General features: G+C 44.5%; 5 protein-coding genes and 1 pseudogene across 6 annotated transcripts in view; 3 read left to right on the top strand and 3 right to left on the bottom strand.

The window, feature by feature from the left end:
- The window catches only part of LOC125516657 (putative F-box/FBD/LRR-repeat protein At4g03220), a 5,362-nt gene extending 700 nt beyond the window's left edge, over nucleotides 1-4,662 (bottom strand). Inside the window, exons 1-2 of the mRNA XM_048682012.2 lie at nucleotides 3,383-4,662; nucleotides 2,825-3,007 (exon numbers count right to left, since the gene is read on the bottom strand). Of these exons, the coding sequence (XP_048537969.1) occupies nucleotides 2,825-3,007; nucleotides 3,383-4,387 (1,188 nt within the window). The 5' untranslated portion in view covers nucleotides 4,388-4,662. The remainder of the gene's footprint in view (nucleotides 1-2,824; nucleotides 3,008-3,382) is intronic.
- Nucleotides 4,663-11,385: 6,723 nt separating this feature from the next.
- On the top strand, nucleotides 11,386-17,011 carry PUM23 (pumilio 23). Its single transcript, XM_048678627.2, has 11 exons — nucleotides 11,386-11,564; nucleotides 11,914-12,089; nucleotides 12,199-12,562; nucleotides 12,643-12,948; nucleotides 13,038-13,202; nucleotides 13,342-13,485; nucleotides 13,994-14,113; nucleotides 14,201-14,380; nucleotides 15,004-15,152; nucleotides 15,953-16,135; nucleotides 16,229-17,011. The coding sequence occupies exons 2-11, from the start codon at nucleotides 11,914-11,916 to the stop codon at nucleotides 16,788-16,790; spliced, it is 2,349 nt and encodes a 782-aa protein (XP_048534584.1). The 5' UTR covers nucleotides 11,386-11,564; the 3' UTR covers nucleotides 16,791-17,011.
- Nucleotides 17,012-20,441: 3,430 nt separating this feature from the next.
- LOC125514592 (G-type lectin S-receptor-like serine/threonine-protein kinase At2g19130 pseudogene) lies at nucleotides 20,442-23,188 on the top strand (annotated as a pseudogene).
- A 19,506-nt stretch (nucleotides 23,189-42,694) lies between these two features.
- Nucleotides 42,695-46,672, top strand: SSE1 (shrunken seed protein (SSE1)). 2 transcript variants are annotated; one of them, XM_048681038.2, is made up of 8 exons: nucleotides 42,695-42,989; nucleotides 43,478-43,535; nucleotides 44,856-45,069; nucleotides 45,175-45,497; nucleotides 45,608-45,876; nucleotides 45,972-46,039; nucleotides 46,129-46,190; nucleotides 46,290-46,672. In XM_048681038.2, exons 1-8 carry the CDS (start codon nucleotides 42,921-42,923, stop codon nucleotides 46,349-46,351), a joined length of 1,125 nt encoding a protein of 374 aa, XP_048536995.2. In that variant the 5' UTR covers nucleotides 42,695-42,920; the 3' UTR covers nucleotides 46,352-46,672. The 2 variants fall into 2 exon arrangements, with proteins under 2 accessions (XP_048536995.2, XP_048536996.2); XM_048681039.2 differs by having other exon boundaries at nucleotides 45,611-45,876.
- A 297-nt stretch (nucleotides 46,673-46,969) lies between these two features.
- On the bottom strand, nucleotides 46,970-51,083 carry LOC125515542 (obscurin-like protein). Its single transcript, XM_048681037.2, has 5 exons — nucleotides 49,354-51,083; nucleotides 49,094-49,238; nucleotides 48,122-48,269; nucleotides 47,793-48,038; nucleotides 46,970-47,426 (listed from the first exon to the last, which is right to left on the bottom strand). Exons 1-5 carry the CDS (start codon nucleotides 50,960-50,962, stop codon nucleotides 47,163-47,165), a joined length of 2,412 nt encoding a protein of 803 aa, XP_048536994.2. The 5' UTR covers nucleotides 50,963-51,083; the 3' UTR covers nucleotides 46,970-47,162.
- A 2,328-nt stretch (nucleotides 51,084-53,411) lies between these two features.
- Nucleotides 53,412-57,302, bottom strand: LOC125517623 (NADP-dependent D-sorbitol-6-phosphate dehydrogenase). The gene is made up of 6 exons (XM_048682832.2): nucleotides 57,000-57,302; nucleotides 56,609-56,703; nucleotides 55,645-55,762; nucleotides 55,415-55,547; nucleotides 54,071-54,290; nucleotides 53,412-53,945 (listed from the first exon to the last, which is right to left on the bottom strand). Exons 1-6 carry the CDS (start codon nucleotides 57,139-57,141, stop codon nucleotides 53,715-53,717), a joined length of 939 nt encoding a protein of 312 aa, XP_048538789.2. The 5' UTR covers nucleotides 57,142-57,302; the 3' UTR covers nucleotides 53,412-53,714.
- Between the last annotated feature and the right edge of the window lie 13,273 nt (nucleotides 57,303-70,575).

The raw sequence follows: 70,575 nt of genomic DNA on the forward strand, positions 1-70,575 counted from the left end.
ATAAACTCATTTATTTCATCAAATAAGGCCAAAACCGATTCATGAGGGGGGAAACCGGCCATGTGGCTACCACATCAGGGCACCATGGATTAATGTGTAGTGTGTAGTGTGTGTGTGCGCGCACGGGCACGTGCGTGCGTGTGTGTTCACAAACTGGCCCACGGTCACAAACTCACAATGTAGCTAATGGCGTATTGAGGAGAAGAAATAAAAACCGATTGTTCCATGGGATTCGAAAAGTGCAATCAGCTTGCTGGCCACTAGAGCATTAGGTTGTTTGTGTAGTATAAGATATTAAGATGCAGCAGACAGTATCTATTAGATTGAGCAAAGGGTGCAAAGTTATGCCTGACCAAGTTATGGCAGAAACCTACCTTTGCTTTCATGACAAGAATTATCCAATGGCATGTCACCACGGCACAGGTCAGGTCATCTGAATTCACAAGAAACCAGACACCTTTTGGGTGAGGCATACAATGGCCGTCTCCATCACAATAATCTGGCCAATCTGGCATGGAGTGCGCTACTGTACTTGTGTTTAGATAGGCATGCATGCAGCACCCAGCGTCTGCAGCCATATGTTTCAGATGACTGTTGTGCACAGAATGATGCCCCCAAAGGTCCCGAGATATATAAACAATGTACATGAACCTGCTTTACCAAGCTAAAGCATGCGTACGGTTCAAGAATTCCTTTGCATCCTTTGCTCATTGTAATGTATACTGTCCGCTTCATATCAGGGCAACTCTAGCAGATGTGCCGTATCGGTCCGATCGCCACAATAACCGCCCGTGAGGCGGGCCGAAATGGATGGTCTAGCATAGTCGCCATACGCCCTCAGTCTGCATAATTGATGGATGCTGCTCCAAATCGAGCCCGCGAGCCTCCATATTTGGAGGCTTGGGGTGCGGATATGGAGCGGCCTCCAAACCCAACCGCTCGTGTGGGAGGGAAGTTTCAGCCCGGCCTCATCCTCCCGCATGCAACCCAGTAAATACACTGTCATCCGTACGACTGCCGCTTCTGCCCCTGCCTATGGCGCAACCGCTTATCCACAGGGAAGAGCACTCATTAATGGCCGCCGCCGCGTTTCGCACCCGTTTCCCACTGGACACTTATCCGCATGTATATAAACCGGGCCACCCCGCTCGGCAGCACCACTCACCCATCTGCCCCTTTGGCAACACCACTCCTCACCTATCTTCTCCCTTCCCCCTTGTCGACACACTTAACCCGATCGGCATGTCACAGCAGGCACGCCATCCTCGCGGACCTTTCCTCGGCCAGACTGAAGAGGATTGAGCCGAGAGAGAGTTCTGTGAGAGCGCGCGGGACTACTCCGACTAGGGTGAGGAGGACACACCCTGCAAGGCAGAAATGGACACAACGCTCACACCAGTGTTCAAAAATGTGGCCTTCTCCTGCATCAAGGATGCATGGGTGTTTGTCCACCGCGTGGCCGCAGAAATCACGGCAGCCAAGGCATCCCCACCTGCGAGGTCACTTCCAAAGGGAGGAAGAGGCCGTAGTAGAAATCATAGTTGAAATGGTGGTCTAAATCCTAGTTGTAATCTCATTGAACTTTGTTGAAATCCAGTACGAAAAACTTCCATTGTTGAGATGGGGAAGGGAGAGGTCTTGCCAATGACAAGGCAAACGGATCCCACACTGGGAAAAAAATTGGAGTCACGGTTTATGGCGATTCCGAGTTGGCGCTTTGCCTCGGTAACCTCCATAATACTACCGAGCACGCTCCCTGCGTGTTATGAAGGCTGCCAATATGGCAAATCCGCTAGAGTTGCCCTTAGCACACAAATCACTTAATTTTCTAGTGGTTAGCAAGCCGCTTGCTCCTACCCTCACAGTGTGGGTTCGAGTCCCACACAACATGCAGTTATTTATTTATTTATTTATTTATTTCCTCAATACGCCATTAGCTACATTATATTGTGACGACCAGTTTGCATAAAACACCCTCTACACATTAACCCAAGCGCGAGAGGTTCAAGGTATGCTGACATGGCAGTCACGTGTCCGGGTTTTTTCCTCTGGAATCGGCTTTGGCCTTATTTGATCGAACAAACGAGTTTATGGTCTAACTTTGATCACTTCCTGAGTTCCTGGCCTAAAGCATGGAACCAGTTTGAGTCAATGGACTAATGATGCATTTCACTCCTGAAATCAGAGGGGTTTCAGCTTAATAAAGACGAAGTTATAAAGTTTATATTTGGTTGCTATAACCTTGGTGACATCTTACAGATCAGTCATCATGTCTTTCCTTCTAATACAAACATTAAGCATTAGGTTGCATGTCCATGAATATACATCGAAGCCACTTACTGCAGAAATGTGATTCTTCAATGCAAATAAAAAGTCTTAGAGAGACCATATTATTATTGGTTACTTAAACCGTCAGCGCATTAACACATACCCCCCCACCACCACACACACACACCAAAATAAATAAAAGGAAGATCTTAAATATGCTGAAGAACAGAAGCAGTACCAAACAAATCAAACAAACCGGCAATCATCTAAAGTGAAACCTATTACACAGTTACCGACCAGTAGTATCGCCAATTTCTTAACCAAAGTAGTATTGCCAATTTCTGAAACACTAAGGGAGAATGGTTGTAGCCACAGATAAACTTTACAGTGTATCATTACTGAACTAAAATCAAGAGCAGAGAAACTATCACCTCAAGCGGTCAAGCCTATTCATGCTTAGTAAGAAATGCAAATATGTATTGACATATTGCTTTATGTGACTTTCTGGTAACTGAAGCATGAAGTATCAGACAAAAAAAATTAAGGATTGCATTACCTCCAGTTGGCTAGGTTTCACAGGAAATTTAAGACAGAGTGCTTTTAAACGAGGGCACATCCTAAGAACATGGAATACGCTGGCTCCAAATGAATGTACATATGCAGTTACATCCAGGTTCAATATTGTAACGTCGGGAAGACTTGTCATATCTTCCATCAAGTATTCAGTATTACCAATGACCTGTAAGTTCAAAGGGAGTCACAAAAAGGGCTTGTATATAATATTTTATCAGAACAAATACAAACATCGATTTTTTTACAGTGTGAACAAACACAGGATACAAATAATGAGGGTTTTTTTCTCCACTCTTCAGAGGTTCATGTCCCCTTGACAGTGTAATATGCTTCAGCAGTAGCGTTAGTGAGCATATTTAATATGAACTACTGGTAGAGAATGGAGTTAACCAAGCAATGTTGAAGGAAGACTTTTGTATGGTTTTTTCTTGGCAGACATATGAAATGACAAATTCCCCAAGTTGAACTCTGTACGGATGCTTGCCTTGTTATCTATCAACATTCAACAATGAAGTCATAACACAAATAAGGATGAACTCACCGGCGGATAGATAATATAGAGATTGAGGACACTGAGACGCTCAAAGTGCTGCGGAATGCTCATGCAACAGCGATTTTGTAGAGCAAAGGAAATCGGTCCATAGACAAAGAAATTTCCAGTGACAAGACATTGAAGATGTGCCATCTCCCCAAGCTGGAGAGAGCTCGGAACAAAATCACACGTCCACAAGAGCAACTCCAGGCGAGGGGCTGAGATGTTGGCAACTGGCTGACTTGGATTCAGCCCATCGGTAAAGCAACCCATGATGATTAACATTTGGAGTGACGGTGCCCCGACAATGAGCTGCTGCATGTCAGGTAGTTTCAATAGCTTCAGTTCTAGGAGGGACTTGGAATGAATTGTGAAGTTGCCCAGACCACGAGCATTCTGGACACTGAGAATCTGCAAGGATGGGCACCGCGGGGAGGAGAGAGCGTTGCCGAGACTGCACTGGCCATATAGGTGGATGCCAACCAGCTCGAGAACTTTGAGCCGGGCGAATACGCCGGAAGGCGGCAGGGCGAGGCGAAGGAACGAGAACTCGAGTATGACCGTGGTGGCTCGCTGGAAGCAAGGAAGCAGAATCTCCCCTCTTTGCTCGGGCTCCAGCTCGGCGACCTCCTCGTTGTCGTGCCACACCACCCTGAGGAGCATGGATCCGGTGAGGCGGCGTGCGACGATGGGGAGCCAGACCGCCAGGTACTCGACGGAGGCGTGTCGGGTGGCGACCCGGAGACCGCGGAGGTCCGGCACTTGGTGTGCGGCGAGGGCGGAGACTATGCGGTGGTGCTCGATGCCGTCGGCGAAGGTGAGCTGCGGGAGGAGGGCCCAGAGGCCGCGCCACCGTCGGGTGAGGATGCTGGTCCGGGCGGCGGCGGCGGCGTCGCGGAGCTGGAGGAGGATGTGGACGAGCACGTCGTCTGGAAGCGCGCTGATGAGGTCCTCGCCGCCTGCTCCGGTGTCGGCGTAGGAATCCCGGCGCCCGACGCTCTGAGCCATCCCCATGGAGTTGCAGGTGGCCGGGGGTGGGGAATGGGACGGAGAAGCCGGATGCCGGCGGAAGTGAAATGGTCGGCGGAGTCGCCACTCGCTGCTGCTGCGAGCTCGATTTGGGGACTAGGGTTATTTGGATTGGAATTGTTTGTTTTTATTTTCATTTTTTGAGAACCAGGGCCCAGACTCGTGAGATATATAGGCCTCTTTGCAAATTTTCATGGATTGAAGGATGATAATCCTCAGAAGTTTATCTTCATCCCAGAATCTGGCCTTTTGTTAAAGGGAATGTGGCCAACCGAGCAAGCTCTATTTGTTGTTCAAAAGGAAAGATCAGTCTACATATTTGATGATTCGAATCCAGAATCTGGCCTTTCGTCAAACGAAGTGTGGCCAACTGAGCAAGCTCTATTTGTTGTTCAAAAGAAAAGATTGGTCTACATATACTAATAGTCCCACCTCGCTTCCTTACCATAATCCCTCCTGATTTGGCCAAACTGGCCCTGGTCCTTCTGTTTTGAAAACAAAAAAAAGGTTAAAAGGGAAGCATCGATTTGATGATTCGAACCCAGAATCTGGCCTTTCGTCAAAGAGAGTGTGGCTGACTGAGCAAGCTCTATTTGTTGTTCAAAAGGAAAGATCGGTCTACATACTTGATGATTCGAACCCAGAATCTGGCCTTTCGTCAAACGGAGTGTGGCCAACTGAGCAAGCTCTATTTGTTGTTCAAAAGGAAAGATTGGTCTACATATACTAATAGTCACACCTCGCTTCCTTACCATAATCCCTCCTGATTTGGCCGAACTGGCCCTGGTCCTTCTGTTTTGAAAACAAAAAAAAGGTCAAAAGGGAAGCAACGATTTGATGATTCGAACTCAGAATCTGGCCTTTCGTCAAAGGGAGTGTGGCTGACTGAGCAAGCTCTATTTGTTGTTCAAAAGGAAAGATCGGTCTACATACTTGATGATTCGAACCCAGAATCTGGCCTTTCGTCAAACGGAGTGTGGCCAACTGAGCAAGCTCTATTTGTTGTTCAAAAGGAAAGATTGGTCTACATATACTAATAGTCACACCTTGCTTCCTTACCATAATCCCTCCTGATTTGGCCGAACTGGCCCTGGTCCTTCTGTTTTGAAAACAAAAAAAAGGTCAAAAGGGAAGCAACGATTTGATGATTCGAACTCAGAATCTGGCCTTTCGTCAAAGGGAGTGTGGCTAACTGAGCAAGCTCTATTTGTTGTTCAAAAGGAAAGATCGGTCTACATACTTGATGATTCGAACCCAGAATCTGGCCTTTCGTCAAACGGAGTGTGGCCAACTGAGCAAGCTCTATTTGTTGTTCAAAAGGAAAGATTGGTCTACATATACTAATAGTCCCACCTTGCTTCCTTACCATAATCCCTCCTGATTTGGCCGAACTGGCCCTGGTCCTTCTGTTTTGAAAACAAAAAAAAGGTCAAAAGGGAAGCAACGATTTGATGATTCGAACCCAGAATCTATCCTTTCGTCAAAGGGAGTGTGGCTAACTGAGCAAGCTCTATTTGTTGTTCAAAAGGAAAGATCGGTCTACATACTTGATGATTCGAACCCAAAATCTGGCCTTTCGTCAAACGAAGTGTGGCCAACTGAGCAAGCTCTATTTGTTGTTTAAAAGGAAAGATTGGTCTACATATACTAATAGTCCCACCTCGCTTCCTTACCATAATCCCTCCTGATTTGGCCGAATTGGCCCTGGTCCTTCTGTTTTGAAAACAAAAAAAAGGTCAAAAGGAAAGCAACGATTTGATAATTCGAACTCAGAATCTGGCCTTTCGTCAAAGGGAGTGTGGCTAATTGAGCAAGCTCTATTTGTTGTTCAAAAGGAAAGATCGGTCTACATACTTGATGATTCGAACTCAGAATCTGGCCTTTCGTCAAACAGAGTGTGGCCAACTGAGCAAGCTCTATTTGTTGTTCAAAAGAAAAGATTGGTCTACATATACTAATAGTCCCACCTCGCTTCCTTATCATAATCCCTCCTGATTTATATATGTTTTCTAGGTTCATAGTATGTCTCAAGGAGGTGTCTCGGGAATCAAAAGGATTTCAATCTAGAGAGAGATAACCAGGGGAAAGGATCTCCTGGAGGAAGAGAGACCAAATATAGTGGCTAATTATGACGAGGGAAAGGAAAGAAAGGCTGCCCCACAATTATTGAGGGGGGGGATTAACATGGGAAAAGGAAGGGCTTGGCAAGAGGAATTACGTGGATGGAGAATTTTTAGAGATGCGACTAACAATTATTCCTTAGATTAGAAGGAAGCATGCACACGTTGGCCATGGACACCATCAGGATCCTCCTGGCCACCCGGCCCCGCGGCGGACGATGAGGACTGTTGCCGGCGCCAAACTTTCCAATCATAATTGATTTTTTTATGTTAGGTTTAATTCCCCTGAAAAAGCAAATTGAATGTGAGCTGTGATAGGAGTGAGTAATGGAATCTGCATTGTTGATGAGTTTGAGTTTGGTGCTTGATAAATTGAGAATTTTGGAGAATGCTCACCTTGCTCTCACTGTCTGAGTGTTTTGGATGACGGCAGAAGGAGAAATTCACATTTCTTGGGGAGTGAGTACATCAAGAGTATTATTTTGGTTATTTCATCTTGCAATTTAAATATAGCAGTTTTGAAGGCTTGATTGAAACATTTTATAACATTGATCAAGAATATTAGGTGTATATCTTGCCAAAAAAATGCATTCATTAATGAAATTTATTAGAGACATACACTTTGATTTATAATTCTTTTTGCTTCTTTTCTCAATTGACCTTGGCCTCATAAATGAACAGTTCGGTGCTGACCCTGGCCTTCTCCGTGCGCTGGAACATGGTGTCGTCGGTGTCCCTAATGTTGCAAAAAAATGTATTCATTAATGATATTTATTAGACATACACTTTGATTTAGAGTATCAAAAGGTCTTTTCACAATTGGCCCTTGCCTCATAATTGAACAATTCCGTGCCAAACCCCGGCCTTCTCCTTGCGCTGGAACGCGGTGTCATCGGTATCCCTTATGTAGACAACCATGGCTTCCGATATGTCTCGTGTGGACGGCGAATTTCCTATATTTGTTTCTCTCTTAAATTAATTATTGTTTTATTGAGAAATCCAATAACAATTTCTCAATGTACAAAAACATATATAGACATGCAAGAAAATCATCATGTACTATTCTTTCATATTACAACTAATGGCAAATGGTCAACGAGAGCTCGAAGGACGATAAGCAGCGACGTGGATAGCATGTCATGTTGAAATAAAAGACGTGTGGTGGGGGTGAGTCTTGACTCAGGCTTATTTTGTTAGAAGCGTGTATTTTTTTTCTTCCGTTGCAACGCACGGGCATACTTACTAGTAGATTATAAATGTGTCTTCGACATGCAACAAGATATTAAAATTCAGTCTCACATAAGCTGCTGCAACACGAGCATTACAACAGACCAAAAAATTTATCTTCTAAACCACACAAAACCAACTGCCAGAGCCAACACTTATTAGGGTTTGACATAAGAACGATTTGGTCTTCGCACAAGAGGGGGAGGAGAGTATAAGCCTCCCATCCAGCTACCTCTACCAACATTATTCTTCATAGATAAAAAGAAAGGAAACCTCAAAGATAAAGAGAAGAGAAAGACTGAGAAGAGCTTGCCATTTAAGTAAAAGAAAGAATGATTGTTTTCTTAGAAAAGTCTCTTCAGCCTCAAATTGTTGCATGGTAGCTGCCAGCCTGCCACCAAGCGCACCACGAGATAGACATAGGCAACAACTCATAATTTAAAAGTCCCTAATGGCCATGACCACTGTAAATAAGCAGTGAAGCTTGATGCGACAGCGTGAGGTAACGCGACTTAATAACATGAACCAGCAACAGGTCAATAGAAAAAACAAAACAAACAGTTTAGAAAAGGAAAGAGAAGATTGTGCATCAAGTGCATCAACGTGCCACGTATGTACAATTTAGTCCAACAAATCTAATCAACCCAACGAGCTATAGGCCCTTTTTGGATTCCTAGGTTAGAGTTAGTTTTAGTTAGTTGGGGCTCAAATAACCCAAAGGTATCCAAACATGGTGGGTTAGTTTGGGTTAGTTGGATCTAACTCATCCCAAAAAACTAGTCCACACTAGAGGAGCTTATTTGGGTTAGTTCTTCTGGATCCACTAAAAAATAGTAAAAAAAAGTTACCTCTCCCCTCTAAATAGGGTCCAAAATAGTCAAATGATTAAGAAAGAATATTTATTGTCAATCTAACCCTATCATTCAAACATCTCTTTGGTTAGAGTTAGTTTAGGATTAGTTTAAGGTTAAAATATAACTCTAACCTCTAACTTAGTTAGAGTATTCAAACAGGGCCATAGTCTGTCACCGTGGCTGGTGAATGGACTAGGAGGTGACCTCACAAGGAAAATTTATAGTAAGCAAGTATGATAGGGTTTTTTAGACACCCACCAACCCCTTCCCTAGTGCGAATCCCCCCTCCCTTTCTTCTCGCCACTGACATGCGGGATCCGAATGTCAGGGACATCTTCTACCTCAAGCATCAGCGTCGTAGCTCACAACCCATGTTGAATTTTTTTGGAGAGTTGTGCGGTGTGATGCGTGTCACCTTGTGGCTCACTTGGCACAACGTCACTCTGCACATTACAAATCCTGAACCAAAAAACCATACCAACCCAAATTTTTATGTTGTTTGGCCTACGACGTGGCATGGAATCTGAAAACCCTTTGCACATTGTTTTCTCTATAAAAACAAAATATTTCGGTAAAACCGAAAATACCGATTTAGAGGAAGGCCTAGCCGAGACCGCTACACCATTTCTGCACTTTTATGTTTTCACCAGCCCACCACACCACTTATACACCAATCAATAGCCCATCACAGCAACATCACACACCCACTGCCCACACGCACGCATACGCGGCTCCTATTTGGCGTGTAGGTTACTGTTGTATAGCGACATAGCGTGTACAACCCTCCCTTTTTTGAGAAAAGTGTGTACCCTCCCATGCGCGCTAACACATTCAGGACCTGACGCCTACCCTCCCATGTGCCATGTCCTTTGTATGGGTCGGACCATTCCAGGTTTTTTCTCGGTTTTGGGAAGAACTATTTTTCCTTTTTTCCTGGGTTCTCTTTATCTATTTTGTTTTCCCTTTTTCTTTTTAATCTTTTTGTTTTTGTTTACTCTTTCATTTTTATTTCTCATTTTCATTCCATTTTTCTTTTCTCTTTTTCTTACATTTCCCTTTCCTTTTTCTTTTTTGAACATCTTTCAAATCCCGGAACATCTTTTAAATCATGAACATTTTTTTGTATTCATGATGATTTTCCTGAAATCGTGAACAATTTTTGAAGCGATTAGCACTTTTCAAATTGGTGAACATTTTATTTGAAATCCATGAGCATTTTTTTGAAATCATGAATATCATTTGAATTCATAAATATTTTTTAAAATTGTGAATTTATTTGGAACTCAAAAACATATTTTTTGAATCGATGAACATTTTTTTGAAGTTTGGCAACAATTTTTAAGATTCACAAACTGTTTTTTTATGAACATTTTTAGAAATCATGATGTTTTCTGAATCACAAACTTCTTTTGAAATTTGGGATGTTATTTTAAAATTTACGACTATTTTTTGAATTCACAAACATTTTTTTCAAAATCATGATTAATTTTTTATCTCCCCAACATTATTTTCAAAATCACCAACAAAGTTTCGATTCAGAAAACCTTTTTCAAAATCTTAAACATTTTTTGAATTAATGAATATTTTATGATTTCTTGAACATTTTTATAAAAGCAACTTCTTTTTGAAATTTGGAACTTTTTTAAAATGCTGAATTATATATATAAACAAAATAAAAAATTAGGGGAGTCCCGCCCTTCACATGGGCTGGCCTGAAAAAGCGTGGTGGTGGGAATTGCACGTTTCCTTCCTATTCGGCACGTAGCGCTGAATAGGAGCTCCCACACGCACAGACGCGGATCCCTAGCGACCAAATTCTTAAAAAAAAACTAGTGACAAAACCGGCAGCGTAGCCGAGCACCACGGATGGAGGTGCACTAACCACCTATGCAGCCTCGTTGAGTCTTTCATTCGACGATCGATTGATGAGTACGCGGGAATAGTTTTATTTTTCTCGCCCACATCCCCTAGGCATAACCGAAATGGTACACCTTTTGACTTTTCCTTGTTATATGTTTCTCTCCCATGGATGGCGGCGACGCTGCATCAAGGGCGAGAGAGAAAGAGAGGCCGCATCAAGGTGAGTTCGACTGTTTCACTCTCGTGCCATCTTTCCTCATGGCTTCTCTCTCTCTCTCTCCATGTATCTATCGCAAGGGCGCTCGAGTCACGGGGGGGGGGGGGGGGGGGGGGGGGTGTTGAGGAGTTGAGGGAGGGCACGTGCACGTGCGCCAGGGCGGGGGTGGTTGGGGGCAGAGAGAGCTCGTGTCGCGGGTGTGGCAAGTGTAGGCAGCGTTGTGGAAGTGGAACTATGGATTAGTAGAGTAGGAGAGGAGCAGGTCCGGGTGCATTATAGTGACATCTTCTCCTCTTGTTTTTCTGCCCCAGGGCCCGGGCCCGGGGCATGGGAAAATTTTCTTCACCGTTAGTCCATTTACCAATAAGGGTTTGTTCGATTGAGGTGGATTTGAAGACGATTGAGGGGGAATTAATCCCCTACGAGCCAAAATCCCTCCAAATCCCCTACAATCGACCTGGGGGGATGGGATTAACCGAAAAAAAACCTAATACAAAATTGGGCCCGCGGTGCATCTTAGCACAACCCACGCACACAAGCCCAAAGCCTCGTTCCCCCTAAAAAAAAAACAAGCCCAAAGCCTTGCACGCTCGCTCCATCTCCGGAATCTTCCCCAAAATCCCGACCTAGAGAGCTCCTACTCTCGGCCTCCGCCGCCTCCCTGCCGGTTCGCCCTGCTCGCCTGCTCGCCGCCGCCCCCCCCCCCCCCCCCCCCCCCCCCCCCCGCCGCCGCCATCCTGCCTACTGTGCGGCCCTGCCCGCCCGCTGCTCCGCGCGAGGCTGACCGCGGCCCGTCGCCGTTCCGCTCCGGACCCCGGCCGCCGGGCTCCCCGACTCCCCGGACGCCGTACTACAGCGCTGCTTAAGCGCCGGGCGCTCTATAGGTAAGTGCTCCGTAAATTGTGAAGCGTACATCATCACGCGGTGCTCGTCAAGCTAACCCATGTATACAGTACAAACACACGACCATGTATGATTAGTTGTATGTATCCGACCTTGGACCACCAGCTAGCATTCTGAATCATCTCTAGCTCGATACATGGGCTTTGACAGAGGATGTGCATGCTGATTTGATTTGTCCACTAGATATCAGTCTGTTTTGGGCAGAGGGCGTGCCTGTTTTACATTTGTCCGATAGATATCAGTATGTTTTGGGGGCGCAGAGGGCGTGCTCGTTGCAATTGTCCTTGTTCGACTGTTCAAGTTATATCGTTTCTAAATGTTGCATCGTAGATGGAGAAATCGAAACATGGGAAGAGGAACCACCGTGAGGACGGGAACACGGGCAGAGGGCGTGGAAAGGGCCGATCTTCCGGTGCTAGTTCGATGAAGACGAATCCTGGGGGCATGAAGAATGAGAACGCATTACAGCCCCCCAATGCTTCAACTTCAGCGATGAATGTTATTAGGTATGACTCTAGGTTCTCTCTGAATTTACATCTGTATTGCATTTTTTTAATGTGATGGCCAAGTTATATGTGTGAGGATGTGAAATGCTAAGTGACCTTTTTCTCCTAGGAAAAAGGTCGATCCTGAAACTGCTAAATACTTCCTCGAGATATCGAATCTCTTTGATAACAAGGAGATAGACTTGGAGGACCGTTCGACGATCTGCGCTAATGCTTTGGAAGAAACTAAAGGGAAAGAGCTCGAACTTGTCACTGATGGTGTAATAAGCCACACCTTGCAGATTCTTGTACAAGGTTGTGACTTGGAGCAGTTATGCATGTTCCTTCGCAGCTGTATTCAGTCTTTTCATGTTATTGCCATGGACAAATTTGGATCTCATGTGGCTGAAGCAGCTCTCAAGGCTCTGGCAACACATCTTGAAGACGACTCCTCCAGGGTCATTGTGGAAGAGATACTGAATAGGATTTGCAAGGTATCTCTTTTTTTCAGTGCTGTTGTGTGTCTTGTTTGCATTGGTATGCAATGGAACTCATATTTGAATTGGTGCTGCAGAATATTGCTGCAGATGCTACTAATGTGATGTGCAGCTGCTATGGATCCCATGTTCTAAGGACACTTCTCTGTCTCTGTAAGGGCGTCCCGTTAGATTCATTGCAAAATTTCCACACGACAAAGAGATCTGCCGTTCTGGCCGAACGATTGAGCGGTGGTTCAAGTAGACCAGGCGACCAGAATCTAACAAGCTTTGAGCATGGTTTCCCAGATATGTTCAAAACTTTTGTCAGGCAAATGCTACAAAATGCAAAAAATGACATTTCAACATTACTAACTGAGAAGAACAGTAGCCTTGTTTTACAGGTTAGTGTCTCTTGTTTACCACTAGCTGTAATGCATAGATCTGTTTCTTTTATTTTGCTTCATAACCATCTTAACATATCCTTATGCAGACTGTGTTGAAATTATCAGCTGGTGATGATGATGAATTGAATCATATAATATCGATTCTTCTTGGTTACGATGAGGATGACAATGCTCAGAAGAAAGATTACGATGAACAAAAGAATAAGATAGTTGCTTTACTTGAAGATACTGCTTACAGTCATCTCTTGGAGGTAGTATTTTTAGTTCTCTTGTTTCTTAATTGCATTCAACTCATAAGATTCAGCTCCCATGGGGATCTTCTCGTCCTTGCCCTTCCCATTTGCACTTCGGTATGTGTAAGAATATTCACTGTATGCACATGCTTTGCAGGTCATTATAGATGTTGCTCCTGAGGAACTACGCAGCAATATGCTTATAGGCACTCTCAAGGGTGCACTATTTGCAATCTCGTCTCACCACTGTGGTAACTATGTGGTACAAGCTTTAATATCATCAGCCAAAACTGCAGATCAGGTATACTGTAGTTTACATTTCAGAAGTTTCTTCGGAATTTTGTTAGTTGTGTACTGTATAAGCTAATTGAATGTTCTTTTGAGCAAACCAGTGCTCTAAAACCACCTGAGTACTTGTAACAGCTTCCCTCACCTAGTATGCAAAAATGATGTGTCTGCTACTGCTGCCCATCTACTCTAACCACCTTTTGGATTCCATATGAATGCAAGGTTGATTACTGTGTAATCACTACAAATTTAGGCAGCCGAGCGAGTAGCGATTATCGACCTTTAGAACCTTGGGAGCATCTGTTTGCTGAAATAAACAACCATTACACAGTTTGTAGCCCATTTCATACTTTCCAAACCTATTACTTTCATTCTTCATATGTGAAATTGTGTTACAGCTTATACTAAATCTGTGTCAAATTTCTGCTTGTGAACCTGTCAAACAGATCTTTTCTTTGGTTAGCACTTGATGCATATGCATTACAATGTTTTATCAATAGAGTTCTGTTTTTTCTTGGCAGATGAAGCAAATATGGGAGGAACTTGGTCCTAATATCAAGGAGTTGCTTGAGCGAGGTAAATCAGGAGTGGTGGCTTCCATTTTAGCTGCATGCCAGCGACTTGAAACAAATCGCCTAGAGGTACTTTTTTCAACTTTAAATCTCTGCATTGCTATTTGAGAATATCTGTAGCTTAAATATATGCGATTCGCTTACTTTGGACTGCAGATCTCTGAAGCTCTTTCTGCAGCAATAACTTCAGATTCCGAGTCTTCTGGTAGCATTGTTGCACGTATACTTTTTCTTGAGAATTTCCTCCGGGAGAAATCTTATTGGAAATGGCCGCTTGGCGTAAAGATGAGTGTTCTTGGTTGCCTGATGCTGCAATCAATTTTTCAATACCCACATGTATGTAATACTCACAAGTCTATTAAATATGTTGCCATGTTGTTAAATTCTCTTTGCATGACTTTACCATTCCAGGTTTACAATATATATCCAGTTCAACAGTCTTATGCATAGTATCTATCAACGCTCTGCTATATTGCAAACTGTTTTGTGGTCCACAACAAGCTCATTCTGTCAATTATGTCGTGGTAGTTTTTTTTGTCATATTGTGCCGCTTGATTTTCACCGTGCATCTGTGTTGACTTTTCCTTTTACATCATTACACTAAGTTATACTCCCTCCGTTCCTAAATATAAGTCTTTTAAGAGATTCCACTATAGACTACATACGGAGTAAAATGAGTGAACTTATACTCTAAAAGGCATCTATATACAATCCGAATGTAGTCTCTATAGTAGAATCTCTAAAAAGACTTGTATTTAGGAACGGAGGGAGTATATATTTGATTTTCTTGAACAATAATGTGGCAACAGCTAATACATTACTAGTTATTATTGAGCAATAAAATGGCAATGCCAACAGCCGACTGTTATCCCTTAACATATTTACTTAAGTCGCTTATTTTCTGGACAAAACGATGGGGTATTGATGACTAAAACCTTATCCCTTTCATTTGCGCGCAGCAATATATTCGGCAGTACGTTACAAGTTTGCTGGCTTTAGACAATGATCAGATCCTGCAGATTGCCAAGGACCCTGGAGGCAGCCGTGTTCTTGAGGCATTTTTATGTTCGAGTGCAACAACAAAGCGAAAATTTAAAGTTTTCGCAAAGTAAGCCTTTCCTGAATAGCTCAACTCTTTGGAGATCTTTTCCCTCATTCCGGAAAATTCTATGTTCTGACAGACTCAATCAACACATATGCTTTCCCCCCTCAAGTATTATAATGCAAAGGATGTGCTTTATGCTGTTGTAAATAAATGCCGATAGGTACATTGTAGTTTTGTGTACTGAAGCCATGTGAATTGTTGGTGCTACCATATTTTCTTTATCATAAGTAGTAATCATCAAATAACAGCAATGGAAGAACTCCATTGTTTGTGTATGGCATTGGCATGGAGCCGCCCGTTAGGCAATTGCTACATTGCCGATAAAATGTTGTTCAAAACTCGGAAGTTTCCAAATATTATTGAACAATGGGAAACATTGGCAAGCCACACTAGAAGAGGGGGTTTGGCTCAACATGTTACGATCGGGTAATGTATAGCAAAAGAATAAATGGTCTAAAATAGAAAATAGATTCTCAGTGTGGTGCCAATCCACCCTCCCTGAATATATGCCATTGTATTGTCATGCTATAATCATGTACACACATCGTAATTTCTTCCACCATCTGTTGGCTCTCTACTTGGTAGTTGTATGATGCATTTTGATTTCATGATATTCCAGTATTGTGCAACATAACATTAGCTTGCAATGCCAATTCTTTTGTATTTGGAAGTACCCCTGCTGTTTTAGCTACATTGAATTTTCTCAATACCTCAATTGTCATTTTACTTCTTCCGAAAGGCTATTTTGGCATAGTGCTGTATGGCGAAGACTGTCTGGCTTATATATACGTGTGATTTGACAGATTGCAAGGTCATTACGGGGAGATTGCTATGTATCCTTCTGGCTCATTCTTGGTAGAAAAATGCTTTACAGCGAGTAATTTTTCCCACAAAGAGGCCATCGTGTCAGAGCTGCTGGCTATGCAAAATGAACTATCTCGGACAAGACATGCCATCCACTTGTTAAAGAAACTGGATGTTGATAGGTTAATCATTTTTCTATTTCCCTCGTACTTTTGTGTACGGACCTAGTATTTAGCATGTTAATAGACTTTCTCTTCCTATTTATTTCGTTATAGATACTCAAGACGACCCGACCAGTGGAGAGCTGCGCTAACTTCGAAAGAAACAACCCAGAGGGAATTTCAAGCCGAATTTGGCCTGAACAACAGTAAACCTATTGGCCAGAGTATTGAGGAGCTGCTTTCCCCTCAAAGCCCTGCAAAGAAGCGTAAACAGAAAGAGAAGACCGACAAAACTACTACTGCGGATGCCAGCCACACCAAGTCAGAATCATTTCAGAAAAACACCAAGGGACAGAAATCCGCCAAGGCAATGTCTGAGGGAGAATCGAGCAGCAAGAAACCCGTGAGCATGCCGTTCTTGAATGACAGTGGCAAGAGGAAATCGCCAGGTTTCCTATCGGACAAACCGATTCCCAAGAAACAAAAACACGAGAGACCCACAGATGGCAGGCGGTTTGTCGGGGATGGCAGCAGCGTTAGCACACCGTTTGTCAGGCATAATGTGAAGCAGAAACAGTCCATCGCTGAGCTTGCTGCTCTGGCTGGTAAGGATAAACTGACCGCAGGGGAGGTCCGGAAGCTGCTCAAGCCCGAAATTTCAGCCAAGGGCGACTAACTCAAATCTTATTTGTCAGCACTTGTAGAAAAAGAGGACCCGATTCTCGCAAACCATGTGGACCAAGGCGGCGATTTTGTCGGTAGAGTAGGTTTTTACTCATCTGTTGCCTTGAGCTGTAAGATGCACGAATGGATCTATGTACTTGAAACAGTCACTTAAGGTTATTAGTTTTGGTTCAGGAGCGACTTTCTGAAAATCCAGTGGTAAATCTTTTGTTATGTTTGTTGGGTATTGCTTGCTGATGATTTTGTGGGAACAACTCTCGTAATGAATCAATCTGTGGGGACAACTTGTGTCAATTCTATGACGGATGAAGTGATGCGGGAACAACAGAGGAGGCCAAACTCCCCGTGCCGCGGCAGCAACAGAGGAAGTACCTCGGCGTCTGGCAGCAGGGGACGTGGGTGGCGGAGATCACCGACCGTGACACCCACAAGCGGCATTTGCTCAGCTTCTTTCACACGACCGAGCTTGCTGCCCTCGAGTACGACCGGTGGCAGGTTCGGCTGCACGGCGCCGCTGCCCGCCTCAACTTCCTGTGGGGTGAGACGTCGTCCAGCTCGAACCGAGGTAGCCGGGGGTGGTGTCTGCGGCAATGGCTAGGGTGGACCGGGAGGCGAGGGAGCGCATCGCGGCGAAGGTCGTCGATGAGGAGTATCTTCCGCCTTCAGTACCTTGAGCTGGTGGAGGCGGTCCGATGGCAGGTTCGGCTGCACGGCGCCACTGCCTGCCTCAACTTCGCGTGGGGTGAGATACTGTCCAGCTCGAACCGATGCAGCCGGGGGTGGTGTCTGCGGCGATGGCTAGGGTGGACTGGGAGGCGAGGGAGCGCATCGCGGCGGAGGTCGTCGATGAGGAGTATCTTCCGCCTCCAGTACCCCGGGCTGGTGGAGGCGGAGCGAAAAATCTTCGCAGAGCGCACGGTCGAAGGGGAGGTCATCGTCCTCTCGGACGATGAGGAGCACGGTGGTGGCAACGAGGAGCACTTCAACGTTGAAGAATGGCGGAGGATCTTCCCGGCACAAGGCCGGACCCCATGGGCGGTGGGATGTCGCGAGCGGATTGACTTGCCCTCTATAAGGGTGATGGTGTTTAGTTTTAGTTTAAGTACATGTTTAATTTTAAGTTCAAGTTCATGTTTAGGTTTAAAAACTAGACTATGTTTCGGCGGATGATTATGTACATTTTGTGTCGAATTTCGTTTGTTTAAATCGAATCTATGTTGAATTTATGAATATTTGCTTTTTACTCCGCCAAATTTAGGAGTTCGGCCCCAAATTTAGTGAAGTAAAAATCCTCCACTAAGTTTACTCGGCCGTTTATAAATCAAGTTCGTCCTTATCATGAGTGATATTATATTACGTGAGGTCCAAATTGACCACATGATCAAAATAAGCTTTGCCGTGAACCAATCTGTGGTTGGATGGTTAGGACGAGAGTGGTATCCCCTATCCAGTAGAGTTGAAATTTCAAACTTAATACTGATGTTCATATTTTTCTAGATTTATTTCAGGGCTTCCAGCCAATGGCGGAGCTTCAGTAAGGCTGGATGGGCCATGACCTAGCCAGCCCAGAGCAAAAACATTGGAGGGTTCAAATTAGACTAGGCCAGTTTGAGAAAAATAGTGGGCTTTTCTTTATACCGGCCCGCCCATATTTTGCACTGTAGTTCCGCCACTGCTTCCAGCAATGTACCTTTGGTGAAAGGAGACGTTTTCATCGACTACGAAGACGTGTGTGGTAACTTCATCAATGTCAATGTTAATGTCAAGATAATGTGCCGGCTCAGTTTCTCGCATGTTCTCGTAGGGGTAAGATGTGCCTGCGCTTCTGTACTGCCCAGTCAGTTCTTCGAAAAAAGAGGATCACACAAAACGTCCTTTGCCCACGTGAGGGGGGTGTAAACCTAACCTGGACGTTTGACATCAAGCCAATCGGCGCTTCGTCCCAAAATCTCGTCGCATGGGAACAGTTCAACAGAGCATGGCATCATGTCCTCCTCCTCATCGAGACAGACTTTGCACTTGCTATCAATCGAGACATGAACCGGGAGGGAGGGAGTATGAGGAAGGTTGACGATTGTGGCACCTTGTATTCCCAGAGTTTCAGGGGCCCCGTTCCAGCGCGCACGGGGGCCAAGCAGGCGGCACGCACAGAGGGTGTTCGACGAAATGCCTCACCGAGCGAGCGGCTTTGTTGTGGGGTTGCGTTCAATTCAACCTGACTACGTGCGCCGCTTCAGTCGGCGTCAGGGTAGCCACAGCAGGTAATGCCGGTCCCATGGCTTTAGTTATGAATCGAAAGATGCGCACCTCTTGATTTTGATTCTCTGCCGTATGAGTTCATGCCAGCATGCACCAATAATTTGCAAATACAGTACTGTACTACCGTATGACCTAGTCCGTCCTGTCTACTACGCCCGCCCAATAGAGCTGTTCAACTGAGCACTCTAGATGCCAAATGCACTGGCCAAACATGCCTGATGTCGACTGTGAACCACATGTTACAGTCTCTGTCTTAGTGCGCTTGTCCGAAATGCTCAACATTTTCCAGTGCTTCCATTCAACTTCATTTCACAGCCAACAACAGACTGTCCGTACGCACTCTTTTTTTTGACCGGAAAACCGTAGAACAATAGTTCTACGGTATTTATATTAATAATAAATATGTACAAACAACGATTCAAATTACAAAGTGGTCACCCAATACCCGTTTTGTGAAACATGGAAACTACTTAGATGTTCTGTGTGACCCAGGAACTGATCTTGGGTACTTGGATGTTCCGTACGCACTCTTCATCCGTCTAGTATAGTACACCCCTTAACAAAAATATCATCCGTGTTCCCCTTGACAAAAATATCATCCACGTCCCCCTTAGCAAAAGATCGCACGTACGTACAACGTCCTTGCGGTTTGACCGAGCCACCACTAGCCTCTGACCGGCCGCCTGTTCGTCGCGGCCGGCCGGCCGGCCAGGCGATTGTTTTCTCGATTGAAAAACACGATCGGGCTTGTGCTCGCGTGCGCTCCATGGTCTGGTGCTGTCCCACCACTAATCAGCAATCAGTCAATCTGTCTCCATGGTTCGGTCGTCCGTCGCAGTTAAGCCCTGGCATGCATTGACGCTTGACGGGTGCTAATTGATCCGTCCGTCCATTGACGTCGCTCCTCAACTAAACTAGCGTATGTGCTAACTACTCCCGCACCGGAGGAGAGGACTAGTCGCCGCCCTCCTGCTGGCTATCGATATGCGAGTAGGCTTAGCTGCACGATCGGTCTCAAAGTTTGAATTGTGAGAATAAGAAAGGCAAAGCTGAAATAAGGTTCAAACTACAAATAGGATTGGAGTTTTCTCCTTTTTTTGCGAGAAATAAAAATTTGGATTGGAGTTAATACGTTGTTTCGACTTTGACAGGTTGGTGCATGCCCCCTTGGCATCCACGTGACCATATTGTTAGGATTTGGTTGCCTAATCAGTGAACTGCTCCCCATATCATATGTGAAATCAGTTGAAACGTCAGGGACACTTGAAATAAGATCATCAGATAACCCTTGTTGTTCAAGTCTTGGCTTTTACTACAAGCTTGCGCATAAAGATGAGCGAGATAGACCGCCTTCACTAATTAAGCTCTTTTGTTTTTCATTTTGTAACACATTTAGTAATTAAGATGACTTGGTAAAATTACATGGTGCGCAGCGCACTGCCTGCCTGCTTAATTAATTGTCAAGCTTGCACATAAACAAAGGAAGCAACCAAAGGTGTTCCTTGGTTCCCATATATCTCTGTTCAGTTAGGACGGACGGAGCACATCCATTACTCACCAAGAAATACCTCATCAAATTCAGTCAGGACGGACGGTGCACATCCATTTCTTACCAAGGAATGCCTCATCAAAGGGAGAGAGCAAGCAAGTGGAGGTCTGTGCTCCCGTCTTCCTTTGTTTTACTACTCCCCTTCCTCATCAACCTTGTGTGCCCCGGCTGGAAATTCACGGATGCAGGAGACACACTCCTTCCTGGGCAATCTCTAAATGCTACCCAGATCCTGCTCTCAAACAATGGTGTCTTCAAGTTGGGTTTCAACTGCTCATTCTCGAAATATAATTTTTACCGGGCCCGGTATTGTGGTTTTGGCACCTGGTTCACTAACTCATCGTCGTCCCATGATGATTGTTCGCTGGTTTGGCAACCTGATCTGCAATATGTTTTTCGTTGTGAGTCATCATCAGTTACCCTATCAGAGAAAGGAAAACTACATATCACCGATGGCGTTGGCAATGTCCTTTGGATCTCAGATTACACGACAACAACTTCTATCTCTGCCATTGCAGTGCTTCTTGATAATGGAAATCTTGTATTAAGAGACCAAGCAAACAGTTCCCAGGTGCTTTGGCAGAGTTTTGATTACCCAGCTCCTATACTGCTCCCTAGGATGCGCCTAGGGTCGAATGCAATCATCGGCAAGAGCATGGTCCTTCTTTCTTATCCTAGTCTTTATAGTGACTATGCTAGTGACATTACAAATTTTACTCTGAGAGTGGATGCAACAAGAAGGCGAGGTTTTATTATTCAGCAGTTTCCTTTTGGTACAGTGTTTGCTGGTACTTTTCCTAGCTGGATAGTTCGTGAAGATGGAGACTCTGTTCTGACACTAAATGACGCACATACATACATGCGTTTAAATGGCTCTGGATTTGTTGAATTTGGTAAGCAAGAGACACGCAGTTCTATTTTGTGGTCTGCTCCAGACAGTTTATGCGACTTTGAGTCAAACTGTGGACCTTATGGTATCTGCAAAAGGCCAGGCTTCTGCATATGCCCTGCCGGTTTTGATCCATTAAGCACAAAATCAAGGAATTGTCTTGGCTGTTCGAGGGAGGTTCCTATGAATTGTGAAAGAGACAATTCAACCCATCGGGAAGTGGTGTTTTATCCAATAGATGGCGTCTACAAGTTCCCCAAGAGTTCTTGGCCCTCTGATGCCAGAACTACGAAAGAGTGTGAAGCATCTTGCTTAAAGGACTGCACCTGTACTGCCTTTGCTTACAATGTGACATGCCTGTTATGGTTTTGGGATTTACTGAACACAGTAGTGCTTGACTCTGGTTCAAATGGCAACCGTTTGTACATACGTGTTGCCACCAAACAACAACAGGAAAATTCGGGTTTCAGAGCTGCTCCTCTGTTTCTAACGGCAATGGCCGCGTTAGTCATCATTGTTATTATCAGCGGTCTGGCTGTTTTGTGGAGATGCAGAACAAAGTTATTCAGAGCAAGAAGTGTGTATGAAAACGGAAGCCTTGTGGTTTTCTCATGTGCACAAATAAAGAACTCAACAAAAAAATTCTCTGAAAAACTCGGAGAAGGTGGTTTCGGCTGTGTTTTCAAGGGGACATTGCCAGGTTCTGCTGCAGTGGCCGTCAAAAGGCTAAAATGCCTTGGACAAGGAGAGAAGCAGTTTCGAGCAGAGGTGCAGACCATTGGGATGATTCAACACAACAATCTTGTTCGGCTACTTGGATTCTGTGCTGATAGCAGTAGCAGGTTATTGGTGTATGAGTACATGGAAAAAGGTTCTTTAAACTCACATCTCTTCCGTAAGGATTCTGCAAAACTGAGCTGGGAACTGCGGTACCATATAGCACTCGGAACAGCAAGAGGCCTGGCTTATCTGCACGAGGAGTGCAAGGATTGCATTATACACTGCGACATGAAGCCGGACAATGTACTTCTTGATGCACAGTTCTGTCCTAAGATTGCCGACTTTGGTATGGCGAAGCTTCTTGGTCGAGATTTCAGTAGGGCCCTGACAACAATGAGAGGGACCATCGGATATCTTGCACCGGAGTGGATCTCAGGGCTGCCGATCACACATAAGGCTGACGTCTACAGCTATGGAATGATGCTTTTTGAAATCATATCAGGGCGAAGAAATGCGGAGAAAATCAAAGAAGGGAACTTTACTTACTTTCCCATCTTTGCTGCAGTCAAGCTGCATGAAGGGGATGTTATGTGCCTGTTGGATAGAAGGTTGGAAGGCGATGCGGATGTGGAGCAGCTGAGGAGAGCTTGCAGAATTGCATGTTGGTGCATTCAAGATGCTGAAGATCATAGGCCAATGATGGGGCAAGTTGTTCAGATGCTAGAAGGTGTTCTGGATGTTGAAGTACCTCCCATTCCAAGGTCACTGCAGAATTTTGTGGGCATGGAGGATTGATTGCACTTGCTCTACAGGCATGTACTGTCTCTGAAATACTAAAAGAGCTATCATTATATGTCAAGAATTAAGTGTTCAAAGTTATGTGTGTTTTATATTCTCTAAACTACGTTATCCCCTTATCTGCTAAGGTTCTGAACTGAATTTGCTATCATTATAGACTTGTGATATTGTGCCTTCACTTGTTTCTCTGTTGGCATGATGGCTTGTCTGTTCGACAATCAGAACTGTAAATCTTTATGTATTTATACGAATTGAGTTCAAGATATCATGTGAATGAATTCTAGTAGATGTACTTACTGCACCACATACTGCGGTCTTTGCACAAACTAATTAACTAATCCTGCTGTTTCAAGCAGGGTCCTCAATGGTTCACTGCAGTAGCACACACGTTTGCAGAATATCAATTATATCTTTTTTGTGCTAAATTTACTTGTTAGCATGGTTGTAGATTCTTGTGAATAATTGGGTAACCACATTTTTTTTCGAAAAGGGGGGACTCCCCGGCCTCTGCATCAGAACGATGCATAGGGCCACAATTGGGTAACCACATGAAAGTATGGATAATATGTAGGCATCTTGGCTGTCTGTAATGCACAAAATTTAGATAGATCCATGGACATTTCAGAATAGAAATCTAAAACAAACATCAAGTAATTTTCAAAAAAGAAAATCCTTCTCATTGTTATAATTAGCATAAAAAGATGTATCCTCTGGTTTCTGTGTAGTGTCAGCCTCTGCTTTCAGCTTGGTTGGATTTTTATTTTTATTTTTTGAGGGGGGTGAAAACAGTTTTGTTCAACAAATAAGGGGCCGGGATACAAATAATTTCAAGAGTCCCTTAGAACCACACATAACAACCAGGATCTAATGATGCTGCTGCCTTTGGGAGATCATGTTCTTCAAAATTGGACTCCCTCATTTCATTCTTTTCTTTGCCTTGATGACTTGAATAATGGTGCTGCTGATGCCCAAGAATGGCTTATCCAGGTGATTAACCGTTGCCAGACAGTCCGCTGTGATGATTATCTTTCTCAGATTGAGATCAGAAACCAAATTAAGACCCTCTAACCTGTTTTCTGTGGACTCTGCCTGATGGCTTTATTTATAAAGTCGGGTGTATGCTTTTTCTCTAGAAGAACACTCATTGCGCTCATGATGCCATGCCCAAGAATCATCAACATTCCGAGGGTTGAGTGGGATATTGAGAACAACATGTGCGTCCGGTGCCTGCAGAAGTGCAGATGTCCCCAAACTAGATCAGCGTTCTGGTCTTTTTGACGCCCCATCCATGAATTCTTCAACTAACTTCAGAGGGATGGCCGACCGTGGGTGCAGCGTTCTTAGCATCTCTATTATCCCTTTGGCAGCCAATTGTCCTCCCAGACAGTGGGGTAGCCAGGCCCCAGGCAAGAGGGGCCATGGCCTAGGCGTATGGCTGAAATCCTTCTCTGACTGTAGCAGTATAACTACTATAGCATAGGTTGTTAGAGCAACTCCAGTAGATATTGTAAAAGTTCATACTGTAAAAGGTTTTTTGAGTAAGGGGCGGGTTCCGACAGAATAGATACTGTAAAACCTGTACGCAAAAAATATTTCTCCTTCCATTTCTCATACAAATTTGCATGTCAACTCGATATGATCTACTCTCTCTCTCTGTTCCTCTTTATAGTGTGCCTTTGTGTGTAGCGCTTATACGAAAACATGAGCTGGCGCTCTCATTTGGACAAAAATTGCCCCTCCCCATGCTCGGTCTGTCACGCATGTGGGTGCCTGTTACTGTGCTCCCGTGAACCAGCCGAGGGCTATTTTCGCCCAAAGCAGCCTCGCGGCGCTTATGCGCAGTACATTTCGGAATCTAAGCCAAAAAACTCTACACACTAGCATATGGAATGGAGGGAGTATACTTTAACACCAATATGGATCAAACTTATTAAATTTTAACATCACATCATACAAAACTAATCCAAATTATAATAACAAATCAAATTCAAAGAAACAAGAGGGGAAAATATGGTCTCAAATTCAAATAATTGTACAAATCAAGCATGAATAAAATGAGGAACCATGATCAAATCAAAGGAGACTATCTCCCAAATAATTCCCACTGATCCCAATGAGATCTTCATGAAGTTGGGTATGCGAAGCCCGGTCTTCACTCTTCTGATATGTCTCAAGAAAAGCTTGAATCCGGTCCTGGTTCCTGCAAGATTTCACACGGCTACCAACATTGTCATACTCAAATGACAAGTTCACGTCCTCTCATTATGGGCGATCATGTTTTGGAGAATCACACAAGCAATCATGATGTTAGTGAGAGATTCTTACCTGAAAAATGAGCAGGACCTCGAACAATAGAAAACCAAGCTTCCAACACACCAAAAGCTCTCTCAATGTCCTTCTGGCAAGCTTCTTGACAAGCAGCAAATCAACATTGCTTCTTACCTTGAGGTTTTGTGATTATCTTAACAAATGGTAACCATGAAGGATAGATACTGGCAGCTATGATAATACCCCATGTCATATGCATGGCCATCGCTCCGGACCATGGAGTGTTGCTCCTGCTAGGAAACAGCAAGAACAAAGAATGGTGACCATGGGGACACGTCTAAAAGATAGGAGAACATTGAAACCACCCCTCGACAAAGTTGAGGACGCAACAAGCTCGACGATGCATGCCATTTGCAATCAAGAGAGACCGAGGCCGCACAACGACACCCTCAATAGGGCTAAGGTGCCAGATGGACTAGGGTTTTCGCCCAGAGCCCTGGCACCATTAAGGGACCCACTACAACGTCCCCAAGAGGGAAGCAACACCCACATGTGCCGCACTTGTCGACGCTAGAGCACAGAGCCTTCTCTCAGACTCACACAAGTACCACTAACTACTCAAAGTTGCCGACCCACCCTTGAAGGTGGTGTTGCGACCACCTGTGCAAGATCTTCAGACCTTGACCAGGGGCCTCCACTGCTGAAGCCATGATGATACTAGAGTCACCCACCTCCCCTCCACTTGCTACCCACATAGCCAAGAGGAGACACCACCACCACTGCCATGTTGCCCGTCGCAGAGCCAACCGTGCAGACACACCCCCTCAAGACCGCTGCCCCGACATCCAAGACAGACCCTCCACCACCACCGGAGTTACAAGATGTCTGAGAACTAGGCACCATTAAACGAACAACGATAGAGTGGAACCGTCGTTGGTCAGGCCGGTCATCCTCGATGTCGGCTTAGTCGAGAAGTCCACCTAGGTTGGGTGCAGATCATTGGGGCCAGTTGGCATCATCGTTGGGGCAGCCCTCGAAGATGGGTCGCCGTAGGGGTCGACCTCCACGAGCCAAAATCGGTCCAGCCCACAAGGTCCGTGACAGCCTAACCCTAGATTTGCCACACCACCGGCCCCGAGAACTCTGCACGCCCCCACGCCGTCGCTAGCCATAGCCTTGCCCGAGCACCCATGATTCGAGTCGTCGAGGAGAGTCGCTGCGCGTTGCCCGTCTCCCGCGAATGCCAACACACTAGATCAAAGCCATATAGTCGCTAAAGGGAACGTCGTATATCCGGTGTCGACCCTAGCACGAGCACGCCATAGCTCGACTTTGAAGCGCCACCGTGAGGAACCTCGCAGTCCGCTGCCGCCATCGAGCCCAACCACACCGCCGCATGCCACCCCGTATACTCGTCCGATCACCGCCAACCATCGCCATGAACCGCCTGCACCAAATCCGTCAAGCAAGACCACTCAACCATCGCGCCGCCACCAGTCTGCCCCACCGCCGTTCCGTTGCCAGCATGCACACCGTCGGGCCGACATGTCGCATCGCGCCGCCAAGCCCCACGCTAGCTCGGCGCTCCCGCCCTGACGCGGGGTTCACTTCAAGGAAAATACCTTGGAGCTCTCCTAGGCTTCTATTCCTATGAAGCACTAGTTGTATATATGCCCGTGCGTTGCCACGGCTTAAAAAAACATTGTAATCCACAACATTGCACATGCGGCTTATGAGTGTGTTGCCAGAAATATCATCTTCTACTCCCTCCGTTCCAAATTATTCGTCACAGAAGTGGATGTATCTAGAACTAAAATACATCTAGATACATCCATTTCTATGACGAGTAATTCGGAACGGAGGGAGTACTTAATAATATAACACAATCCATGTGACTCATATTCAAATCACCATGATTCAACTTGATAAGTCTACCTTCATACTATTGCTTTGTGCTCCACAATGAAGACAAACAAAGGGCCTTTTTTCCACCCAACTTTGACATATATCTTCTCCATCCAGCTTGGATAAAAAATATTACTCTATCCTAATTTACATGGCATGCGTGCATTTCAAAATTCAACTTTTCCCATCAAATTCATCAGCTGAACATGGATTATGTTACAAAAAGTCACCAAATTCGTATTCAAGAAAAGTTTCCAATGGTATAATTGTATGCCAGATAGCTCATATATTACTGAATAAATTAGTAGCCAGAGCATCACACTAAATGTTTTTTTTTCAAAATTCAAATTTGTGAAAACATGTTCTCTTCCTTCTTGCATCCCGTCTCAGCTTTGCTAAGAGTTTCGGTGTTGTAATTGCCATGCGATAAAAGCCTCGCTTCAATATGAGGAACCTTAAACTTTTGGTTTTCTCTCTATGTATAAGAAGGCAACAATTAATCTATATATGATTAGTACTTAAGCATGAATCCCCATCTTATGAAGGAAAAAATCATAGTACATTCACATATCTGATCCGGAATACAAGGATGCTTACGATCAACTCCCATGGCTAAATGTAATATGGATTAATAAAAACTTGGAAAAGGACTAAAAAAACATGTTATATGCTCCTCCACTAAGAGCGATAGAGTGCATGGAGGACAAAATTGCAAAGACATGATAATATCATTCGTTGACACAAAAACACATACAAGGAAGCAACAACAAAAAGGATAATTTATGACTTTCACCCAGGCACAGATTCTTCATAATATTTGCAGCACCTCAATAATGAAAATTTAGGGGGTAGAATAGAAGTTGAAGGCATGATCACAACCTGAAATAGATGACACAATAATCGATAAAAATATTCAATTTGAGGTTCAACACTTCAATGATGCACTAACTAAATAAATGTTGCTAGAAGCAGACCATACCTCCAGGTAAAGATGAATGTTCTGGTACTTGGATTCAAGAAGATGCATACTTAAACTGGAAGCACTTCCAAAACTTCCTTCGGTGTCTTCTTTCTATCATTATGTAGCATGAGTCTCTACTATATTAGCCCAACAGAACTGCTGAAGTTGGCTACATAACATGCACATAAATCAGAAAACGAATAAGTATTATTAGGAGATGAGCAATATGTCCTAAAAAGAAAAGATATATAGCTCCTTTGTAGACGTCTCTTTTTCCTTCACTCTAAAATAGCTGCACACCATATTTGAAGAATGTAATACTCCCTCTGATTCAAGGTAATTGATGCAGCTGCTATACAATGTCATATATACATTGTATATATGTTGAGTCAATTAATTCAGATCAGATGGAGCATGAGTTTATATCTAAACAAATAAGGAAACTTCATGTCAGATTGCTTCATTCTAAATTAAAGGTAGAAGCATATTTCCCTAAGATGAACACACAACTCTCAAGCAAGTACGTAGTTTTCTCTATTAAATTGTATTTATTTGCTAATGTATTTTGGTTTCTGTAATATTGTTGCTTTGTGGTCTCTTCCTCTACAAATTTTCTCTCCTAATTGTTGGTCCCGTTGTGCTGATGTCAACATTTTATCTTGTTCAGACCTAGCTAATATTGAAAGGTAATGAAGGTATAGTACATGAGAAGCCAAACGTGTTCCCCGGAGAAGTAACGTGCATGAGTTTGGATTAACACAACGGACAACAAGGAGAAGCAGCTACAACAAACAAAACACAAATTGAAAGCATGCAGGATGCTTTATACAAAACAAGTCACATAACCTGAACTCGACTCCAATCTCTGACCACGGCTGAAGGTGTGCGCTTAAATTTTTAGAAGTGATGAAACCTGAGCTCACTGAAGGAGGTACGGCAAGGCCGGATGGGCCATGGCCCGCCCAGGACTGAAGCAAAAAACATTTTATATGAAGCTCGGCTCACAACAATGCATTGATTTTCAGTTTGATAACACAGTATGTAGTATCTGGCCCGTCCAACTTTTTTATGGTAGCTCCGCCACTGCCTGAGCTCTTGAAGGGCCAAACCATTGGGCTCGATACTGGCCTGAACCTTTTGCGTGTTAGACATGACTATGTGAAGATTATGCACATTACCTATCCACTTAATCCACAACACAGTCCGACAGCAATCAAACTATTCTCTTTTTATCTACTAATGTATACAACAATCTTTTTCAGGTTCAGGCATCAACCTAGTGGAAGCTTTTCCAGGTTCAGACAAATTCGCAAGATAATATTGAAGAAGAAAATACGACAAGTGGTTGCACGATAAGGATTTGTAACATGGCCCCCAATGCTGGTTTAAACATGTGGTCCACCGACCTCTGGACTGAACAAAGGAACATAGTGCTTCCAACACTATGGAGCTAGTTTGTACTAAAATAATACGGCGTTGATGAAACATTGGTGAGGGTACAAAAGCATGTAGGACGAAAAACTATTTTGGAAAAGGCATGACCAGAAAAGTAGGAACCACAAGACTGTGTGGGAAAGATTCTTCTGAATTTACATGTTTTTATCACGCGCTGACCTGCAACTCTATGTCGTAAGCTTGTGCCAATTTTATTTTCCAGCTGATGATCCAAAAATTGTGTCCTGGTTTGGAGAAATCCTGGAAAATATTTGTGTTAGATCCAAAAAAGAGGATTACTCTGTGACAAGCACTACATCAATTTATCACTCAGAAGGTAAAATCACTGGAATATGTGCTCTTTCAACTTTAAAATATCGATCATTTAAAATAAGGATAGGATGATAATTAAGTTAATTAACAATCAGACAATGCATAGAACACGTTAAGAAAACATAAGTTTCAGATAATAATAAAGATTGAAGAAATAATGGGCTTTAGATTAGAGTATCAGTGAGAAATTTACCGCAGACTTGTGTATGTCAATGTTGCATTCAACTTCCTTCTATTAACTTGCACTGGAGCTTGAACCAGAGTTCCTGGGAGTAAGAGATGTGAAAAGAAATATTTTTTAGAGGTTAATAACTGGACCAATAATAATTTGGAAAAGAAAAATTAATCAAACTTCAATAGCAGGACTATTAATCCATACGTGGACTGCAGCTACCAATGTGCTACCTGTGTAGTTATATGACGACATGAAAAAGTGCTCTTTGTAAGACGACATGAAAACTCAAGGATCCAAATGAAACCAATGTGCTACCTGTGTAGCTATATGAGCAGGTGGGTATTTCGCTGCAGCAGCATTGTTCTTGAAAGCCAATGGTCGGCACCTTGTTATATGAACTAAAAGTTGCAAATGTATGAAATCAAGGACTGGGAGTTCCAAGGAGAAGAAACATTTGTAAAATCGTATCATCCTAAATGCAGTCAATTTTCGGATGTATTTTCCTTTTCTTAAATGGCTTACTAAACAGAGATAACAACCATCTTAAATGTGACAAATCTTAGTATGAAGCTTGACACTATTAATGCAGATAGGATTTCTATGCTTACCCTGACGCAGAACTCATAGGGATTGGAACAGTGCAGCGACGTGCTCACGATGTTGGATGGGTCGTCGGCCTGCGACTCCTGGGCATCGGGGCCGCCTAGCCCAACCTCCACCGCCTCGTCGTGCAGCGGGTAAGCAACGGATCCATCGGCCACTACGCTGCACTACTGAAACCCGTACGTGAACAAGGGAGTGTGGGAGCACAACCTACTGGGAGAAGATGGGTAGAGCGATGGTAGGGAGATAAGGTTACCTATGCTGTCGTCCGTTGCCACTGCCACCGCGCCATCCTGCTGGTTGCCCTCCCCCGCGTCCAGCACCTCCTGGAGTGGGTGAAGAATAAATGAGATGGCAAGCGGCTCCAAGCTAGATCGAGGTTGTCATATGCGGGGAAGGTCGCTGGAGGTCACCGTAGACGGGAAGGTCGATTGGATGATGATGACGACGTCGGAATGACATGGTCAAGGAGGAGCTGCCGCTGATGGCCCTGATGAGAGGGCAATTGGATTCAGGCCATGTACCTCTAGATGGAGGGTGGAGGCGGGGCAGGGGTTGACGGCTAGAAAGCTAGAGCCCGTGGGTCTGAGGAGAGAAGGAGACGCCAGTCGTCTCTCGCCTTGCCGAGTCCAACGGCGACGGAGGAGGTCGACGGTGGCGATTCCCGTACGAGAGGAAGGGGATCGGGAGCGAGGGATTCGGGGAGGGGTGGGACGTGCGTACGTGGGCTTTCTTTTCCTTTATTTCTATCGTGCGGTGAGGGGTGGGTATCAATTCCGATTTTTTTCCTGTCATGCGGGGATGCTGCGGGCGTGGTGCATCGCGAGATGGTTGTGGTAGAAAAGGGGTGGGGATGAGGTCGAACCATCACGACGTTCGATTCTGCTTTAATCTACTAAAATATATACCATTATAAAAGAAAGAGAGGAGCAGATCCAAACAATGAGATCCATCCATCTACAAGATCTAATGGCTCTTAATGCTTTAATGTTTAACACTACAAGCCATGGAATTATGCCCCCACTAATCGTACCTGCCCCTTCGTACAGAAAACTGCTCCGCACGCTGCACCATAACCTCCACCCGCTCCTCCTGTAAACGAAACAATGCCACGACCGCGGCCCGCTCCTCCATTCCACCCCGCTCCAATCGCCCACCATTGCCCACTCCACTCGGCCTCTGCAGTCGCTGCCGCACAACTGGGCCTCCATTGCCGCTGAAAGAACATGCGGTGCCCCCATGTTTAGTTTTGATAATTGATGACAATCTCTATGGACTAATGGTTGCCTTGAGTTATATTTGAAGGTTTTGTCCATAGGCTTTTCTTGGAGTACATGTGTTGGTTTCAAGGAGAGTTTTGTGTCAACCAAGGTGCTATTCAAGGAATTACCTAAAGAGTGGTCTTGTGAGAGGTTGATCAAGACTAAGTCAAAGAGTGAATCAAGTTGATCAACCCACAAAGCGTAGAAGATGTACCGAGAGGGATCAAGTGATCCCATGGTATGATAAGCATTGTCAATTACGCTTTGTGTACTAACACATGGTCTTCATGAGGGTTCTTTGTGGGGTTAGGTTGCGGTGTGCAAGTTCAAGTGGAGCATCACGAAGAGATCAAATGCTTGAAGCTTGCCATCCTTTGTGGTGACAATGGACTTGTGAAGATGTGCGGAAGAGTGGCTCACCCATAGTGGAGTATGGGGGAGCAATCAACTAGTCTTCATCGAGTTAACACAATCAAGAAAGGTTGTGGTGTGCAAGTTCAAGTGGAGCATCACGAAGAGATCAAATGCTTGAAGCTTGCTGTCCTTTGTGGTGACAATGGACTTGTGAAGATGTGCGGAAGAGTGGCTCACCCATAGTGGAGTATGGGGAGCAATCAATTAGTCTTCATCGAGTCAACACAATCAAGAAAGGTGGTCCAACTTGAGGGAGTCAAGATCGTCATCATCTAGCTCAAGTAGACCATGTGCAAGGCAAAGGTTTGCCCTTGATAGGTTTTCTATTTTACCGGTCTCATGATGGTAGTTGGGAGACCGGGTTATAGGATCGATTGCCGTACTATCAAGAGGGGGCTCTCGATGAGTAGCTTGATCGTATCGTTCGTTGAGAGCTCAAACCATTGCATCCTTGCATCATCTTTCTTGGTTCTTGTTTGGTTCTCTTTGTGAGTCTTAGAGCCTATGGTCATCTTGATGACAAGCTCGAGTTCATCGAAAACGAAGTTCACATGCATCTTCTATGATGTTTTCGACGTTGGAGGTTATGCTCGTTCTTCTCTATTGGAGGTCTCACTCCTCCATTTGTTAGGCATACCTCCCCTGCCTCTTCTTACTATAACCAGTCGCTGTTTTGATACTACTCGTCGTCTTGTTTCCAACAAGCTTGAGTTTTCTCAATTCGGAGCTCATATGCGGAAGTTATGGCAGTTTTTGTTTTCTTGAGTATGGTTTTTGTGTGGTCCTAGCGGTAGTACCGCGAGCCCAAGCGGTAGTACCGCTTGGAGCTCTCAGCCGTAGTACCGCTGCAGCGCCGCTCTTCTACTGCCTCGATTTTGGGTCCTGCTCTTTTCGTGTCGGGTTTAGCAGTAGTTGCGCGGCAGTAAGGCACGGTAGTACCGCCTAAGCGGTAGTACCGCTCCGGTCGGGCGGTAGTACCGTTTCTGCTTCACTGCTGCCATACTCTGCTCTGCCTGACTCTTTTGGTACCGTGTTCTGCTCCTCCAGCGGTAGTACCGCTGGGGTGAGTGGTAGTACTGCTTATATGCGGTACTACTGCCCCAAGGTTCATGTTTTGTTGCTCCTTTTCCCTGTTTCTTCCGCCTGAGCGGTAGTACTGCTCGTGTGCAGGCTGAGCACATAACGGTTGGATTTTCCCCCTGAAGGAAATATGCCCTAGAGGCAATAATAAAGTTATTATTTATTTCCTTATATCATGATAAATGTTTATTATTCATGCTAGAATTGTATTAACCGGAAATATAATACATGTGTGAATACATAGACAAACAGAGTGTCACTAGTATGCCTCTACTTGACTAGCTCGTTAATCGAAGATGGTTATGTTTCCTAACCATGAACAAAAGAGTTGTTATTTGATTAACGGGATCACATCATTAGAAGAATAATGTGATTGACATGACCCATTTCATTAGCTTAGCACCCGATCGTTTAGTATGTTGCTATTGCTTTCTTCATGACTTATACATGTTCCTATGACTATGAGATTATGCAACTCCTGTTTGCCGGAGGAACACTTTGTGTGCTACCAAACGTCACAACGTAACTGGGTGATTATAAAGGAGCTCTACAGGTGTCTCCAAAGGTACATGTTGGGTTGGCGTATTTCGAGATTAGGATTTGTCACTCAGTTTGTCGGAGAGGTATCTCTGGGCCCTCTCGGTAATGCACATCACATAAGCCTTGCAAGCATTGCAACTAATGAGTTAGTTGCGAGATGATGTATTACGAAACGAGTAAAGAGACTTGCCGGTAACGAGATTGAACTAGGTATTGAGATACCAACGATCGAATCTCGGGCAAGTAACATACCGATGACAAAGGGAACAACGTATGTTGTTATGCGGTTTGACCGATAAAAATCTTCGTAGAATATGTAGGAGCCAATATGAGCATCCAGGTTCCGCTATTGGTTATTGACCAGAGACGTGTCTCGGTCATGTCTACATTGTTCTCGAACCCGTAGGGTCCGCACGCTTAAGGTTTCGATGACAGTTATATTATGAGTTTATGAGTTTTGATGTACCGAAGGAGTTCGGAGTCCCGGATGAGATCGGGGACATGACAAGGAGTCTCAAAATGGTCGAGACGTAAAGATCGATATATTGGACGACTATATTCGGACATCGAAAAGGTTCCGAGTGGTTCGGATATTTTTTCGGAGTACCAGGGAGTTACGGGAATACGGGAGAAGAAGTATATGGGCCTTATTGGGCTTTAGGGGAGAGGGAGAGGCAGGCCGCGCGCCCCCCCAAGGCCTAGTCCGAATTGGACTAGGGGGAGGGGCTGCGCCCCCTCCTTCCTTCTCTTCCCTCTTCCCCTTCCTTGTCTCCTACTCCTACTACATGGAAGGACTCCTAGTTGGACTAGGAAAGGGGGAATCCTACTCCCGGTGGGAGTTGGACTCCCCTAGGGCGCGCCATAGAGAGGGCCGGCCCTCCCCTCCTCCATTCCTTTATATACGGGGGCAGGGGCACCCCATAGACACACAAGTTGATCTTCGTGATCGTTCTCTTAGCCGTGTGCGGTGCCCCCCTCCACCATAATCCTCGATAATATTGTAGCGGTGCTTAGGCGAATCCCTGCGACGGTAGTACATTAAGATCGTCACCACGCCGTGAAGACGTACGACTACATCAACCGCGTTGTGCTAACGCTTCTGCTGTCGGTCTACAAGGGTACGTAGATCACACTCTCCCCTCTCGTTGCTATGCATCACCATGATCTTGCGTATGCATAGGAATTTTTTTGAAATTACTACGTTCCCCAACAGTGGTATCAGAGCCAGGTTTTATGTGTTGATGTTATGCACGAGTAGAACACAAGTGAGTTGTGGGCGATATAAGTCATACTGCTTACCAGCATGTCATACTTTGGTTTAGCGGTATTGTTGGATGAAGCGGCCCGGACCGACATTACGCGTACGCTTACGCGAGACTGGTTCTACCGACGTGCTTTGCACACAGGTGGCTGGCGGGTGTCAGTTTCTTCAACTTTAGTTGAACCGAGTGTGGCTACGACCGGTCCTTGCGAAGGTTAAAACAACACCAACTTGACAAACTATCGTTGTGGTTTTTGATGCGTAGGTAAGATTGGTTCTTACTTAAGCCCGTAGCAGCCACGTAAAACTTGCAACAACAAAGTAGAGGACGTCTAACTTGTTTTTGCAGGGCATGTTGTGATGTGATATGGTCAAGACGTGATGAGATATAAGTTGTTGTATGAGATGATCATGTTTTGTTGAAGTTATCGGCAACTGGCAAAAGCCTTATGGTTATCTCTCTATTGCATAAGATGCAAGCGTCAAATAATTGCTTTACTTTATCGCTATGCGATAGCAATAGTTGTAAGAGCAATTGTTGGTGAGACAACCATGTGACGACACATTGATATAGATCAAGATGATGGAGATCATGGTGTCATGCTGGTGACGATAGAGATCATGATAGTACTTTGGAGATGAAGATCAAAGGCGCAAGATGATGATGGCCATATCATGTCACATATTTTGATTGCATATGATATTTATCTTTTTATACATCTTATTTTGCTTAGTTTGACGGTAGCATTTTAAGATGATCTCTCACTAATTATCAAGAAGTGTTCTCCCTGAGTATGCACCGTTGCGAAAGTTCTTCGTGCTGAGACACGACGTGATGATCGGGTGTGATAGGCTCTACGTTCAAATACAACGGGTGCAAAACAGTTGCACACGCGAAATACTCAGGTTATACTTGACGAGCCAAGCATATACAGATATGGCCTCGGAACACGGAGACCGAAAGGTCGAGCGTGAATCATATAGTAGATATGATCAACATAATGATGTTCACCATTGAAACTACTCCATCTCACGTGATGATCGGACATGGTTTAGTTGATTTGGATCACGTGATCACTTAGAAGATTAGAGGGATGTCTTTCTAAGTGGGAGTTCTTAAAGTAATATAATTAATTGAACTTTAAATTTATCATGAACTTAGTCCTGGTAGTATTTTGCAAATTATGTTGTAGATCAATAGCTCGCGTTGTTGCTTCCCTGTGTTTATTTTGATATGTTCCTAGAGAAAAATGTTAGTAGCAATGATGCGGATTGGATCCGTGATCTGAGGTTTATCCTCATTGCTGCACAGAAGAATTATTTTCTTGATGCACCGCTAGGTGATAGACCTATTGCAGGAGCAGATGCAGACGTTATGAACGTTTGGCTAGCTCAATATGATGACTACTTGATAGTTTAGTGTACCATGCTTAACGGCTTAGAATCGGGACTTCAAAGACGTTTTGAATGTCATGGACCATATGAGATGTTTCAGGAGTTGAAGTTAAAATTTCAAGCAAATACCCGAGTTGAGAGATATGAAGTCTCCAACAAGTTCTATAGCTAAAAGATGGAGGAGAATCGCTCAACTAGTGAGCATGTGCTCAGATTGTCTGGGTACTACAATCGCTTGAATCAAGTGGGAGTTAATCTTCCAGATAAGATAGTGATTGACAGAATTCTCTAGTCACCATCACCAAGTTAGTAGAACTTCATGATGAACTATAATATGCAAGGGATAACGGAAACAACTCCCAAGATCTTCGTGATGTTGAAATTGACGAAGGTAGAAAGCAAGAAGGAGCATCAAGTGTTGATGGTTAACAAGACCACTAATTTCAAGAAAAAGGGCAAAGGGAAGAAGAAGGGGAACTTCAAAAAGAACAGCAAGCAAGTTGCTACTCAAGAGAAGAAACCCAAACCTGGACCTAAGCCTGAAACTGAGTGCTTCTACTACAAGCAGACTGGTCACTGGAAGCGGAACTGCCCCAAGTATTTGGCGGATAAGAAGGATGGCAAGGTGAACAAAGGTATATGTGATATACATGTTATTGACGTGTACCTTACTAATGCTCGCAATAGCACCTGGGTATTTGATACTGGTTCTGTTGCTAATATTTGCAACTCGAAACAGGGACTACGGATTAAGCGAAGATTGGCTAAGGACGAGGTGACGATGCGCGTGGGAAATGGTTCCAAAGTCGATGTGATCGCAGTCGGCACGCTACCTCTACATCTACCTTCGGGATTAGTATTAGACCTAAATAATTGTTATTTGGTGCCAGCGTTAAGCATGAACATTATATCTGGATCTTGTTTGATGCGAGACAGTTATTCATTTAAATCAGAGAATAATGGTTGTTCTATTTATATGAGTAATATCTTTTATGGTCATGCACCCTTAAAGAATGGTCTATTCTTATTAAATCTCGATAGTAGTGACACACATATTCATAATGTGGAAGCCAAAAGATGCAGAGTTGATAATGATAGTGCAATTTATTTGTGGCACTACCGTTTGGGTCATATCGGTGTAAAGCGCATGAAGAAACTCCATACTGATGGGCTTTTGAAACCACTTGATTATGAATCACTTGGTACTTGCGAACCGTGCCTTATGGGTAAGATGACAAAAACACCGTTCTCCGGTACTATGGAGAGAGCAACAGATTTGTTGGAAATCATACATATAGATGTATGTTGTCCGATGAATGTGGAAGCTCATGGCGGATATCGTTATTTTCTCACCTTCACAGATGACTTAAGCAGATATGGGTATATCTACTTAATGAAACATAAGTCTGAAACGCTTGAAAAGTTCAAAGAATTTCAGAGTGAAGTTGAAAATCATCGTAACAAGAAAATAAAATTCCTACAATCTGATCATGGAGGAGAATATTGGAGTTACGAGTTTGGTGTACATTTGAAACAATGTGGAATAGTTCTGCAACTCACGCCACCCGGAACACCACAGCGTAATGGTGTGTCCGAACATCGTAATCGTACTTTACTAGATATGGTGCGATCTATGATGTCTCTTACTGATTTACCGCTATCGTTTTAGGGATATGCTCTAGAGACGGGCGCATTCACGTTAAATAGGGCACCATCAAAATCCGTTGAGACGACGTCTTATGAACTGTGGTTTGGTAAGAAACCAAAGTTGTCGTTTCTTAAAGTTTGAGGTTACAATGCTTATGTGAAAAAGTTTCAACCTGATAAGCTCAAACCCAAATCGGAGAAGTGCGTCTTTATAGGATACCCAAAAGAAAATGTTGGGTACACCTTCTATCACAGATCCAAAGGCAAGATATTCGTTGCTTTGAATGGATCATTTCTAAAGAAGGAATTTCTCTCGAAAGAAGTGAGTGGGAGGAAAGTAGAACTTGATGAGGTAACTATACCTGCTCCCTTATCGGAAAGTAATTCATCACAGAAATCTGTTCCTGTGACTACTAGACCGATTAGTGAGGAAGCTAATGATGATGATCATGTAACTTCAGATCAAGTTACTACCGAACCTCGTAGGTAAAATCAGAGTGAGATCCGCACCAGAGTGGTACGGTAATTCAGTTCTGGAGGTCATGTTACTTGACCATGACGAGCCTACGAACTATGAGGAAGCGATGATGAGCCCAGATTCCGGGAAATGGCTTGAGGCCATGAAATCTGAGATGAGATCCATGTATGAGAACAAAGTATGAACTTTGATTGACTTGCCCAATGATCGGCGAACCATTGAGATTAAATGGATCTTCAAGAGGAAGACGGACGCTGATAGTAGTGTTACTATCTACAAAGCTAGAATTGTCGCAAAAAGGTTTTCGACAAGTTCAAGGTGTTGACTACGATGAGAGTTTTCTCACTTGTATCTATGCTTAAGTCTGTCTGAATCATGTTAGTAATTGCCGCATTTTATGAAATCCGGCAAATGGATAAACAAAACTGCATTCCTTAATGGATTTATTAAAGAAGAGTTATATATGATACAATCAGAAGGTTTTGTCAATCCTAAAGGTGCTAACAAAATGTGCAAGCTCTAACGATCCATCTATGGACTGGTGCAAGCATCTCGGAGTTGGAATATGCGCTTTGATGAGATGATCAAAGCATATAGTTTTATACAGACTTGCGATGAAGCCTGTATTTACAAGAAAGTGAGTGGGAGCACTACAACATTTCTGATAAGTATATGTGAATGACATATTGTTGATCGGAAATAATGTAGAATTATTCTGCAAAGCATAAAGGAGTATTTTGAAAGAAGTTTTTCAAAGAAAGACCTCGGTGAAGCTGCTTACATATTAAGCATCAAGATCTATAGAGATAGATCAAGACGCTTGATAAGTTTTTTTCCAATGAGTACATACCTTGACAATATTTTGAAGTAGTTCAAAAATTGGAACGGTCAAAGAAAGAGTTCTTGGCTGTGTTGCAAGGTGTGAAATTGAGTAAGACTCAAAGCCCGACCACGGCAGAAGATAGAAAGAGAATGAGAGTCATTCCCTATGCCTCAGCCATAGGTTCTATAAAGTATACCATGCTGTGTACCAGATCTATTATGGGGGAGGGGCAGAATTGAGGCATCGGCGGTAGAGAAAACCAGGGACGGCCGGACCAGAGGGCCTAGCCGCCGACATGGAACACACAAGGAAGAAGCGATACGAAGATTGCGTGCGCATTAGGTTTCGGGTGAGGGCAGATACGGGAACAACAACGGCGAGGCCGGAGACGATGAACGCCCATGCGATCTGGAGAGACGGCTGCAGCCATCCCGACGGCGACGGCGGCAATCCGGACGGCGGCGATCTGAGGCGACAAGACGTTGGCGGCGATTCCAACGGCGACGGCAGCGATCCGAATGACGGCGAAGGCAGCGATCCGGGGCGGTGACGGCGGCGATCCGGAGGACGCTGGGCTGGTCGACAAGCTTCCGTGTGGCGGCGGCGCAGGAACCCTAGCGCGTGCGAGGGTACCGAGGAGAGGATGCTTGCGCGAGGAAAGGGAGGGGAGTGGTTTGTGTGTGCGGTGGTTTTTTTTGGCTGCATGAGTGGGCAGGGGCAGCAGAGACGAAAAAACCGACGAAAAAAAATTGTGGAGCAGGGGGGAAGCGCTGGGACGTGGGAGGTGGTCGGAGGGGCGTGTGCGGGACTCAATCGCGGGGTTTTCCTTATTTTTTCGCGACTGAGGGGATGGTGGGAGGAAGTACCAAAGAAGTATCAAAAAAGATCAGATGAGGTGGGACGAAAATAAAACTCAGAACGCGACCTACCAACTGAGGCATTAGGAACAGAGATAAGACATTAGGAGTAGAGATGTGCTAGATTTTTTTTTCCAAACAAAATGCGCTACGGCATCGGTGCACTAGATACATCGCCGACCAAGTCCGTCTCCGGTAGGTGGTGGAAATCCACTGGTTAGCAAATTCACATCATCACCCATTCACCCGCCAAAAAAAAGAACCATGTTATGGTCTCGTGGACCATGACCGGTCTCGCTGGCCCAGGAACGGCCCAGCCACCCGCGCGCCGTGCTTCGGCGGCCGCCGCGACCGTGGCACGTGGGGGCGACCACAGCCCAACAACCAGAGGCTGACCGACTCGAGAGACGACGTGTTTCTTTCGCCGGTGACTTGAGAAAAGCATGTGTTATCCTCTTCCCCATGAAAGAAGCCACGTGTTATTAATTACAGAGTAGGTAACTTCAACTTTCTTTTATGGAACTTCTCTTTAACTGTAGGAGGAGTATATATCAAAGGTTTGCCAACGCCAACCTGAATGCCAACGCCAAAGGTGGACCGTTGTCGCCGGGCCGTGAAAATGTGACTTTGACGAATGGAACACACACGCACACAAGTTCTAGAACGTCAAGCAGCCTACTACTCTCCATCCGCAAAAACAACTCCACAATGAGCGAAATAAAGCGGAGTAAATGTAAATGTAGATGTCAAAAAGAAAAGGAAAAACGCAAAGTAGATGTAAATTGCACTTCAAACCATAGATAGATAGATAGATCTAAAAGTACATATTGTACAACAAAATACAGACGCTCAACCGCAAAAAGGAAAAAAAAACAAATACGCATGCTGTTGTTTCTTCATGTAGCTGCACGACACGGACAAAGCGCTGGCGCCGGTCCCGCCGTTCCTAAATATAAGTTGTTTTAGAGATTGCAATATGCACTACATACAAAGTAAGATGAGTAAATCTACACTCTTAAACATGTCTATATACATTCAAATACACTTCGTATTGAAATATCTAAAAAGACTTATATTTAAAAACGAAGGAAGTATATGCTTTTCTGAGTTTTCGTAGGGTTTGTGTCCTGCTCAGGAAGATGAGGCGGTGACGGCTCTCTGAAGATGGAACAAGGTTCTTCGTTCTCCCCGCCTAGTCCTCGTCCCGGTTTGTATGGCGGACGTGTGGAGATTTGTATGGCGGATCTCACAGGATTCGGTCGGCGTTTGTCTTTGATGAATCCACGTGGATCCGGTCTTTGTTCGTATGTGTTTGTGTAGTCGTCGTTAGGTGACCTACGGATTTGGACATATTTTATTATTTCTGGTACTCGTTGTACTATCATGATTGTTGAAGAATAGATTGAAAGCTTTCCCACACACAAAAAAATACGCATGATACATCTAAAAATACGTATTGTAAAGTGAAATAATTCATCCAAAAATGTATTCACAAAAAGAAAATGCATTTAGAAATTAGATTCAGAAGTATGTCGATAGGTGAACAGCACAGAAAAAACAAACAAAGAATGGTGTGCATGATTTTTAATTTTTGATCAAAATGATCATGTTCTTTTTTGGCGAGAAGACTTCTCATCTATTCATCGATTATCAAGATAGTACAAAGAACATTAGAAATAAGATTTACATCCAGGTCCATAGACAACCTAATGACGACTACAAACACTAAAACAAGCCGAAGACGCTAAAACATCTCTTAAAAATGAACAAGAGCTTTATTACTCAATTGTGTAAGAACAAACACAGATAAATTCCACGCGACACATTCTAACTTTCCCATAAGAAAGTCCCTTGAAGACAGGGGCGGAGCCAAGGGGGACGAGCAGGGGCCTGCCCCCCCCCCCCCCCAATGATCGACAATTTTAATAGCAGCGATGAGTAATTACCAACGAGATTAGATCAATATATGTACTCGGCCTCCTCTATACTCGAATCCTACCTCCGCCACTGCTTGAAGATCCAATGGTAAACATGCATGCGTCTTTTGGGTCACATATGTATGGGTTCACACTTCATAAACAGGTACAAAAACTTTGAAAATTTTCAAAGTTTTGGAAGTCAGGTCCAACCAAGTTCAACGAAATTTCCTTTCCAAACAGGTCCAAAAAGAAGGATAAAAGAACGGCGAGACCCGCTGACCGGTTGGTCCCACCGTCCAGGCCCAGCCGAAGTATATAGCTCGCGAGACAGTGGTGGAGGGGGTGGAGTCCGAAACACCAAATAAATCCCCACCTGTCGCCGCGGCCGGCCACCGCGATTCACCGCCGCCGTCCGCCGGAGATCGGACGGCTGCCCCTGCCCCGACGCCGTCCCTCGCGAGCCAGTGCCGCCGCCTCGTCCTCATCGCCGTCGCCGCCTTCCTCTTCTTCCACCCCTAGCTTCTCCAGAGGCGGCCGAGTCGCCGAGTCGCCATGGAGGCCTACAAGGTCTGGGTGCGGAAGAACCGGGACCTCGTCCGCTCCCTCGAGTCCCTCGCCAACGTAACCTCGCACCCCCCCCCCCCCCCCCCCCTACCCCCGAGGAGCTCCTTCTCCTCCTTGTTCCGTTACGCGCGTCGCCTCCCGCGGTCTACGGGAGCTCCCGATCCCTAATCCGCGCGGGCCCCGTCGATTTGGGGTTTCAATCGTGTGATTTGGTGGATTCCTCGGGGCTCCTCGCCTGGGGTTTTGCGCGAATTCTTCTTCGGTAGACCACAGAAGGGGGTTAATTTCCCATTACTATTTTACGAATTTCCATGTTGGTTCTGCTCTGCTGCCATGTACTCCCTTCGTCCCAAAATAAGTGTCTTGACCTTAGTACAACTTATTTTGGGATGGAGGGAGTAATTTGGTTAGGATCATGAATTGCGGTAGCGATTTCTTAGCAGGATAGGTTGTCAATGGAACGAGTAGCTAGAAAGGCGATTTCTGCTTATGTTTGCTTCATTCTAGGAAACAAAAATGCTTATTTTTGCTTGAACGACTTGCAGGGGGTGACATGGATACTTCCTGAGCGCTTCGCTAACTCCGAGATTGCCCCGGAAGCAGGTACTGCTTCAATAGGAGTAACATTTAGTCACGTTTTTTTTTGTCTGAATCTTCTGTCATCGGTTGATATGTTTACTGTCTCTTGGTGTTTGTCCTTCGAGAAGTACCTAGTTGAAGTCTCATGGTGTTATATTTGCAAATGCGAGTGTTGAAATGTCTACTTTGTGTTAATCAGATAAAAAGATTAGGGTGTGCAGATAACAGTTAACGTAGTTAAGTCTGACCGGTGTCCCTTTATTCTTGTTGCATTAAACACGTATGCTGAATTCATGTGTGGATAGATGAAACCATGAGCCGTTTATAGTTCAGGAAAAGAATGTCATCATTATTTGTTTGGGGGGTTGAAATAATCTGTTTGCTGCACTTTGTACACTTTCTAGTTGAAAACTGTTAAATGTAGATACTAGATTAGCTTTTTGAGGTATCCCATTAAATATTATTCATCACTGCCCGCTCTTAATTTTTTTTGCACAATTAATATGCAACTGCCATAGGTGGCAATAGAGCCAAGTGATTAGGCCCAACTTAGAATTCTCCTTCCCTTTTCTGTCAGCACTTGCATGTCACTGTTGGCTATTTTTTTTTAAACTATTGTGCCATACTTGATAGGGTATATTATTAGAAGATACCCATATATATCCAATATTGTTGAATGTAATACACCTATGTTTTTGCTCATAACTCGAGATGACTGTCCTTGGCCGTATAAATCTTCCTATCAGTCAACCTTCTAAGTCGCGTTTGGCATTCAGTGGATTATCATAATCCCGTTTGCCCCACCAGCCTTTTCCTATTTTAGTGTTTGCTTGACCCGCTTTTTCCTACTTGTGTGGCTAATTTTCTGCAGCAGATTATAATATAAGCACAGCACAGCACAGTTCAACAACCACAAACTGAACCTAAAATGGTCTCATTATTTGTCGCTCATATTATGTAGTGAAACATGTATTTGCATCTGTGTAATGCCGAAGCACATTTTCTTGCCATTACCGAGTCTGGGATACTTACCTTTCAATTTTGTTTCTAATTTGGAAAAAAGGAAATAAATAAGCTTAGTTTGTTAGGTTGATAAAATCATTGCAAAGAAATTTATCCTACGAAGCAAATCATTTTGCTCTTTATATAAACATCTACTCCCTCTGTAAACTAATATAAGATCGTTTAGATCACTAAAGTAGTTATCTAAACGATCTTATATTAGTTTACAGAGGGAGTATATGCTAAGGTAGTAAGATGTATATTCTTGTTGTTCAAGAAGCTGTTTTGCGTGGTAAGAACTTGATTATCTGACATTAAGGTGGCATTGCTTCTTCTGAACAGTATATGCACTTCTGGGCATTGTAAGTTCTGTCAACCAGCATATAATTGAGACACCAACTGATGGTCACTCACTGGCCTCCAAGGAACAATCTATCCCATGGGCTCTTGTTGTATCCATACTCAAGGATGTGGAAGCAGTTGTTGAAGTTGCCGCCCAGCACTTTGTTGGAGATGATCGCAAATGGGGCTTCCTTGCTGTTACAGAAGCAGTGAAGTAAGATGATCGATTATGCATTGTTTTTCCTTGCTTGCATATCTGATATTGCCATGCATTTCTGGCTTTGTCTGGATGACTGATAACTGCTGTGCAACATTTCAGAGCATGTGTCAGGTTAGCCGCTTTCAGGGAGAATGGCTACAGGATGCTCCTACAAGGAGGGGAGGTGGAAAACGAAGAGGAGGATGTTCTTGAAGACAATCAGGGAGTCAAGACTAATGGAGTGCCAGTAATCTATCCGGTCAATGGACATTCCCAAAATGGCCATTGGATCACGTCTGATGGTCCGGATGGAAAACCTGGAATTATATCTAAGAGTCTGGAGGGAAGAGCAGTAGCTGCTTTAAACAGGTTTGGTCAGAATGCAAAGATGTTGTCAGATCCCACTTGGATGAGCAGGCTCCAACCTTCTCCTGTTCCTCCTGGTAACTTGTTTTTACTAAAACACTATTATGGTTCTCCATTGAGACATTTACCCATCATTTTTCTCAAGTGTTGTTAGTTTACTTATCAGATTGTATGTCCTTGTGCTCAGCAGTGATGGAGATTGAGAAGCCAACTTTCGCAACCATTTGGTCTTCTAAAGGTGTTTCTGGGCGCTTATTCATGTTAGGGGAGGCCGTCCACATATTCAGACCACTTGTATACGTCCTCTTGATTAGAAAGTTTGGCATCAAATCTTGGACCCCGTGGTTGGTCTCACTAGCTGTGGAGCTCGCAAGCCTTGGCATTCATTCGCATGCAACAGATCTGAATCATAGAGCTGGGAAAGTTCATCAGCTCTCGTCTGCTGAGAGGGATGAGGTGCGATGATTTCAGTTCTTTATTGTGTTATAGTTTGTTGGTTATGTTCTCTGGGTTGCTGACTTGGCTATTCTTCCGTCGTTCAATTCCATCAGTTGAAAAGGCGAAAAATGATGTGGGCACTTTATGTCATGAGAGATCCATTCTTTGCCAGCTACACCAGGTAATGAGCATTACACACTAACACGGTACTGTCTCAGCTCTTGATTTTACCCTTCCTATATGCCCTTGCTTACCCTCGAGTCCTAACAGGCGTCATCTTGAGAAGGCTGAGAAAGCACTTAGTCCGGTGCCGCTTATCGGTTTCATCACAGGTGTGTGAACTTTCCCCGTATCTACGATGCATCTCGTTCCCACAAAAACTTGCAGGGGAAGCATTTTGCAATATTCTTGACACGCTCGATTTATTGCAGGTAAACTCGTGGAACTATTGGAGGGAGCTCAGTCGCGGTATACATATACATCAGGGTCGTAGAGGAGGATTGGGATAGATTTGCCTGCTTCTGCTGGAGAGCTTCCTTGCTGATCTGCCATACTGGACTTTTGCTGGTTCCTGGATTTTGCTTTCAGTAGATGAGGATTTGAGCGAAACCCTGTCTTTGCTTTGCCATTTCGTAGCCAGATCTGGCATCGCTGTCTCGAGACCTTGGCTGATACGTTGCAGCCACATAACCTCACCCCTGGTGGCAGCTGGGAATGTAATTATACAGTACATCGGTCTAATGTCATGAATAGGCACGCAGCAATACCATCGTATTTACCAGAAATGAAAATCATAATAAGTTCGTTCCTTGAACTGTGAAGTTTCCGAATGCGACGTGATCTGGCATTTCTCTATCTATGCTATGCTACTATATTGTCAGTCTTTGATCATTGATTTTTATCCCCTCTAGAATACTCATATATTGAGAGAAGTAAAAGGGAAAGACCCCTCGTTTGCTCATTGATCACTACTGGAGATAACTGAATCTTCCTTCTGTTGGTGATGCATCTTGATAATGTGCTGTGTATCTCAACTTGATTTGTGTTCGGATTTAGCATGGATCATCCTTTGGCTGGAGATGTCCATGAAGCATTTCAGAGTCAAGCAACATGAATCATTAAATCTCTCATATTGTCATTGTAACACTTGTCTCAAACTGTTGAATCAGATAAGCAAATATGTACAGACATAATGACAAGATGAAAATGCAGTACTATACTTGCAACATGCATCTATCTCATTCTATTCTATGCACTGTTAATGTACAACATGATCAAGCTTGACAAGCATGAGCAAGATAGTGTTACAAGCGTGCAATAGTTCTGTTCAGGCTCAGCTCAACCCCACCCGCAGAACGAGCATTTTTCGCGTTATTGCGAGATTCACGAACATCAGCTTGTGAGCTTATGTAGGATAGGGACTGCAACCACGATACGAGCACAGGCTTCCGTACAACATCATCGGATTCCGCAACATGGGCGTGCATGTCATCGAGGAGCACATCCTGGCCTTCCTTTGGCAACGAGGTGACAAATTCCGCCAGCTCCTTGAGCAGATAAGAGAATGACTGCAGAAACAGGAGAAAAGAGTGTTGAGGGAATAAAATCTGCAGAGTCTCTACAGGTAGCAGTGCTGCATGCGTAGTAGGAAAATCATGGAATAATGTGATTTGGGCTATAAAACATCAATCTCCAATGGTCCAAGACTCATCTTTATAGCAACCAAGTCAGTGCATGAAAATACTCGACAGGGTTTCAAAGCTAATGATGATTGCAATGTCTCTGCTATTGGGAAAAAAGTTCCTTGTGTCCTCGCGGATTGATCAGCCATATTCTGAATGTCATAAAGGAGATAAGCACCACCAACCCGTATTTCAGAGGAGTTACTGCTCTACACACCATCAGAAAGTAATACCATTGTGATCTTAGCTTACCTGAATATCGGCAAGGAAGATGAGCCGCAGCAACAAGTCCAATATTTTCTTACAGGGCTCTGTGCTTTCTTCCCATGACCTCCATAATGATCTGTCCTGTATCATTGCAGTACTGCAAAGATCTTTAGCTTTCACAACAAGGCTATGGATACAAAAAAGAATGGCAGGGCTCTTTGCAGGAAGGTGCCGAACAAGTGCAGCAACTCCTGACGCTAATCCATCAAATGGAGTTACCCCAGGATAAGCCTATTATATGAGATAAGTAGAGAAATTAGTCAGTCGCCTAGTTAGGAACAAAATATATATGAAAAGGGTTTTGAATGAACTACCTCCAAAGATCTCCTAATATAATCAAAGGCAAGTTGCTCTTTCAAAGCCACTCGATCATCCTGATCAGTATCATTGCCAGATGACAGGAATGATACCATCACCGAGTGTACTGCACGTGTTATTTTTTCATTCGAGTGTTGTATGTATCTAACAAATTGCATTAAGGATGGCAATTTTGTATATCAAAATCAAGATAATCCAATGAGAAAAACAAAGAGAGAATTCCTTATTTGACACTAGATAAAAATGTACCTCCCTATTTGGCCCTGAAAAAAATATCCCTATTTGACGCTCGGACTACCCCCCCTCTCTCAATCCTAACCCCTAGCCTGTATGGCGGCAGCGGCAGATGTCTATTTATTTTTTCCTAATGTGATACTACCGTCAATTATTATGGTTACTAAAGATATTAAGGGCCCGTTTGGGACTGCTCCGCTCTAAAAAACAAGCCAAACGGGGTAACTCCATGATGTCCTGCTCTGAAAAAAACTAGAATCTGGGGATCAACTCCCTATTTTTTGTGAAGCTCATCAGGGGGTGCTTCAAAAACTCTAATTCAAAAGGTCCTCGTGGAGTTGGGGAAAATTAACCACCACTGTCACCAGTAAGTGGATACGCTTTTGTTTTATTTCCCCACGTCACCCAGCCAAATAGACCTTACCCACCAAATTTTCTCATTCTTGAAGCTGGAAGCCAAACAGGATAAACTGCTCTTTGGTGAAGCTGCCACTCCTAGGTGAATTTGCTCCAAAGTGGATTTGTGGAGTGGAGCAGTCCCAAAGAGGCCCTTAAGTGAGAATTGAAAAGAAAGTTTTACCCCAGGAAGAAATTTAGACCGAATGCCAAATAAGGATGATTTTTTTCAGGGCCAAATAGGGAAGCACATTTTTATGATTTTATCTAGTGTTAAATAAGGAATTCTATCAAAAATAAATAGTAAGACAAATAGTAGTGGTGTCTATAAAGGATACAAAAATATGACCGGAGATAATTTATCCCGAATTAGATGAGTTGGAATGAGGTTAATACAAGTAGGCATAACCCGCAGATAAAACAATATGCGTGACGTCTGGACCTCATCCGTGTAACAGATATATCTTGTTCCGGTTAGTAAATCTACAATATACCAAAGTTCCATTTTAATCAACAGTTGCAAGCACATCCAAGCAAACACATGAGAAGTTTTAATCATAATGGCACAAGGAGATTAGGAGAGTGGCATTAAAATAACCTGGTTTGGTTGTCAATTCAGCACATGAAGGCATTGACTCAACGAATAAAGCACTGGCTGCCGCATTATCCTGATTGACAACAACAGCACGCCGGATTGCTTCAGTGTACTCAGGAAGACGCAAACGTCTCAGATGTTCCACACAAGAGAATTCCACCAAGATCCTAACAGCAACCTCTGGCTGGAACCCCCCTGAGGAGTTTGCATCCAACCTGTGTTTCGCAACCTCTGCCGCAAAGCTTACAATCATAAAAAATGCCGCCTCAGCGATCTTATCAATCTCAGCAAGCAAACCATTCCGTTTCGCCTGGTGCAGCAACACTGCTGCACGAAGATGATGATACAACTCTTGCGCATATTCACATACACGAGTTTCCACATAATCTTTAGTCTTCTCATCAGCAAATGAATACTGATTGCACAGAACCCCAGTCACTGGCCCTGCTTCTTTGAAAAGGACACTATCCTGGTGCTGCATGACCTGATTCTTTGCAAGCTCAGCTGAATTTTCATCTGGACTCTTAACTGAGATCCTAAGCAGGCGCGGAAGAGGAAGGAGCTCCTCCAGCAGTGCCATAAGAACACACCGTAACACTGAATCATTAGATGCTACCGGCCCACACTGTGTCAAACCTAATGCAACACACTGAAGAAGGACACGGCGCTGATCATCGTCAGGCCTCCCTTCTACAGCTGCCCTCCGAGCTGCAAAACGAATGGTCCGTTCAGGAGCCTCCTTCAACCTTGGAGCAAAGTCCAACCGATGTCTCACCGAAGCAACCCTCAATGCCCGTAGTCCACCGCAAGCCGCCATCACCGCCGGAAACAGCACATAACCCTCACTCTCACACTTCTCCGGCGAAATTACCTCGAACAGAACCTGAACCTTGCGCATCCTCCTCGACTCGACGAACCCCGACACCAGCCAATCCACCAGCTTAAGCACCCTGACAGCAACACCTACATCCCCGATCCTGCCGCAAATCCTAACCAGGGACACAAGGATCCTCCCAAAGTGCAGCTCATCTGCACATGCCAGGGCATGGCCAATCCCAGCAAGCGCAAGGTGGTCAATACCATCGCTGGTCTCACTGGTCTGCTCCATATTCTCTAGAATGCGACTCACAGCCACAACGGGGTCGTCGCCGCCGTGGTCACTCCCGAGATTCCCCGTGCTGGGGCTCCCTGAGCTGCCATTGCTGGTGGAATTCTTGGAGGTCTTGGCGGTGGCGAGCGCGCCCAGGAGGAGGAGCCGAGGGGCGAGGGGGAGGGAGGCAAAGGGGAGCGAATAGTTGGGGAGGAGACGCGGGCAGGTGGCGAGCAGCGGGGAGACGAGGCGGGGGTGGAGCGGGAGGAGCGGCAGGAGCAGCTCGAGGTGCGCGGAGCTGAGACGGAGCGAGCGGCGGTGGAGGTGGAGGGTCTCGAGGGCGGCGAGGGCGGCCGCGGGGGAGGGAGCGGCGCTGCGGAGGTGCGACCACGCGGAGAGGATGGCGGCGGGGGTGGGAGGCGGGGGCGCCGGCGCGGGGGGCGCGAAGGTGGCGGACTCGAGGAGGTCGGCGAGGGGCGTGCCGGCGGGGGCCGGCGGCGGGAGACTGGCCGGCGGCGACATGGCCGGGGTTCGGATTGGAATCGGAACTGACGCGACGATGACGACGCCGCCGCTCCTCAGACTTGAGAGGACTCCAGAGAAAGGCAACGGAGCGGCTAGCGCCTAGCAGACGGGCGTATTCTGACCAAACAAATGCGCCCGCTTGCATTTCATATCTTCGTGTATAAATTTCGGCCAAATTTTGAACTCCATATCTGGATAATTTTTATTTCGAAATTTTCATATTTGGATTAGAAAATAAAACTTAGCGGTGGCAGATTTTATTGATCATGTTTGGTGCCACAGCTCACAAAACTTGGCTATCTTTAGGTTGCATGGATTTTATTGGATTTGGCACATTCGGGTTATTGGATTTGAAATTACAAAAAAATAAGGACGCCGATAACTGCCACACGTGTGGGCGTTAAGCAATCTGCCCATACGTTCTGTGTGGTGCCTAAGAGGATCAGCCCATACGTTTGTGTGTGTGGGCAAAAGAATTAGCGCCCACGCGCCTCTTTTTTTCGCTCCCGGTCCCTCTTACACGCGTGCGTGTGGGCGAAATAAATAACGCCCACACGCCCGGTACGTTAGGCCTCGTACCTCATGCTCCCGCACGCCCCACGTGACACTTTACCGCGCGCCTCGCAGTTGCCATGGGCCGGACCCTCGTCCATGTTCGTTTAAGTGCAGTTGCCATGTCGCTGAACTACGGTTGCCATGTCGGACAACTATAGTTGCCATGTTTGCTCAACTGCAGTTGCCATCTCAAGTCAAAGTTCCAGATTGCCATTTTTTGGACAACTACAGCTGTTGCCATGTGTGGCCTGGTCTACTGCAGTTGTCATGATTTCAAAATTTTAGAAGTTGCCACCTACTAACACTAGGCAGTTGCCATGTAGCGCTACAAAAAAAGGCATGGCAAAAAATATGTTCGGGTAAAAGAGAGAGTTGTCATGTGCTTACAAGCACGCTAGGGCAGTTGCCATTTAAAAAGAAAAGAGTTGCCATCTGCTTACGTGCACGCTAGGGCAGTTTGCCATGTACCATGCAAAACATATGGCAACTGACATGTTCGGGTAAAAAAAAGAGTTGCCATCTGCTTGCAATCATACTAGGGCAGTTGCCATGTACACTGCAAAACGCATGGCAACTGGCAGCTTGGGTGTGGGAAAGGAGGCGGGTGTGTGGGCGAGATGGCAAACGCCCACACACCAGCCCTTGCGCGTGATTGAAAAACTGGTGTGTGGGCGAACTGCTAAACGCCCACACACCGGCCCCTCGCGAGTTGTTCTATGTGTTGGCGACCTCTCTCACACACCACACACGCGAGTTGTCTTATGTGGCATACAAAATCAGCTAATTTGTGCCAAGATTCGTGCAAAAGTTACTGGACGGTGATGGAGACGTGTGGACAAGTTGGCTAACGCCCACACGTGTAGACGTTTACATTTTCGAAAAATAATCCAAAATCCCTGACAGGAAAAAGAATCTATATGATTGGTGATTGATGTAAAAACCCTGGTTGCATGGGTCAATGACTAGGGCGGGGCCCCGCCCCGATCCGTGTTCCTCGTAATGTGGTGCCTATCCAACAATATTCCCCCGTGCCTGCCTTCTTTTCGCTCGTAAAAGTCCAAAAACTAATTTAAAACACCTGGTCCTTCATCCCCTTTCATTACCGGAGATCAAGGAAATAGAAACTGGCCGTTCAACACCTTTCCCTCCCTGCAAATATCGAATTGGGCACCTAAGAGAATCCAAAAACTTCAAAAGTGTAAGTCTCGTAAGTCACTATAGGTGCATTAATCTCGCTTAAAAGAAGTGTAAATCATGTAAGCCACTATAGGTGCATTAAGATAACTTTGGCCGGAAGTTACAAATTTGTCCAAACTTCCAGATGGCTTCGGTGCAATTTTCTCTTTTATAGTTAGTCAACCATGGCCAACACATTTTATGTCTGGTATCTTTAAATTGGAGTTATTTGTTGATGGTGGTGAGTTCAGTCCCCACTCCACCCCAATATTCCTCGCCCATCTAGAACCCACCAGACTCCTTCAATTTGAACAGAAAAAAATAATCATATTCTTGCCATGGTGCTCCCATGCAGTTACATTGATTATCTTATTGCAGTGTTGGACGTGTATTGGTTGTTACAGTCGAATATTAATGAATCATTTTTGTGGTTCCATAGCAACACAGGGATGTTATGCTAGTTATAACAAAACGACTGCTCATGCAATTTTTCCTGTATTTTTGGGATCTTTTTTGCCCTTGCACTCCTGTCAAGTCTGTTTACCTTATTCTATTCATTTGATTCATAGAGATTCTATAGAATAGTTTGATTTTTTGCGACAAGTGTTTTTGGTTTGTTGCCAGATTTTTTTCCTTAGCCGTATAACTTATTTGTTGCATACTCGGCAAAAACTTGCCCCCAAGGTGTAACATTTGCCCGGACTAAATTGTTGAATGAAGCTCAACCAGACATGCTGTGTTTTCACTTTCCAGGCAATGAAAGAGTTCAACTAAATACAGAGGATTAAGTTGTGTGACCAATAATTTGGTAGGACTGATTTGTTGAATGGAGTTCAACCTTGTATGGTTGTCCTGAAGATACTGGGAGAATGAACCGGGCATGGCTCAGCACGAATGGAATGGTAACCTGGTAAATTGTGCTGCAAATATATCATCTATAACTCAAAGTTCATTTACGCTAATGACAAGCTCCCATATTATTGGTTGTACTGTCAGGGAAGCAAATCATGCAGTGGAATCAAGCGTAGAGATTGATGCCCCAGAACTTGGCCGGCTGGTTGGTGCGGTAGTTGCGATCGAGGGCCTTGATCTTCTCCATGTCCTCGATGGAGATGTCGAAGTCGAAGACGGCAAAGTTCTCCTCCAGCCTCTCTACCTTGGAGGTCTTGGGGATGACCACCGTGTTCCTCTGGAGGCCCCACCGGAGGACCAGCTGCGCCGGCGTCTTGCCGTATTTCTCAGCCAGGGACTGCAAGCACCGATACAGCAAACTGAGGTTGAGAAACTATCACAAAACCAGGCTTGCGGAGGTGTTCTTTTTCTAAATGCTGGAATGGAATGTGATGTCACATTGTCACGATTTGTGATACTGACCTTGATGACAGGATCGTCGAGGCATGAGACCGAGCCGAACCATTCGGTATTGGCAGTGGAGCCGCCCAGGGGTGTGTGTGCGGTGACAGAGATTCCATGCTTCTGGCAGAACTTCACAAGAGAGTCGCGCTGGAAGTAAGGGTGTGTCTCGATTTGGTTCACCGCGGGCTTTATCTTAGCGTAGGCCAAGCAGTCTCTGGTGAGGAATATGTCGTAGTTGCTGCATGAGTAATTCAAGGGTTAGATTTGAGACATAGAAATTCTCCTCCAGCATGAGAAGTAGCCATGAAATCTCAAATCGTGACGGAAGTGCGACACAACATAATGGAACTACGGAGATGCAGGGATTTATTACAGTTCGATTCTGGTTAGTCTGAATAAGCACAGCTCAAGTAGTGAAGTTCAAAATTGGAACTTGGGAGTGCTACAACCAGAGCAGTCTAGATTCTGACACTATTGTAGAGACTGTTAACTTGCAGCTAGTTAGAGATCACACAATGTCATAGAGAGCATGAAGAATTATCATTCTAACGGTAATGCACAAGTTTACAGCTCGAATGGTTCAGGGGATGCAGTTACTATTTGTTACTAAGGGTGATGAGTGCAAGCATAATAAGATTCGCTTTGCAAAGTACAAACATTGAAACGCATCCATCCTTGTTCTGTGCACCCGGTGGGTGCCATTCTGCTACTCATTTGGATAGTGCAGTACTGCTAACTAAAGGGTCTTTGCTTGGATAATATGCAAGGTATAACTCAAATGGAAGCTATTTAAATCTTTAAATATGTTAGACTGCATAAATTTGAAAGTGACCTAGAGGCAATAGCATACTGTACAATTGTACAATGGAAGCAAGAAGCCAAGAACAACTAAGCACAAATTTACATAGTATACAATCAACAAAGTCAATTTATAACAATTCAGGTTCAGCAGGACTTGAAAGGATTGCAGAATAAGATCTCACACTCTTTATTTAGAAAGAAAAGATGGAGATAAACTCTGGGCAACAAGGCCAGCAACTATTTGCACAGCAACCAGTAAGCCAATAAATGGAAATATCCAGAAGGACTAAATCATTCTAAATACACAGCAGCCAAGAGATATAGATCAAACAAATTATGTACTAATAAATTAATGGAACAAGCTGAACAGTTGTAATTCTAAGTAAACTGAACTGTGGCCATGACTAGGATAAATGGGGACAACATCAACTAACTGACCCAAGTGACGCATCATAATATCTACACAGGTTAAATGAGTCAAGACCAAATGCCTCAATAATTCAAATAGAGTTATAGACCAAGGAAAGACCACATAACCAATGGTTATATGATGTACTTTACCTAATTCCGATGCTACGAACAAGTCCCATGGAAACAAGATCTTCCATTGCATGCCACGTTGTCTCCAATGTGATAGTGGTATCGATATCAAGCACACCATCATCACCAAGAGCACTGCCAGTTGTGCCAACTCCTGTACACAATTAAAATGAAGATACTCAATTATGTTAGATTGAATGGCATAAAGTGTTCTTTATCCATGTTAGGTAGGATAAAGACAAGGATCATACCAGTATGCTTAGTAGCTACAGGGAAGTGAATAAGGTAGAGATCTAGATAATCCAATCGCAGCTTCTTCAGGCTATCCTTGCAGGCTTCGACCACATGACCGTGATCTGAGTTCCACAACTAGAATCACAACAGACATGGAGCTTTGAGTAACACAATATATGTTGGAGAAAGAAGGTTGCAACATCATTTGAGTGCTTTTCTTATGTTGAGAGTGAAATGGGGTGTAAACAAAAATACTTGGTAGTGCAACCCCATAACAACTGTAAATTAGGAAATGCAATAATTGATGAATTAATCTGAAATTCAAGTGCTCATATTTGAATGTCAGTGTCGACAAACAACTGTTGATTCATTGGTGTGTGAAGCCATAAAAAGATAACCATGGTGGACAAAAGATTGCTACAAGCCAGCCTTGCTGCTTTCTAAGTCTAGGAGACTAGTTTCACAATCTGCCAAGTTAGTCAAAACAATAGATGGTACTTAAGATTCCAGTACACTATACTCGCAATTCAGTGCATAACTACACAGCCTTTCTCCATCTGAGTCACAAGTGCACCTTCAAGCGTTTTCAGCATTTTTTAACCAGTACTAAATAGGTTTGTCATCAGAAAGACCTGATATACCGACAAGGTGTCGCCTAGCGCTATCTGATGAAGCACATTTTCTCCAATTGCTAGATCAACCATATGATTTCACTATGTCTTTGTTTTGAATGCCACATCCAGCCATACACCATCATAGGCGGGTTTAACCATATATGTCTTGAAATTCTATGTTATCGCATACTTCTCTATACAGAACCTCATCTCATGAGCTCATAGGACACAATTGTTAATAGGCTCAGGTCCTAGCACAAAGGGGTAGTAGGCGTGTCGTATCCAACACAAAGAGAACATCGGTATATTCTTATTCCAATACCCTTTTCTGCAACCAAGCATCGAAAAATAATTGATTAATAGTAACCTTGGTTGTGATGAAAAGATCCTCTCTCTTGACAAGCCCAGTTTCGAACGCCTCTGCGAGCGCATCGCCAACTTCAGCCTCGTTTTTGTAGTCAGCTGCAGCACCAGACAGCAATCCCAGACGGTTAGCACATCATCGCAGGCGAAATCTCCCGAAAAACAAACACTGTAAATTAAGATCTAGTACTACTACTGAATAAAAGTAATGCAAAACTTCTTCAGCACTTGCAAATCTACTGCTTGAAGCCATCACGAACTCTGACACTTGGTTTTACCAATGTGGGATTCCCCAGCCACGCACGCAAGCGTCCTAGATGAGACGGTACGAGATTCATGGGGGTCGGGGATGGATGGCGCAGACAGACGTGAAGAGGGGGGGAGGGAGGGCGTACCGGCGCAGTCGAAGTGGCGGTAGCCGGCGCGGAGGGCGGAGTGGATGAGGCCGCGGACGGCGCCGGAGTCCATCCGCCAGACGCCGAGCCCCACGGCCGGCATCTCGTGGCCGCTGCTCAGCTTTGTCGCCGTCGCCGCCATCCCTCGCCGGTAGGTCGCCGGGGCTCGTCGGAGTCGGGGATGAGATAAGAAGAAGAGCGACGAGGAGGAGGAAACGCAGTACTACACTACAGTCGACTCAGCACCCCCTTCCCCTACTGCGGCATCTCCAGTCTAGGGGGGGGGAAGAAAGATTCCGTTGGACTCTGGCGAGTGAAGTGGTGGTGGAAAGATGAACACGTGGGTTTTACGGAGCAGTTTGTCTAATTCACGTGCTCGATGATACTCCGAATTGCTAATAAGAGCATCTCTCCCGCAGATCCGCCTTCCACTAAAATAACAGCCGTTTGTACGGCAAGATAATAACCCATATTGCGCAGAATTACGCATGATTTGTGCTTTTGACATTGCTTCTTTGGATTTGATTGCCGGGTTCTCTCAATCATATCAATGTATTGCAGAGATTACATGTTTTTTACTCGGCTTGCTAGTGGAGAATCTCCGGCTTGCAACTGCATCATCAATAGACATGACTATACCATGGGTTGTTATCTTGTCTTCAGTATTTATCCTTTATAATCAACATTTGCGGAGACCATCAGTCAGCCAAAAAGCAAGAAGCACATTTTCTTTTTGCCAAAGCAAAAGAAGCATGCCACAAGGATATTGAGAGGGCATTTGGTGCGTTGCAAGCTCAGCGTGCCATTCGAGGTCCTGATAAAAAATCTCTCTCAAATATCATGGCTGCATGTGTAATTCTGCACAACATGATTATCGAGGATAAGAGGGATTTAAACTTTCCTATGCCAATGTTGGTAGCCATGTCAAGCCTAACAAAAACCAATATCAGATCAATGTATTTCTTTAGACCTACCGACAGATTGAGGATAATGCCACCCACGCCCCAGCTTTGTGATGATCCCATTGAGCACCAGTGGCAACTGTACGGGAGATAAACTTCCATTTTATTTATGTGTGATTTGAACCATTCTATCCATTCCAGACCATTTGTATTGTTTTAATTATTCGGATTTGGACATTTGTTGTAATTGAGATTATTATTGTATTATGCGATGCTAAAACATTAATAGGTTTGATTTATATTGTTGTTGATTAAGATTATATTATGCAAAAACATGAATTTGCCTAAAACCCCAAAACTGTTTTTGCGGTACCGCTAGGGCTCTAGTGAGGCAAATCTCGTAAACCGGTTGCAGCTGCATCCGCCATACTACTTCGTCGCCTCGTAGCTTGGTCCGCAACAGCAGCCCGCCCTACCGTTACCGCTAGGGCTCTAGTGGGACAAATCTCGTACACCCATTGTAGTTGCATCCGCCATACTACTTCGTCGCCTCGTAGCTTGGTCCGCAACAGCAACCTGCCCTACCGTTAACGCTAGGGCTCTAGTGGGACAAATCTCGTAAACCCGTTGCAGCTGCATCCGCCATACTACTTCGCCGCCTTGTAGCTTGGTCCGCAACAGCAGCCCGCCCTACCGTTACCGCTAGGGCTCTAGTGGGACAAATCTCGTAAACCCGTTGCAGCTGCATCCGCCATACTACTTTGCCGCCTCGTAGCTTGGTCCGCAACAGCAGCCTACCCTACTGTTACCGCTAGGGCTCTAGTGGGACAAATCTCGTAAACCCGTTGCAGCTGCATCCGCCATACTACTTCGCCGCCTCGTAGCTTGGTCCGCAACAGCAGCCCGCCCTACCGTTACCGCTAGGGCTCTAGTGGGACAATTCTCGTAAACCCGTTGCAGCTGCATCCGCCATACTACTTTGCCGCCTCGTAGCTTGGTCTGCAACAGCAGCCTGCCCCACCGTTACCGCTAGGGCTCTAGTGGGACAAATCTCGTAAACCCGTTGCAGCTGCATCCGCCATACTACTTTGCTCCCTCGTAGCTTGGTCCGCAACAGCAGCCCGCCCTACCGTTACCGCTAGGGCTCTAGTGGGACAAATCTCGTAAACCCGTTGCAGCTTCATCCGCCATACTACTTCGCCGCCTCGTAGCTTGGTCCGTAACAGTAGCCCGCCCTACCGTTACCGCTAGGGCTCTAGTGGTACAAATCTCGTAAACCCGTTGCAGCTGCATCCGCCATACTACTTCGCCCCCTCGTAGCTTGGTCCGCAACAGCAGCCCGCCCTACCGTTACCGCTAGGGCTCTAGTGGGACAAATCTCGTAAACCCGTTGCAGTTGCATCCGCCATACTACTTCGTCGCCTCGTAGCTTGGTCCGCAACAGCAGCCCGCCCTACCGTTACCTTTAGCCATCAAGTGTCATACAATGTCAACCTCAACACTATGTTTATCGCAGTTGTCGACGCTTGTCCGTTCACGGATGCCGGCTACCATACCTGGTAGTGCCTATTCTTTGTTTGCCGGAATGTGTCAACCAGGTGCTGATGAGGAGGACGTAATGATGAACATGATGCAAGGCGACGTCAGCCACCATAAAGAAGGGCAAGTGGACGACTCCCAGTTGGAGCCGAAGGACACCCACCAGACACACACCCAGATGTCGGACACCCAGCAGACAGAATCCTAGACGACGCAGACCCAACAACCAAACAATGACCAGTTGGACGGTGATCCTAAGGACATGCAGGCGCCAGCTGCGGACTAAAATAAGAAAATAGGAGAACATTTCGACTTGAAGAGGATGAATTGTTGGCTGATACTTGGTTGGCCACAAGCAGTGATCCGCTTCATGGCACTGAGCAATGGGGCACTACCTTTTGAACAAATGTGCATGTTTGGTTCCATGGACACAAGCACTATGATCCATACCGCAAGGAAGTGGCCCGTGAGCGTAACCCAAAATCGCTCACTAGAACATTCGTAAGTAGTAGATATAGTTTGGCATGGTGTCATGTCATGTTTACACATCACTGGCTTTTTCTTATGTTCCTTATGAATCTTGTTGATTTTTCAACAAAGGAAATAGAACCAACCTCAATATGGTCAACAAAAGTTAAACTTTGACATAGCGTAGCTTATGGGTACATGATGTCGTGGTTTTGTCACGACAGATGTCCATATGAAAAGGACTTAGTCGTGAGGCCAACGCATCTATGTGGTAGCTTGAGAGGGGTTGAGTGGGACGAGAGACGCGAGATTTTACCCAGGTTCGGCCCCTCACGGTGGAGGTAAAAGCTTACATCCTCCTTCATTGATATTGATCATGATCACGATTACAAGGGTGCTCTATCTCGAGAGCTATTGACTTGTCTGTCTCAACCTAACTTGTCTATTGAGACGTCTAAAAAACCTTCTCCCTCTTGGGGTGCCCCGCCCCTCCTTATATAAGTTGAAGGGGCGGGTTACATGTAGAGTCCAACTCGGATTAGGACTTAACCTATTCTGACGTCTCACCATGGACTTCTCATCACGGGCTTCTCACCATGGGCTTCTTAACTCCAGGCGACTCATTTTCATGGCTAAGTACTTGCCGGATTACGATCTGTCTGCCGGGTCATAACTGTCCACTACTAGGGAAAAGCCTATACACAGAATTTTACCAGTAGCACTGTACAAAATCAAGCACTGCTGCTACTTAGTAGCGGCGCGCGTAAATAAACCGTGCTACTGCTATGACTTTAGCAGTAGCGCGTACTAGCGAAAAGCGCTGCTGCTACGTTTGAACTGGGCGCACATGGCTAGCCCAACCTAGCAGTAGCGCGTATAATGGCCCAGCGCTACTGCTAATCTCCTTAGCTGCAGCGTGTATTCTAGAACGCGTTGTAGCTAACGTAGCAGTAGCGCCCTTTCTGGAACGCGCTACTGGTACTTCTGACTTAACCACGCGGTTCGTCCTTCCCCACGGCCACTTCATCCTCCAAATCAACTCCACTCTCGCCGCCGCCGTCGCCCCTCGGCCGCCGTGCGCTCTCCCCACGCCGCCCCCGACCCCAGATTCAACGCCGGCCCCGCCCCCGACCTCAACGCCGCCCGGGACGCCGCCCCCGACCCCGACCTCAACGCCGCCCCGGACGCCGCCCCCGCCCCCCCGACCTCAACGCCGCCCCGGAGCCCCGACTACGACCTCGACGCCGCCTGCCCCTCCCTCGTCGCAGGCACCCGAGGTAAGCACGCCTGCTCCTCCCTCTCCCCTACCTCTGCCTAGGGTTTCTACCTCCATCAAATTAGTTAGGGTTTCTACCACTTTCCACCCCTATAGGTTCATCAAATTAGATGGTAATTAGGGCAGTAGTTCTTAGGTACTAATTAGTTAGTAAGAACTAGGTACTAATTAGGTACTAGAATATTTTTATTTATAGTAAGTTTATTTTTAGTAAGAACTAGTTGAATTAATAGAACTAGTTAGTAAGAACTTGTTGCTATTTTTTTAGTTAAAGCAATTTTCCCGCATCGACGTGGATGATGCCTATCCCGCATCCTCGTCGTCGAGTCGGCGGAGGACGACACCTGCTTGACCAGATGGGCCATGTCCGGGACTGGGCTCCGCCGGGGTGGTACTGGGAGGCACTACCTACCGGGGGGCGCAGGTTGGTGAGGAGCCAGCCTGTCGTTGACCCGAACCTTCTTTGGTGGCGGTCGCGTGGGCCAATGACGGTCCAGAGGCTCGAGGACTCCGCGGAGGTGGTGCGTCACCGTGTCAGTGAGGAGGACGCACACGTCCATTGCTACTTGTTTGCGTTGGAGCACAGGTTCTCCAATACCTGGCAGGTTCTCCAGGGATCTCACTAGAGCTATGATCCCGTGATGGTTCCTTCTCTGTGGGTGTCCACCGCCCGCGCCGATACCCGTCGTGTGCTAGGGTTTTAGTTGTACTAGTGATGTTATATGTATGACACTATTCGGGATGTATTAGTGATAATATTCGACGATGTACGGACGCATGAGATGATTTACTTTTGCTTATTGAATGCATGCTAATTTGAGTCTTATAAGATATTTTGAAATGTATATCTTGTGTTGCTCAATATCCAAGTGGCCGGTCATGTTTGCAGGTTACACCTTCGAGTGGCCTATGTTTTGCCGGAGTGTTGATTCATTTCCGTTCCGGCAAATTTCAGGCGCTCGATATATCCTATTTTAGCAAAGGTCATGCCGGATTTTTCCGTGAATTTTGGCATGACTTTTGCCAGAATATGTAGGAAATATCGAGTGCCCCGGATTTGTGTGTTGAGTATCCTGGTAGTTGTCTTTTATCGATTTTCAATTAAGGTTTTAACTATGAACATAGGAAATGTCTGACGACAAAAAGGATTTCGGTATTTGCAAATACTGCGAAGACGAGCGCGACCTGTGCGACGGAATCTTCCTAGATGATGATAGGCGCTTCAGCATCAAGCTGGACGAGAACTTCGAAGTGGATACAGTAGTCACAACGACAAGTCTTTTTTCGTAATTAAGCATGACATCTGCTTCATTTGCTTCAACTTATATTTTTTTTACTATTCTACTAGCGTATCCCCTGCCATGCAAGAGTTTTTGTATTGGATAAGATAGGTTTCAGTCATATTATGGAGGTAAAGAAAGTTTATTTGAAGACCGAGCATGGTTATATTTTCCACGCAAAATTATACAATTCAGACGACTACACCTATTTTGGATGCAAAACATGGCGAGAACTATGCAAGACTTATGCATTTGAGCCTGATATGGTTATCACCTTTGATATTCTTCCGGAAGATGATATTGAAGGTAATACCGACATCTGGGTCGATGTGCAGACGCCTCCAGTTACACCAAAATGTAAGTTTCTCAACCATATTTATGTCTTTGATACTGTTTATTCAAAAATAGTTGACAACTAATTTGTATTGTCAGCTTATTTCGGTGCAAGCAAACATGTCCAGCGCTTGGTAGACAGGACCTACTACTGTCCCGGGGCTGAACTAAACTGCGAGGAGCTAAGTCATTATGTTTCATGGCTTGAGGATCTTGATACCGTCAAGACAAATTTTCTTCATGGACTTAGAAATCTTAGTACTGAAACGTGCGACCAATAGTGTTCGTCATGAACTACGGTCACATCTATTTAGGAAGGATGGTAAGATTTTTACTATTTGTCCTCAGTGCATCTTTTCCATACATTATTTGTGAAGCTAAACTTCATTGCTAAGTATGTGACCATACGATGTTCTTCAACAGGGACTCCCGATGAATGTTGTGCCTTATGGGATCGAGACTAAAGGTACCATGAGTATTATTAGCTTACGACCAAGATATCCTACATGTTACTTTAGTGCATTCAAGATCAACGATGAATGCTTAATAGTGCAAGACTGGACCAGATATGTGATGGGGGAGCGCAGACAAGTACTAGGGGGCAGCAAACAGATGTGCTACCCAAAATTAGGAGACAGGTTCATCTGCATGCTCCAACTTGATCAAGGAGGAGAGCTACACATGTTTTATGTTGTTTTACCTAAGAGAGAGCAGCAAGAGTGATTAGCTAGAAATGAGTTTGAGGATGATGATGTGCTACACTATTACTATGATGATAAATAGCTAGTGTTGGTGGTAATGATTGATGATTATTATTAGCTAGTGTTAGTGGTGATTAAATAAATATTGTTGGTGCTAATGATTATGATGATGATTAAATAGCTTGTGCTGGCAGATTAGATTCAAGTGGAGGCAACATGTGGTGCACATCGAAAGTACTACTGTCCAAACTAGATCAAGTTTGGATTAGTAGTATACTTTTGACATGCACCACATATTGCCTCCACTTGAACCTAATCCACCTTCATTTGACACACTGTTATGGACATAATGATGTAAACCTCATAACTGGTATTGTACCAATATTTGTACGATGGCGCATAAATACACTAAAAAAATAAAAAAAATACTAGTAGCGATGGAAAGAAAACACGCTGCCAGTAGTTACATTAGCAGCAGCGTGGGAGTGAACAAGCGCTGCAGCTATTTGTCCTAGCAGTAGCGCGTGCGGCACGCGTTACTGCTAAGCAATAGCTGTAGCGCCTTATTAGTAGCGCACCTACCCGCGCTACTAGTGAGCACAAAACCAGCGCTACTGCTAGGGTTTTCCCTAGTAGTGGTCTGTCGGTTTATAACTGTCTGCCGGGTTATAACTATCTGCCGGGTTATAACTGTCCGTTGGCTTACAATCTGTCGGCTTATAACTGTCCGCCGGCTTAGAATCTGTCGGCTTCTAACTATCTGTCGGCTTACAATCTGCCGGGTCATCAATGAGTCACCAGGCTCGGGCGTTTACCAATGAAACACCAAGTCCTAGCCGGGCCATATCTCCGGTCGGGTCATATCGCGGGGTATATCCCCGACACATGAGGTAGGTGAAAAAGTCTCACATGATTTGAGAAATGTTTGGTTGTACAAAATATGTACATCCACATGTGAGTTATGCACAAGTCAATCCATGAGGTTTGTAGTGAATAATCCTTTTCCCTTGTGCACGTCACTTGATATGTACAAAATCAATGATAGAGTCCATGATCATGTACTCTATCACTGATTTTCACAATATAAAAATATCTCAAGATTTAGTAGAAAGCATAAAAAATAGATTAACATTAAAAAAATGATAAAAATGGTGGCCTTAGTATTCGAAGCCTGGACCAATGCCACAACACGCTTAAGTTCATTGCCATTCACGTTATATACATACATAATCTTTTTAGTTTTTGGATTGTATGTTTACTTTAGGAAAAAGCAAAATCACTACTCTTTCGACTGCCAGATCGACAATGGATGGCCTCTGCGTTGTCTGCCACCTTGGCTCCCTCGTCATCCTACTCGGCTGTGTTCCCACCAGACCTAGTTCATACCAGTACACACAATTCCACAGTGTAATATAAGGCACCACAACCAGCACTTCGATGGTTGATGACCCTTTATGATCTGGTTTCAGATTGTTGAAAGTCCCCTTAACTTCTCCCTAAGGAGTGACCTGGGTATCAAACCCACAGTAGGATGTGCTCTATGACAAAGATTCAAACAAGTTACCATTCTTACAAAATGTTATAGTTTCTAGCCGGTAGTTTTCTCAACCTTTTGGATGTAAATAATAATACAGAAATAGACATGGGTATGAGGACTTACACTCACAACCTTCTACTTGTGCGTGAGTGATAACCCACAAGTATAGGGGATCGCAACAATTTTTGAAGGTAGAGAATTCAACCCAAATTTATTGATTCGACACAAGGGGAGCCAAAGAATATTCTCAAGTATTAGCAGCTGAGTTGTCAATTCGACCACACCTGGAAACTTAATATCTGCAGCAAAGTGTTTAGTAGCAAAGTAATATGATAGTAATGGTAATGGTGGTAAAAGGTAACGATAGCAAAAGTAATATTTTTGGTGTTTTATAGTGATGATAACAATAGCAACGGAAAAGTAAATAAGCAAAGAACAATATATGGAAAGCTCGTAGGCAATGGATCGGTGATGGAGAATTATGCCGGATGCAGTTCATCATGTAACAGTCATAACCCAGGGTGACACAAAACTAGCTCCAGTTCATCAATGTAATGTAGGCATGTATTCCGAATATAGTCATACGTGCTTATGGAAAAGAACTTGCATGACATCTTTTGTCCTACCCTCCCGTGGCAGCGGGGTCCTATTGGAAACTAAGGGATATTAAGGCCACCTTTTAATAGAGTACCGGAACAAAGCATTAACACATAGTGAATACATGAACTCCTCAAACTACGGTCATCACCGGTAAGTATCCCGATTATTGTCATTTCGGGGTTAACGGATCATAACACATAATAGGTGACTATATAGACTTGCAAGATAGGATCAAGAACTCTCATATATTGGTGAAAACATAATATGTTCAGATCTGAAATCATGGCACTCGGGTCCTAGTGACAAGCATTAAGCATAGCAAAGTCATAGCAACATCAATCTCAGAACATAGTGGATACTGGGGATCAAACCCTAACAAAACTAACTCGATTACATGATAAATCTCATCCAACCCATCACCGTCCAGCAAGCCTATGATGGAATTACTCACGCACGGTGGCGAGCATCATGAAATTGGTGATGGAGGAAGGTTGATGATGACGATGGCGACCGATTCCCCTCTCCGGAGCCCCGAACGGACTCCAGATCAGCCCTCCCGAGAGAGTTTAGGGCTTGGTGATGTCTACTACACAACCTTCTTCTTGTAGACGTTGTTGTGCCTCCAAGTGCAGAGGTTTGTAGGACAGTAGCAAATTTCCCTCAAGTGGATGACCTAAGGTTTATCAATCCATAGGAGGCGTAGGATGAAGATGGTCTCTCTCAAGCAACCCTGCAACCAAATAACAAAGAGTCTCTTGTGTCCCCAACACACCCAATACAATGGTAAATTGTATAGGTGCACTAGTTCGGCGAAGAGATGGTGATACAAGTGGTATATGGATGGTAGATAAAGGTTTTTGTAATCTGAAAATATAAAAACAGCAAGGTAACTAATGATAAAAGTGAGCACAAACGGTGTTGCAATGCGTTGAAACAAGGCCTAGGGTTCATACTTTCACTAGTGCAAGTTCTCTAAACAATAATAACATAATTGGATCATATAACAATCCCTCAACATGCAACAAAGAGTCACTCCAAAGTCACTAATAGCGGAGAACAAACGAAGAGATTATGGTAGGGTACGAAACCACCTCAAAGTTATCCTTTTTGATCGGTCTATTCAAGAGTCTGTAGTAAAATAACATGAAGCTATTCTTTCCGTTCAATCTATCATAGAGTTCGTACTAGAATAACACCTTAAGACACAAATCAACCAAAACCCTAATGTCACCTTGATACTCCAATGTCACCTCAAGTATCCGTGGGTATGATTATATGATATGCATCAGACAATCTCAGATTCATCTATTCAAACCAACACAAAGTACTTCAAAGAGTGCCCCAAAGATTCTACCGGAGAGTCAAGACGAAAACGTGTGCCAACCCCTATGCATAGGTTCATGGGCGGAACCCGCAAGTTGATCACCAAAACATACATCAAGTGGATCACGTGATATCCCATTGTCACCACAGATAAGCACGGCAAGACATACATCAAGTGTTCTCAAATCCTTAAAGACTCAATCCGATAAGATAACTTCAAAGGGAAAACTCAATCCATTACAAGAGAGTAGAGGGGTAGAAACATCATAAGATCCAACTATAATAGCAAAGCTCGCGATCCATCAAGATCGTATCACCTCAAGAACACGAGAGAGAGATCAATCACATAGCTACTGGTACATACCCTCAGCCCCGAGGGAGAACTACTCCCTCCTCATCATGGAGAACACCGGGATGATGAAGATGGCCATCGGAGAGGGATTCCCCCCTCCGGCAGGGTGCCGGAACGGGTCTAGATTGGTTTTCGGTGGCTATGGAGGCTTCTGGCGACGGAACTCCCGATCTATTGTGCTCATCGAAGTTTTTAGGGTATATGGATATATATAGGAGGAAGAAGTACGTTGGTGGATCTCCGGGCTGTCCACGAGTCAGGGGGGCGCGCCCCCACCCTCGTGGGCAGCCCGGGACTCTTCTAGTCCATCTCCGATACTCCGTGGGCTTCTTCTGGTCCAAAAATAAGTTCCATGAAGTTTCAGGTCAATTGGACTCAGTTTGATTTTCCTTTTCCGCGATACTCTAAAACAAGGAAAAAACAGAAACTGGCACTGGGCTCTAGGTTAATAGGTTAGTCCCAAAACTCATATAAAATAGCATATAAATGCATATAAAACATCCAAGGTTGATAATATAATAGCATGGAACAATCAAAAATTATAGATACGTTGGAGACGTATGCTACCTCTTGAGCACTGCGTTGGTTTTCCCCGAAGAGGAAGGGATGATGCAGCAAAGTAGCGTAAGTATTTCCCTCAGTTTTTGAGAACCAAGGTATCAATCCAGTAGGGGGCTACGCGCGAGTCCCTCGTACCTGCACAAAACAAATAAATCCTCGCAACCAACGCAAATAGGGGTTGTCAATCCCTATGAGGCCACTTACGAGAGTGAGATCTGATAGATATGATAAAGATAATATTTTTGGTATTTTTATGATAAAGATGCAAAGTAAAATAAAGGCAAAGTAAATAGCAAAGTGGTAGGAGAACAATATGATAAAGATAGACCCGGAGGCCATAGGTTTCACTAGTGGCTTCTCTCGAGAGCATAGTATTCTACGGTGGGTGAACAAATTACTGTTGAGCAATTGACAGAATTGAGCATAATTATGAGAATATCTAGGCATGATCATGTATATAGGCATCACGTCCGAGACAAGTAGACCGACTCCTGCCTGCATCTACTACTATTACTCCACTCATCGACCGCTATCCAGCATGCATCTAGAGTATTAAGTTAAAAACAGAGTAACGCCTTAAGCAAGATGACATGATGTAGAGGGATAGACTCATGCAATATGAAGAAAACCCCATCTTGTTATCCTCGATGGCAACAATACAATACGTGCCTTGCTGCCCTTACTGTGACCGGGAAAGGACACCGCAAGATTGAACCCAAAGCTAAGCACTTCTCCCATTGCAAGAAAGATCAATCTAGTAGGCCAAAACAAACTGATAATTCGAAGAGACTTGCAAAGATAACTAATCATACATAAAAGAATTCAGAGAAGATTCAAATATTGTTCATAGATAGACTTGATCATAAACCCACAATTCATCGATCTCAACAAACACACCGCAAAATGAAGATTACATCGAATAGATCTCCATAAGAGAGGGGGAGAACATTGTATTGAGATCCAAAAAGAGAGAAGAAGACATCTAGCTACTAACTATGGACCCGTAGGTCTGAGGTGAACTACTCACACTTCATCGGAGGGGCTATGGTGTTGATGTAGAAGCCCTCTGTGATCGATGCCCCCTCCGACGGAGCTCCGGAACAGGCCCCAAGATGGGATCTCGTGGATACATAAAGTTATGGCGGTGGAATTAGGGTTTTTGCTCCTGTTCTGATCATTTGGGGGTACGTGGATATATATAGGAGGAAGAAGTACGTCGGTGGAGCAACAGGGGGGCCACGAGGGTGGGGGGCACGCCTGGTAGGGTAGGGCGCGCCCCTACCTCGTGGCCTCCTGTTACATGCCTTGGCATAGGCTCCGAGTCTCCTGGGTCTTATCTGTTGAGAAAATCACGTTCCCGAAGGTTTCATTCCGTTTGGACTCCGTTTGATATTCCTTTTCTTCGAAACCCTAAAACAGGCAAAAAACAACAATTCTGGGCTGGGCCTCCGGTTAATAAGTTAGTCCCAAAAATAATATAGAAGTGGATAATAAAGCCCAATAATGTCTAAAACAGTAGATAATATAGCATGGAGCAATAAAAAATTATAGATACGTTGGAGACGTATCAAGCATCCCCAAGCTTAATTCCTGCTTGTCCTCGAGTAGGTAAATGATAAAAACAGAATTTTTGATGCGGAGTGCTACTTTGGCATAATTTTAATGTAATTCTTCTTAATTGTGGTATGAATATTCAGATCCGAAAGATTCAAGACAAAAGTTCATATTGACATAAAAATAATAATACTTCAAGCATACTAACTAAGCAATTATGTCTTCTCAAAATAACATGGCTAAAGAAAGTTCATCCCTACAAAATCATATGGTTTAGTCATGTTTCATTTTCGTCACACAAGAATGCTCTCATCATGCACAACCACGATGACAAGCCAAGCAATTGTTTCATACTTTAGTAATCTCAAACCTATAAACTTTCACGCAATATATGAGCGCGAGCCATGGACATAGCACTATATGTGGAATAGAATATAATGAGGGGGGTTATGTGGAGAAGACAAAAAAGGAGAAGGTCTCACATCAACGAGGCTAATCAATGGGCTATGGAGATGCCCACCGATTGATGTTAATGCAAGGAGTAGGGATTGCCATGCAACGGATGCACTAGAGCTATAAATGTATGAAAGCTCAACAAAAGAAACTAGTGGGTGTGCATCCAACTTGCTTGCTCACGAAGACCTAGGGCACTTGAGGAGGCCCATTGTTGGAATATACAAGCCAAGTTCTATAATGAAAATTCCCACTAGTATATGAAAGTGACAAAACAAGAGACTCTCTATCATGAAGATTATGGTGCTACTTTGAAGCACAAGTGTGGCAAAGGATAGTAACATTGTCCCTTCTCTCTTTTTCTCTCATTTTTATGGCCTTTATCTTTTTTTGGGCCTTCTCTTTTTTTTATTCCTCACTTGGGACAATGCTCTAGAAAATGATGATCATCACACTTCTATTTATTTACAACTCGATACTAGAACAAAAGATGACTCTATATGAATGCCTCCGGCGGTGTACCGGGATATGCAATGAACCAAGAGTGACATGTATGAAAGAATTATGAACGGTGGCTTTGCCACAAATACTATGTCAACTACATGATCATGCTAAGCAATATGACAATGATGAATGTGTCATGATGAACGGAATGATGGAAAGTTGCATGGCAATATATCTCAGAATGGCTATGGAA

This window comes from Triticum urartu, chromosome 6A (genome assembly GCF_056163025.1).
Source record: "Triticum urartu cultivar PI428250 chromosome 6A, HENAU_Tu73, whole genome shotgun sequence".
Taxonomy (NCBI): Eukaryota; Viridiplantae; Streptophyta; class Magnoliopsida; order Poales; family Poaceae; genus Triticum; species Triticum urartu.

What these genes read in the sequence shown, in the direction of transcription:
- PUM23 (XM_048678627.2), top strand. Translation starts at nt 11,914, where the DNA reads ATGGAGAAATCGAAACATGGGAAGAGGAACCACCGTGAGGACGGGAAC. An exon ending in CTTACAGTCATCTCTTGGAG is followed by an intron (nt 13,203 to 13,341) that starts GTAGTATTTTTA and finishes CATGCTTTGCAG; the next exon opens with GTCATTATAGATGTTGCTCC. An exon ending in TTGAAACAAATCGCCTAGAG is followed by an intron (nt 14,114 to 14,200) that starts GTACTTTTTTCA and finishes TTTGGACTGCAG; the next exon opens with ATCTCTGAAGCTCTTTCTGC.
- SSE1 (XM_048681038.2), top strand. Translation starts at nt 42,921, where the DNA reads ATGGAGGCCTACAAGGTCTGGGTGCGGAAGAACCGGGACCTCGTCCGC. An exon ending in ACCTTCTCCTGTTCCTCCTG is followed by an intron (nt 45,498 to 45,607) that starts GTAACTTGTTTT and finishes CCTTGTGCTCAG; the next exon opens with CAGTGATGGAGATTGAGAAG. An exon ending in TTCTTTGCCAGCTACACCAG is followed by an intron (nt 46,040 to 46,128) that starts GTAATGAGCATT and finishes GAGTCCTAACAG; the next exon opens with GCGTCATCTTGAGAAGGCTG.
- LOC125515542 (XM_048681037.2), bottom strand. Translation starts at nt 50,962, where the DNA reads ATGTCGCCGCCGGCCAGTCTCCCGCCGCCGGCCCCCGCCGGCACGCCC. An exon ending in ATATTAGGAGATCTTTGGAG is followed by an intron (nt 48,039 to 48,121) that starts GTAGTTCATTCA and finishes CTCATATAATAG; the next exon opens with GCTTATCCTGGGGTAACTCC. An exon ending in TCTTCCTTGCCGATATTCAG is followed by an intron (nt 47,427 to 47,792) that starts GTAAGCTAAGAT and finishes CTGTTTCTGCAG; the next exon opens with TCATTCTCTTATCTGCTCAA.
- LOC125517623 (XM_048682832.2), bottom strand. Translation starts at nt 57,141, where the DNA reads ATGGCGGCGACGGCGACAAAGCTGAGCAGCGGCCACGAGATGCCGGCC. An exon ending in GTTCGTAGCATCGGAATTAG is followed by an intron (nt 54,291 to 55,414) that starts GTAAAGTACATC and finishes TTACTCATGCAG; the next exon opens with CAACTACGACATATTCCTCA. An exon ending in TCGACGATCCTGTCATCAAG is followed by an intron (nt 53,946 to 54,070) that starts GTCAGTATCACA and finishes CGGTGCTTGCAG; the next exon opens with TCCCTGGCTGAGAAATACGG.